Source organism: Populus nigra, chromosome 6 (assembly GCF_951802175.1).
Source record: "Populus nigra chromosome 6, ddPopNigr1.1, whole genome shotgun sequence".
Lineage (NCBI taxonomy): Eukaryota > Viridiplantae > Streptophyta > Magnoliopsida > Malpighiales > Salicaceae > Populus > Populus nigra.
In genome coordinates this window covers 11,622,082-11,692,662 of record NC_084857.1, presented here as the reverse complement: position 1 = coordinate 11,692,662, position 70,581 = coordinate 11,622,082, and the positions used below count along the sequence as shown (strand labels likewise).

The following is a 70,581-nucleotide window of genomic DNA, read 5'->3' as shown; positions in this document are numbered from 1 at the left end:
ATAACCGATCAAATGAAAGAGCTAGGTGTCTATTTTAACGTGAGGAGGAGCAGCACGATCGATCGAAGTCAAATTAAGCAAGGCCACTCACTTCCTGGCTCCTCTATTATTAGAAAAAGGTCAACCACAAGATGGTGCCCATCCTTCATCTCCTCCACATCTCTTTTCTTCTCCCATCATGACCATTTCCTTGCCTGTTCAATATCTGCAATGCAACAATGCAATCCAGTTTCGAGGAAAAGCAGCGGTCACCTTTCAAACACCACACGATCAAACAAACTTCATTCCTCATACCCTCTTCGCATAACGTATCATTGCCGATTAAGGGAGTCGTGAATAAATTACGTGCTTCAATTATGACAGCAATATTGTCATAAAGTGAAGTACGGAAATCATAATATCCACATTCCAATTTTGGAAACCGTTTGGCACAAATTTTTTTTTAAATTTAATATGTTTTATATCGTTTTGATGTGCTAATGTTAAAAATAATTTTTAAAAAATAAAAAAAATTATTGTCATACATTTCAGCACGAAAAGTTATTTAAAAAGCAACCGCAATGCAAAACATATCCTTAAAAGTGCTGTATTTCTCCGAGCACGGCCATCGGGACTATAAATTTATTTAAAAATATATTAAAAAAATTATTTTTTAAAAAATTATTTTTAATATTAACCCGTCAAAATAATTTTAAAATATAAAATTATTTATTTTAAAATTAAAAAAAATATTATTTGAAATACATTTTGGAACAAACAACTCCGCCGATGGATATTATTTTAGACCTGGGATGTGCCGGTCTTGATATATATATTATTATTTTGGTTTTGACTTGATGAAAAGACTACTGATTGATATTTTGACGCTTTTGGTGGAGAGGAATAAACGAGATTGAAAAGTGCGTAGACGGCTGGCGCCAGTTGACATTGATGCGTTATAATTTCAGCCTGTGATTGTGATATTATTTATTTGTTAAAGTATCTTTTAAAAAAATTATGTTAAAATTATATTTTTTATTTTTTAATATTATTATATTAAAACAATTTAAGAATACTAAAAAGATAATTTAAAACAGGGAAAAAAATAAACTCAATGCCTTTAAAAATATAAAAACAAATATACTCTAAAAATAACTAAGAATTAAAGAAAGTGATAACAGTAGCACGTGAATTTGCTCATTATATGTTGCTATCTTCACTTGGAAACCCTTCAGCTCGTTCTTTCACGCAAATTAAATTCATCTTCCATGCAATTTTTAAATATAAATGTTTTAATATAAATATTATATGTCAAATAACTATTTTTATTAAAGAATTTATATTATTAAATAAGATTTTAAAGTTATTTAATATTATTCTTTCACATTTTATATGTTAGGAAAAAAAACAAAGCGGAAAAAAAGACACCCCCAGAGGAGTGGGGACTGGAGACATAAAGAAGCAGCTGTAGCAGAGCATGTGTGATCCAGGTTTTGTTACGTCAGTGCAAGCAGACAGGCACCGTTTGGGATCGCGGCTGCGGCCGCGTTCCCAAAAAATTTGAAAATTTTTTGTTTTTTTTTTTGCTAAAATTTAATATGGTTTGTACGTTTTGGATCGTTTTGATGTGCTGATGTCAAAAATGATTTTTAAAAAATAAAAAAATATCGTTGGCATGCATTTTGGCACGAAAAGTTATTTAAAAAGCACCCGCAACCACACTGCCAAACACGCTAGACATGCCTAGCTAGGTGAAGAGTTGTTAATTTAGTAATCGATCAGCATTCTTTAAAAGAAAAATAAACTAAAAGAGAGGTTTCTAAAGCTAGCTCTACACTTGAGATTGCATATCGTTTAGGATCGATGAAAACAGTAGGATGCGCCATGTCATATAATGATCCTTTATAAACTACAAAGTGCAGACAGTACTCATGCACCACACGAATCCCAGATGCGGGAAGCCCACCTGAGAGTGCATGATAGAGGCTAAGCGAATAGCTTCTATTGATCCTGACGACAGCTACGGGGAAATTAAGGAATATCCCCCGAGAAAACACACAGTGAAACTGACTACCCAAGCACTCAATGCGCGGGGCTTGGCGGGCATGCAGCAGTGGACAAGATACGAGAATTTGATCAGTCCACCGTCCAAATTCGTCGAAGCAATATTGTGATTTCCATGAAGTATTAACATTTGCTTATCAGAGTATGTCTGTATATATTCATATCAATAATACTGTGGCTTTTCTTATACATATCGAGACTACAAGTACGATCAATCAACCATCATTTATCGACAATAAAAAATGTTATGGTGATGACTGGAATAGTTCTTCCCACAATGGAATGCGAAGAATCTAGCACATAACTTACTGGTTGTTCTCTCCCCATTCTTAAACCAAATCAATAACTTCACAATTATTTGTTTTAGTGCATTTCTTTCAAACCCTATAGGGACCATTGCTAGCTAGGAAGTGGAAATTTCTCTGTTTTCTTTTACTTTCAGTACTATTTTATGGGTCATAAAATTGAACTCAGCCTGATAGTGTTCATGTAATCCATATATACCAGTGGACTGGACTGCATCAGCGAAAGAATAATCTTTTTCTCCCAAGACAAGACAACGGGACTTCAAGTTTCAACAGATGATGAATATATACTGCCAACCGAAACGAGTACGGGCATTATCACAACACAGTCATCCAGATTCTCAAGTACTGTTCTTTTTTTTTGCAATAATCTCACGACGCATGTGATCTAATTTTTTAAAACTTTTTCACGAGGAGAACACTCCGAACTCTCCCTACACCTAGGAAAGCGAAGCAATATTGAACATATGACCTCAATTAGCTGCCGGAACTTTTCCTCACCGTAGATGCCCAAATTTACATGTGTCTACATATTGGAAATAACTAGTTACGTTGAGTAGAAATGCATGTAGTTTTTGTTTTATTAGTGGTCTGTAAGTCAAAGCCTCTTCTTTGTAAGAAAAAATATTGCAGGTTTTGACCTCTTTAGCCTAAAAATTGTTTCTGAAAATTCTTAATATTGCGAAAATATGGGCTTCTTGAAAATTCTTAACCTATATAAAACTATGTTAATTGTTTGTTAGTTAAGTAAACTCTTTAATTAAAATATACAGTAGGAGTGAAACACAAAACGCACCACATAAACAAACAAAGCTAAAGTGGTAGCAAACTATAATAGGGTAAAGATTTGGGTTAGGTGTGAAACATTCTGGTGCTGTTTCACGTTGTGTAATATTTCCTCGAAAGTGAAAAATTTGTTACTGACATTTTTTGCGAAATTATTTTCTTGATAGCTTAGATTTATAGGTTAAATATTGATTCTTCAGTATTCTGTGAGGTAACAAATTTAGCAGCAAAGTATTCTGTGATAATATCTGTATATCTAAGCTAGTGGGAGAGACTAATCTTACTCAAGTAATGACGTAAGTTTACATTTTACATCAGATATCAGTGACAAACAGTACTGGTAGAGGGTGTCGGAGGGTCTTAAATAATGAAGAAGCAGTTTTATCCGGTGAAATGCTTAACTAATCCAAATGGCAACTAACAAGTTCATCATTACCATAAACCACTTACAATCAATGCCTTTGGTTGGCGAGGGCATCCCATTTTCTCATCCTTCGAGAAGTTGAAATCCCATCTGCTAGCCCTTGCAGTTTCATCTTTACCACTAACTATTTATGGCATTTTTTATTAATTTCAATGCAAAAAAGAGGATTACAATACTGCATTTTCCTTTACCTCTGCTACTTTAAGAGTACTTTCAATCCTGTTATGAGCATCTTTCCAATCATGTGCTACTTTGAGCTGACCTTTATTCCCCATAAAGAACTAGCTTTTCTGTGGCACTATGAATTAGTTCTCTGTATTCATGAACCATGACATCCAAGTAGATGTAATTAGCTCGTCATACACGGTATCAGTTACCACCATTTTAGATTTTACAACAGAACCATTTTAATATATATATATGGCCTTCTGGAATTAAGCACGAGGAATTATCATTTGATCTATGCATCAAGCAAGATAAGGATGAATCATGAATGGGTTAAATCCGAATCAGATAGACAAATATCTGATATCACTCTCAACTAACTAAGAATCACTCTGTAAACTACAATGTAAAGTAAAGGCAACAATATTCACATTATTGTTGCTTTTAAATTTAGAGGAATTGGGGCACTACTCACCAATGAGATTTCTTAGAAAGTGGGAGATGCGAGCCTGAAAGAGGAATGTGGCAGCTTTACCATTATTGTAGGATACAATGATTGTATGGAAAGACAAGAGGAAAAGACAATGGAAATTTTCAATTTTTTTACCGGTCAAATAAGTTCTGCTAACCTTAAAATTCCTTTCCAACATCGTTTATGCCCTCGTGAAACACATCATCTCTTGTTTTCGGCTTCCGTGAAACATGGAGTCCCGGGGGCCTTGTAGCTTCAGGTTAGCAACTACTGTCCACGTGAAAAATTTCGGTGAAATAGATCATTTTTAGATTTCAAGGTTCAAGATCAGGATATTTAATTAATTTTGCAGTTTAGAATGTAATATTTATTTAAATATTACAATTTAGAATTGCATTATCAATTAAATTTCAATACTATTAAAAAAAACAAATCGATCAACCAATTCGTAATAATCAATTAAATTAGCTCACCAATTAACACTAAAAAATAAAAAACAATTACTATATGAATATTAACTTTTTGATATTTTAAGTTTTTTAGTTTACAAGTTGAACAAATATATATATTTTAACTTGTAAAACATATTTATAAAAACCATTCATAAAATTATGGTTTTTATTTGAAATATTAGATTAGTTCATATAACTAGTTCAACCGGCCAATCAATTGCCTTTTTAACAATAAATTTTCATTAACATTTAAATCTAACAAAAAAAATTGGATGTCATCATCATGTTACCTAGGAATATGATCGCCGTAAAGTGGACGCGATCCACCACTTCGAGTGCACAACATCCTATGTAATAATAAATATATTTGATGTGAAATTAAATAAGTTTAATATGTTTTATAAAAATATTATAACATATTATAATAAATATATGTATATATATCATACAATTGTAATTATACCAGTTAAAATTAAGCCCTTGTTACCTTCGAATTACATTCCAATGCGATATGTACACTAAAAAGAGCAAAAATCATTTGAGCAACTCAAAGCACAACAGATCCTTATTGTTGAGGGTTCCGTGGCTCCCAAAGCCTTCTAGAATATTCTACTGTCTCGGAGTATAGTCCCTTTTAGGTATGCATCGCACTCCACCTAAATTACACGTTTGCTAGCTAGAACCTAATTTCGAACTATACAAATCAGTAGAATCCCACGTAATAATATATATATATATATATATATATATATATATATATATATATATATATAAAGAGGGGACTAGAATATTCTCACATTTTCACAGAACATGGTTCTGTGCGATGCATTTGATTTGATTTTTTTTATTTTATTTTATCATGGATGCTGAGGATTATTGGATCTACAGCTATTTTATGATGATACTAATCTTCCTCATCAACTATCGTTTCTATATCTTCCTCATCAACTATCGTTTCTATTATATTATATTTTATTTTATTAGGATTTTACGTGTCTAGTGGAATCAGATCCTGATCCTGGACAAGGTGGGAAATTTTATATTTTCTTAGAAAGAAATTACAAGGCAATCTTTTTCACATAGAATCTTATTAGTATTTTGAGTTTTAATAAAGTATATTTTTTTTAATTTTCTTGAAATATTAAAATTTATTCTTGTTAATTTATAAATTTCTCAAAATAATAATAATCAGAACATATGATTATGGACCAATTTTAATTAAAAAAAATATGATTTATTAGTAAGTGGGGAGATTCATATATACCAAAGAAATGTTATGGGGGGGGTATAATAATAAATTAAAGAAGAGAAAGGAAATTACTATTTCACACGGAATTGGTCTTCTCTTGTAAATTATTCATTTGCCTCAACTCAACTTTCTTTTCTTACTGTTCCCTTCCATGGCAACAGTGTTGACTCAAGAACTTTTGTAATGCTGCTTTGATGGTTTTAATAATCCCAGTGATTGCCCATATGGAATATCAACATTATATAGTAACTCGCAGGTTAGGTTAATTTTTTTTAATATAAAAAAATATCTATAGAATGACAATTTTTTAAAAGAGAAAAAAAAATGACTAGTAAAAAAATAAACATTTTATTTGATAAACTAAATAATAAAGACGAGATAATCACGTACAAAAACAATTAAATAAAATAATAAAAATCAATTTTCAAGCAAACTAAATAATAAAATTAAAAATTAAAAAAATTAATTAAAAAAACCATAAAAAAAACTTGAGTTAACTCGCGACCTGAAATATAAAATAAGAATAAACTTATAGAGAAAAAAGTGGTAAAAATCACAAAACTTAACATCCATTAACCTAATGTCAAATTATAAAGGAAAAAAAACCTAAAAATAACTAAAGTAAAATCAAGCTAATATTTTAAACTTGTAACTAAGGTTATGAAACCGAATCACCTCATATACGTCAAACATGAAAAAATATAAAGTTAAGTAATTTTATTATACTAAAAAAATATAAAAAAATCAATTTGTCTCAGTTAATTTAACAATAACCAATAAATCATGTGAAAAAAATAATATTACCCCTATTAAAAATATCATTAGTTTTTATTGAGAATGACAAAAACATAAAATTATTATTTAATACACAGTATTTTATGAACAGCAAATTACTGAGTTTTTTTGTCTTTTTATAATTGTCCACTAGAGATATTCTAAACACTGATTTAAATTAAAACTAATTAAAAAATCTCATATGAATCTGGATTAGCTAGTTTTTCCACTTATAATAATGAGAGAAGTTGGAACCCTAATTATTGAGACCACACTAATTATTATATACGTATATAGCTATTCATGATTAAGTGTGTTTTTGATGATACAGTGTAATCTGTTTTTCAATTAAAAATATATTAAAATATTTTTTTATTTTTTTAATATTAATATATTAAAATTATAAAAAAAATAGTTAAAAAATATTAATTTAATAATAAAAAATCATTTAAAAAACAAGTTGAAACACCCAAACAAATCCTGTTAAAAGTGCAATTTATTAAAAAAATAATAAAAGAGGTAATTATTAAAGTGCAAAGCACAACCTTAGTCGTACCAGGTCAATGAACCACCACGTGCTTTGCTGGATGTCCTCAGCCAACTAGAGAGGAGCACATCTGCTAAACTTTATTTAGGCAAACCTAAAATATCCAAATATAATTCATTTATTTTTTTGCACAAACCTACCTTAATGCCTAGAATCTAGAGGCGTGTATATATATATATATATATATATATATATATATATATATATTAAAGATTCAAACTCGAGATTTTTTAAAAAGGGAAGAAAAAATACTAATTAAATTACAACTCACCGATTTAAAGATTATTTACAAAGGAGAATAAAGTATCATTGAATTTATGGCTCAAATAATAACTTATTTTTTTTATTAAATAAATATCAAATTTAAACCAATCATTTATCAATATCAAATATCAGGCAATCAATATATATACAACAGTAAACTGTAAAACAAATGCAAAATATAAAAGATTTATAGAATGTAGAAATGCGTATGGGTTAATGAACGCAAAAACTCTTGACTTGTACTTCTTTTTTATTTTCTAAATATGAAAAATCCTCAAGAACTTCATTAATTCTCCATTTATTTTTCTTCGTGGCCTTTTTTATATTGATATAGTTTCTAATGGATGTCATTGCTGAAATTTTCCAAGAAAATATTTCCTGACAATTTAACTAGAGGATTACAGCTATACGAAAGTAAGAAAAAATAATTTAAATATTTAACTCCAATCTGAATAATATCCTGAAAATCAGAGGCATTGCCAAGAAAAACAAGGAGAGGGATCACTAGCGAGTAATGGGTCAAGGTTTTGAGGGCGTGACACGTTTTCATCCATGCGTGGGCCCCATTAACCATTTTGCATATTCCCTCAGCTGAAGCCCTCACCTCCCCCGACCTCTTTATATATAGAGGCTTCGCTAACCAGCTCTTCAATACTATCAAAGCTATAACTCGAGCGCAATATCATCAATACAATATTAAGTTCTTCAATTTCTTCCTTTTGTCTCTCTATCCTCTAGCAACTTACGTTAGTTCTTCAATAGCAAGCAAAACTTGCTTTACGTCACCGAACTTAGCCAGCTAGCTAGCAGCATTTGCACCCTAGCCAGGACACACAAAAAAGCTGAACTATCACCGTCTCTCTATAAATCATCGATCATATTATACCCAAGATTATCCAAAACATCGACCATTCCTTGTGAGATAGATAGGCCAAACAATCCGAGTTTAACAAATCATGGGTAATGATTACTACTATGAATGCCCACATCCCGTGGCAATTCCTCCAGCAAAACCATTCATTGAGTCAATAAAATCGGGTATCAAGGAGACTCTTTTCCCTGATGACCCTTTTAGGCAATTCAAGAACCAGCCAGCATCTAGGAAATTCATTTTGGGATTGCAGTACTTTGTACCTGTCCTGGAATGGGGTCCTCGTTACACCTTCGAGTTCTTCAAAGCTGATCTAATAGCTGGAATTACTATTGCCAGTCTAGCAGTTCCTCAAGGGATAAGTTATGCAAGTCTTGCTAACTTGCCTCCAATCCTTGGACTATGTGAGTGATTGAATCTATTCATTTCCTTTTAAATATTGTTGGTATATATATAGCTATGCTGATAATGTTTGCTTTTTTAAAATTGGTGCTCACAGTTTGCTTAATGTGTAGATTCAAGCTTTGTGCCACCTTTGGTGTATGCCATGTTGGGGAGTTCAAAAGATTTGGCCGTGGGTACAGTAGCTGTGGCATCACTTCTCATATCTTCCATGTTAGGGAAGGAGGTTAACCCTAATGAGAACCCTAAGCTCTATGTTCAGTTAGCTTTAACCGCTACCTTTTTTGCTGGAGTTTTCCAAGCTGCTCTTGGCTTTTTAAGGTCAGTTTTTTTAACACACCAATCTAAAACTGTCCTCTCCAGCTCCCTCGGTACTTGGGTTTTGTCTTATTGCGCAAGTGCTCAGAGACATCTCTTAAACATAGCATGATTCATGCATGTTTTCTTTTTCGCAACCATGATTTTAATTTGTTCAATTGCAGGCTTGGGTTTATTGTGGACTTTTTGTCCCATGCAACAATAGTGGGTTTCATGGGAGGGGCTGCCACGGTTGTTTGCCTTCAGCAACTTAAAGGGATCCTTGGGTTAGTTCGTTTCACTCATGGGACTGATCTTGTATCGGTTATGCGTTCAGTCTTTAGCCAAGCACACCAGGTACATATATATTTCTTGCTAGCCTTGGCTTTTGTCTGCAAACTTTACAGCGTATCTTAAACCACTTCTCATTATTCCTTCTATTTTAAAAATAATGATTATATTATTGTGGTGGTGGTGGTTGCAGTGGAGATGGGAAAGTGGCGTCTTGGGTTGTTGTTTTCTCTTCTTCCTCATTCTCACAAGATACGTTGTAAGCAATCCAAAAATTCTTTCACGCTTCTAATTAACGTGTAAAACATTCACATCATCTCTCTACCTCCTTGTTATTGTCAACATTTAAGAAATTTTAACACCTCGATCCACCAACACCAATAATTATATAGGACACATTTGGAAGTTTTTCTTTAACAATAATAAGGTTGCTTTCACTATGGAACATAATTCATATTATAATCTTGAATTTCATGATGAAAAGTATAGTTCCTTGATATTTTTGTATTTATCTTGACCTTGATTTACAGTATTAATCTAACAAATTAAGAAACTGTCTATTTTCCCCCCCTTTTATTTACAAGTAATTAATTTTGTTTTTGCACTCTGCAATGTTACAATTTGATGACAAGTAGAGCAAGAGAAAGCCAGGCTTCTTTTGGATAAGTGCGATGGCACCCCTGACATCTGTTATCGTCGGGAGTGTTCTTGTTTATTTGACCCACGCTGAGCAAAACGGAGTTCAAGTGGTGAGTTTTCTCTCATCAACGCATATAAATAATTTCTTATACATGCACATTTTAAGATTTGGAGTCCCAACTCCTCTATTCACTACAAATTTTTGGAAAAAGAAATCGCTCATATAGTAAAAATCTTTTTTTTTCTTTTTTGAGAGAGGGATAAAATATTAATGAACCGTGTACAGCTTATAATCCCTAACTAAGACTTCCGATAATATCCCACCAAAAGGAATAACATTCTTTGTTGGATGGATTCATTGTTATGGGTACGATGGTCAAGATCTCACCTGCTAGGTAAAAGGAAAGAAGTTCAATGTTATCGTCAATTAAAGTCATGATTTCGTTATAAAAAAAACCATGATTTTAATCTTTAAAAAACTAATAAGATGGAATGTTGCATTTGTTTGTTTTGTCCAGATCGGGCACCTGAAGAAGGGATTGAATCCGCCATCTGTGTCTGAGTTGGCTTTTGGGTCTCCATATCTGATGACAGCTATTAAAACTGGAATCATAACTGGTGTCATAGCTCTTGCTGTAAGTAGTAGTAGTACTGGTTTCTCCATCCTCACTCACACATATACATCAAACTCCACTCCCTCACATGCTCCCCATTAACCACCAGCTCTCTGGCATGCGTACGACATCGTCAGTGCACAAATTGGCCTTAGTCTGTGGACACATAATCATGTTGTGGTGGCCAGGAATATTATGCATATGATCACTAGTCGATTTAAGGAATTCCTCAATGAATAAGTTGATGTACACAGCTTGAATATGTATGTAAAAAGAAAAAGGAAAAGGAAAGAAAAGTCTCTTGTTTAAGATCGTGGTGTAAGATGATTTTGAAAGTGATTTTTCATGAAAAATAATATATATTTTTAATATCAGCACTTTAAAAATATATAAAAAAAATATCAAAAGAATTTAATTTTAAAATTTAAAAAAAATTCAAAAAAAAAATGTTGTTTATCCACACTCCTAAATGATATTTTATTTAATCGCCTAAGCTTGATGATATTCATTTATTTTCGGGTTAATACATCGGGTCTAAAGCCCAAAAGAAGAAAATTAAAATAATTAACAAAAAGGGTGGCTTGATCGATATTCAGGAAGGAGTAGCTGTTGGGAGGAGCTTTGCCATGTTCAAGAATTATCATATTGATGGAAACAAAGAGATGATTGCTTTTGGGATGATGAATATTGCAGGCTCTTGCACCTCCTGTTATCTGACCACAGGTACTGATTCTATGCTGTACAACAAGTTAAGGCCCAACCCAACGGGACTGAATCATGGATCCATTGGGGACTGGTTTGGTCTAATTAAGTTGCTTCACTTGATTTTAAGCCCCTTCGTAAATACTCGATCCAATGAGTAAACTAGGCAAATACTTTCCTAAACACTGATTTTTATGGTTATATTCAACTTATTGGTAATGCATAAGCTCCTATTACAAACAAATTGTATTGATTTGGATTGGATTGGATTGCAGGACCATTTTCGCGAACTGCGGTGAATTTCAATGCAGGGTGCAAAACTGCAGTCTCTAACATAGTCATGGCAACAGCTGTGATGATCACGTTGCTATTTCTAACACCTTTGTTCCATTATACTCCCCTAGTGGTTCTCTCCTCCATTATCATTGCTGCAATGCTCGGCCTAATTGATTATGAAGCTGCAATTAGCCTCTGGAAAGTTGATAAGTGTGACTTCATTGTTTGCATGAGTGCATATATTGGTGTTGTCTTTGGCAGTGTGGAAATTGGATTGGTCATTGCTGTGAGTAGCATAAACACCAGCCAGTATTTATTCCCTTGAAACAAGTGTTAGGTTGAATATTCCTGATATGATCAGCATTTGCCTATGCAGGTCGCAATTTCTTTGCTAAGGATGCTCATGTCTGTAGCAAGGCCAAGGACTTTTCTTTTAGGCAACATTCCCAACTCCATGATTTACAGAAGCATAGACCAATACCCAATTGCAAACAATGTTCCAGGAGTTCTCATTCTCCAGATTGATGCACCAGTCTACTTTGCCAACGCAAACTACTTGAGAGAAAGGTATGCAAAATAATACATTTAGATATTAAACGATAAAATGTTAAACAATTTGCACCATCACTCGAATCTTCTTTGTTATTTAAATTTTGTTGTTCAGGATATCAAGATGGATATATGAGGAGGAAGAAAAGCTAAAATCCACAGGAGGATCAAGCTTACAGTATGTGATACTAGATCTGAGTGGTAAGTGTCTTAACTAATCATAATCAGTCTAGCCATCAGACTTATCTTTTGCCCCTATTAGCTTAATTTGACCCTAATGTTTCCGTCTATTCAACCCACAGCTGTCGGCAGCATAGATACAAGTGGGATCAGTATGCTTGAAGAAGTAAAGAAAAACATTGATAGAAGAGATCTCAAGGTACAATTAAATAGTTTTCAATCTTTCCATATTTTAGCTTCTGTGCAACCAGTCCTGGGTTATTAAAGTATGGATTACTTTGCTGTTGATCTAGCTCGTACTGGCGAACCCAAGAAGTGAGGTGATTAAGAAGCTAGAGAAGTCAAAGTTCATGGAAAGCATTGGTCAGGAATGGATCTATCTTACAGTAGGCGAGGCTGTGGCAGCATGCAATTTTATGCTACATAGAAGCAAATCATCAAATAATCCTGCCACAGAAAAAGTTGAGCTTGACGCACACGATAATGTCTGAGGTAAAAGTGGAAGAATTGCCTGGTATGCTTATTGGGTCCAGCCACAGCTTTGGTATGATGGTTCACCGCTGAAGAACCCCTCCTAATCTGATTGATCCAAGCATTGAAAAACCAGATGATTTTGTGGTGCAGTGGTTACAAGTTAAAGGTCTAAAAAACTTCTGTGTATCTCCTTACATCGAATATGATAGCATGTGGTTCTTTCTAGAAATTATAACATGTTAGTTCACATCTATGCTGGCTCTCTATTCCCTTCACATTTGATGTTTCAGACTAGAATCAACGTTTCAAACCCATACTAAAACCGACGTGGGCCTCCCCTGCTGATGCATCAACAGTGAAATCATGACATAAAATTTGGTTGGGAATTCTACCAAAGTAGCATAGTTTGGACAAAATGTGAAAGGTTCTGCCTATCCACAGCACTAACAGGAAAAGAAAACGCTTGTGCCAAAAATCTCTAAAAATTATGACTGGCGTTGTAATCTATACACACTTCGACAATTTAGTATATCGATAAGTCCTAGTTCGAAGCTGCCAAGAGAGTGGAATAGATTAGAGCTCCCAGCTGATGTTTCCCAAATTGGTACCATGTGAACAAGCTCTAAAGAACAAGGTGCCCCTTTGAAAAACTAGCTTCTTTTTTTTTTAAAATAATCTGCTATTCAACGGATTATTTTGACTGACCAAATACTAACGATACATAATGCTGCAGAAGGATTAGGTGTTGAATAGCACAAGGGGTTTCCCAGATTGTGTACCATGTGAACAAGCTCTAAAGAGCAAGGTGCCCCTTTGAAAAACTAGCTTCTTTTGATTTTAGATTATCTCCTATTCAACGGATTATTTTGACTGACCAAATACTAACAATAATTAATGCTGCAGAAGGATTAGGTGTTGAATAGCACAAGGGCGATCATTTTAATTTTTTTAAAAAAACTACATGCCCAAAAGGCCATTCTTTCTGTCTTCTTAATAAATTCGTTCTCTCCAAGGGACCGCAATTGGAAAACAGGTGTTCTTTCAGACCCTGCCTGGGCTAGTTCTCTGCTCATGGCCAAGAAAATGAATCTAGTTTCTCTTGTGCTCCAGTTGCTCTTCCTAGTCTCTCTCTTGTCTGGAGTAACTCATGGCAGGTATTTACTTTCCATGAACCATCATAATCCTACATGTTCAAATTTCCATAGATAAGACACTGAAAAAACGTGAGTAGTGCTTACAGGTTCACCCTGATGGAAGAGTCCCCAGGAGCTAATGGCAGAGATGACAGGCCAAGGCCACCATCCCCGAAAGGATATGATCCGGGAGAGATATCTACACCCCCATAAAGTAGAACGAAAGAAAAAATGCTGCAGCAGCAACCCTACGTGCCTTGCAATAGTGGTGCGCGTACTTTGTTTCTGTTGAGTGATTTTAGTTTTACGGGTTTTAAAGGTTCGATGTAGTAGCTTACATTTGGATTTTGCATAATAATGGTGGCTCATGTCCTGTACATCTTGAAGTGTTGTAATATATATTTTTTGCCTTACTAAAGCTATAGTATCGGATGGGCAATGGAGAACGTATTGGCTGCGAGAAATTCTAAAAAATTACGCCGAAGGGGACATGCACAATTTCAGCCGATCACTGATTTCATGCTCCCCATCCTAGGCCTACTTGTCTTCAACCATTTTGATTCTTGAAACCTCCAACAATTGTGACTTGATGTCCACCTTAATCTAATAAAAAAAAGTGTTTATGCAAACCAGCGAGTCACCACTGCCTTTCCAGACATACACAGATTGATGATAAACATAGCTTCGCACAGCAAGGTGATTTTTAAAATTTAAATTATCCTGGAATAACAATCACTTTAAAATTCAATATTCTAGAGAACTTCTTTAGGCCAACTAGCTTTACAGCAGTGTATCAAACTAACATGACAGGAGTAACCTTTGACTGCCAACTTCGTGTTTGGTAAGTGCAAAATATTTGTGTAAAAGCACTTTTTAATTGAAAATATACCATAAAATTGTTTATTTATTTATTTTACTTTAACACATCAAAATCATAAAAAAAAAACACTTAAAAAACATTAATTTGTTTTTTAAAATAAAAAACATTTTGAAAAACAAGTTAAGCGCATTACCAAACGGTTATGACACATATTTAGATGTCACGTGATTCATTTATTGGTGCTAACGAGTTATGACACATAAGCTAATATAATCTTGAAAGCAAAGAGGTTTGAATCCATCATTTGATCCGTTATCTGAGCAAAAGGATAGTAGAACAAAGAACTAAAATGCACTGCTACAATACAGTAGACTCGGAAATGGTGCATGCCATTCATAGATATGCATTGATTACAAGATAACAAGTTTTGTGCTACTCATTTGCAAATTTTCAAGGCATCACACTAGCACTTTATACCCAAGATGGAGAATAACTCGCTCAATTTACAAGCAATGCAAGGAAAGCAAACCATAGAAGAAAGAGCATCTAGAAATGCAATAACTCAAAAGAAGCTCACAAGATACTATTAAGAGTTCAAAACTAAACAAATGCACATTATGGCTAACAAAAATCAACTTCTCGCATGTGTTTATCAGCTATCACGTCTAACCAGAAACTTCAGTGCAGCATCAAGGCAAACAAGAAAGGCTTGTCGCTGTCTGTTCTCAGTTCACATGTAAACTTCCCATTGAAGAGGGCATTGTATTGTCCTCCAGTAGATAGTCAACAAAATACAAGTAAAGGAATTAAGGATTGGGCAGCTTTTCTTTGAATAGACGTGGAAGCACTTCATGAGCACCAATATCTAGAACCTCTGGATCCCTGGCAAATAAGGTATGCAGAGTTGGGCATGTATAAGGAAAAAAAAAGCATCGCTATTGACTAAAGAGAGAACCATTTCAAACAAAGTACAATGGCATGTATTAAGCATTAAAATGATACCAGATGACTTAGCATATTGCACATGTTTTCCTTTTCTCTGAAGATGAACTCGGGGTACGGAGAAAAAGAAGAAATTTCCTTCTCAACAAAAAAGAGAGCATGAAATAAATCATCACATTGAAATGGTGACCCCCAAATGGAGATGATTTATTGCTGTCAGCTGTTCCATGTCCAGTTTTTTTATATCTAGCATGATGCTAAAAACTACAAGTCAGAGCTAGCTACAGAACATTGTCAGAGTGTGTGAGTTCATCTACTTCCCAATCTCCTTCGTACCCACAAATATCCTAATTCAGCAAGTTTAAGCAGCTAAGAACGGGAAATGTTAAATATCATATATTTATGGATAAAGCACATAGCATGTGGGAGGCCTGTCTGTCCAGATGATTGACTGCAATCACTGGGTGTACAATAAAAAACTAGGTGATTGCGTTCATAAAAGAGTATATGATTTTATATGCAACAATAATCATGAAACATGTACATGCACCAGGGTTCAGATTTTATATCATTTATACACGATTAAGCCATCTATAGAAGGATCTATATCTATTCAAATAAAAACTTCAATAACAAATTAAAGAGTCGATATGAGAGAAGTGGAGAGGAGAGGAGAGAAACCTGCAAAGTGTTTGCCCCTTTTCATTAGTGCTAGCAATAAACCATATTTTTCGCATGAAATGGGACTCATATTGAACAAAGAAACCATCATGCTGCCCATACTTCCACTTTCTTGATCCTTGACCTTTCCAAACCTGCAAAAAAGGCATGCAAAGAATAAGACCTTGTTGTTGAGTACAGTATTATATCCCACCACAGAATAGACAAATCAGCTAGGACTGGTAAAACATAAACAAAAGTGACATAAATAGTCTTAGAATTGTACAATTTAAGTATTATATATTTGACTATAAGCAAGTCAGGCTCGTCTGTCTTAAAGCCATAAAACCATTGAATCATTTGCAGTGCATCTAATATAGACTTGATATAATTAGAAAACAGCTTGCTTATTAATTAGCAGCCTACATGATACATCACCACTTGGGTTCTTCAATCTTACCATTAAAGGTTAAACTCAAGCAAACTGCATACAACACCTTACTTGCCCAAGCTCATTGACTGATTCAGCTGTGACAGCATAAGCTGATGTTTATGAAATCAAGGATCATTTACAAATCTCAGCCCGTAACAAAGAGAAATATAGGACCAATAAAGGACAGTAAATGAGAAAGTAATCTAGCACCAAATACACTACTTAAAAAGAAAAATATGAAAGAAGAGAAACCCTAATATTCCATGTCCGCAGCAGGTTCCTCTTCAAAGCCATGTCATCCAAAGTCCTAAAGTAGATACTATGCCTAGGATCATTCTTATCAATTCCCAAACCACAAAACCTACATATGAACACATCTCATTATGTGCATGTCTGGTGTCCAAGAAAAAGAAGGGCTTGCTTCTCGGGAAGACCTGTATACCTAACACATGCGAAGAAGCAAATCATTACCTGTGGGTAGGATATGACATTTTTTGGCACCACTAAGCAAGCTGCCTTGGAGAAAGAATCATCCGCATACTGCCTTAGAAATGAGAAACAATTGCTGTGTGAATGGGGCGATTCAAAGGCCTGCAAAAAGAAACAAGGTAAAGGTAATTGCTAGAATCACGAAGAATTCTATTCATTTATATCCTCTTTTTACAAGTACATATACCATACATCAGAGAATGATGTCTCCAAAGAAGATAATACAGTTTCAAAAGTGAATACCTTATCAATATTAACAACTGGAGCATATTTATCAGTTTGTGTCTTTTCCTTGTCAAGAAGAAAGTAGACTCTAGGATCCACTTTAGAAGCTTCATGCCATGATTTTACAGCTGTCTCCATGGTCTCAACAAGAAATGAGAACATATCTTTAAAACATTCTTCGGATCCAAGCTTTTCAAACTACAAAATAAAAGGCTAAATTAATTTTTTTAACAGAGAGTATTATCACATGCACAGAAAAGCTTAAATAATTAATCTTCTACATGAACAAGAAGAGAAGATGACAAATGAGGTTATCCAGATTCAATCTTCCATTAAAAGGAAATATGGTGAATGGGAAATGAACGCTTCCAAAATGCATCTCACTCCCACATTCGTGTTTCAAATTATAAGGTGAAAAACTTGGACATTATGACTCTTTGCTAGATAAAATACACTCACCATTTCAGATTTCAATGTTTCCAAGTGTTTTGCCATGTCAACATTGGATCTCATGCTCTGCACCTCTTGAGCTCGTTTTTTGTCTCTGGCCAACTGGGATATCCTCTTGATCTTTCTTGATACTTCAGTGCTCTGTGGATTGTGTTGTAAAGCTATTTGGAAAGTAGCCAATGCCTACATATACATGAGCGGTCAAAATGTATCAGCAACAAATCAAAATCCAAGCAATCTTGTCTAAACAGCTACCAAATAGCATGAAAAGCGAACATGATCCTTTAGAGTTCAGACATACATCATCATACCGTTCCATGCCCTCCAATACACACCCTTTCCTGAAATATCCCTGAAATTGCAACCAAAAGCCACTGTTATAGAAAAATCTTAGGAAGTCAAGTGGACCAAATGATAAATGGTTGTGCATGTCTGTGCACCTTTTCCCATTGAGGGTTCAATTTGATAGTTGTCTCGGCATCAGCAAGTGCTTTATTAAGCTTGACCAATTGCAAAAATGCTGCAGCACGGTTGCTGGTGAATGATAGAATCATAAAAAGGGAAAGAAAGATTAAGGGATTTGAGTGTTTGAAATATCATTGAGCATAACTAAACCTCTGATAGACAATTGCAGTTGATGGATAAGCATTAAGAAAGCCAATCAATTCTCATAATAGGATTGAGAGACTATCAAGGTTCAAAATGCTCTTATAGACAATTACAGAAGTTGCGTAAACATAAAGAAAACAAATGAACTATGATAACAGTATCAAGAAAACCATATGGATTCTAATTTAGCAAGCACAAATGTGCTCTATGATTCTGGCATGGTATTCATAAATTGCATAACTGTTATTGGGAATAACAATGCCATTAAGCAAGACAAGAGAATAATCCATTGCAAACCACCTAATCTCAACACAAGAAAGTGGGCCTAAAGAATTTATTTGAAAAGTAAAAAAGTTTGTTCCCTCGCCATACCAGTTCTGCAAAATCAATTCGCTATAAATAATACAAAATGTTAGAGATGGACAGAAAACACAAAAGTGCAGCTTTAACACTGCACGATTAAACATTTCTAACTCAGGTATAAGGTCCCTATCTTCGAATTTGATGAAAATTAATATAGAATTACGAGCACAATAAGATACTATGCTGCATCGCACCTAATCATCATTAATACAGTGAATGAAGGCGAGCAAAAAAATTAAGAACAACCAACTCCAACTAGTTCTAAGAAATGGCAAAGCATCAAACTTGAATTCCTAACGAAACTTGAACCGCAACAATCACAAACCTGCCAAAACCAACAAAAATATAACGGAACACCTAATTGAAAAATGAATCAAATTTCACTAAAAATAAATGAAGAATGCATTTTGATAAACATAATGATTGACCAAGCCAACAAACCCTAATTTGGGGGTCCCTTTTTTTTTACCTGTAAAGAGTGGGATTTGAAGGGTCAAGCTTAATAGCCTGAGTGTAAAGAGCAGCAGCTTTGAGATAGTTCCCTGCTTTAAAGAATTCATTGCCTTTGTCTTTCAATGATATCTCCTCCTTGACATTGCTTTCTTTGGACCCTGTCGTAGCCGATCCTTTCTCTGCGTCAGCCATTGTTACCGGGTTCTTGCTAGGGTTTATGTGAGCGAGATCTTTGTTTTTTTTTTTTAAGTTTGTAATAGTCAGAGAGTGTAGAAGGAAGTGAAGCTGAGTGATTCCTGTCGACGGGTCACGCTGGCGATACCTGTGCAAAACTTAGGTTAGGTTTCATTTCGAATCGATTTAGGATTAAATTCCGATGAGGCCTGATTCAACTCCAATAATTTTTTTATTTTTATTTTAAAAATATTATTTTAGTTTCTTAAATATTAATAAATTAATATTCGATAAATAACTAATGTTAATTAAATAATGGCTCAATTAAATAATATGTGATTAATTAATAAATTTTTATTATTCCAAAATATTAATTTATAAAGATTTAATTAATATTGTTTTATTTAGAAAAATAAAAAACAAAATAGTGTGTTTTTTTATTAACATAATAAATTAACAACCCAGACTCACACAAATCACACGCCATAGTAGGTATTATTTAAAAAAGCTAAATGTTTCATTGTACCCGTTAAGAGTACACTGTAGATTCCCAAAGGTGTATCTTTTTTTTTTTCTGTCCTAATCGTTTTTTTACTTTGATACCTCAATTTGTGTTTTTTTTTAATTTGATTCTTTGACATTGTTTTTCTATTGACTAGTCATGATGATTTGTTTTTATGTTTCTTTACAGATTATTTCATTGTTATTTGTTTGTTTTTATTTTTTTTATCAAATTTGGTTTTTTATCAAATCTAAATATGTCTTGTCATTTATTTTTTCTATCAATTCTAGTTTTTATTCACTTCATTGTTATTTATTTATTTTTATTATTTTTTATTGATTTTTTTTATAATTATGTCCCTCATCACTTAGTTTCGTTTAATTTTTATATTATATTTAATCATCATTTTTTTTTATTGATGTTTGTTTTGTTTTGAAACCTTTTTTTATTGAATTATTTTTTTCAATTACATTCCTCAGCTTTTAGTTAATTAAGAGTTTTTCTTCATGATTTTTTAAGATTTGCCTTATATGAGACTAGTCACAAGTGTCGAAGATTAGTTCAAGTTGACTTTAGTCTTTTTTGAGTTATCTTTTAACATTAATTTTCTTTTTAATTTTATCATTTAACATTTAATTGGTTGGGAATTAATTCTCATGCTTTATTTTTCACTTTTCTTTCTATAGAGTTATTTTAATCTTATATCTTAGGTCACAAACTTTATGGGTTATCCCAAGTTGACTCGGGTATTTGTTTCATTGCTTTTAATTTTATTTTATTTTCTCTTGCTCTTCAACATTAGATTATTTGATAATTGAGTTTCATAATTTTATTTAATTTGCTTTCAATGGGGTTACATCGGTATCACAATCAGGTCACAGACTTTACATGCAAACTAAAGTGTGCTCGAGTCGGGTTTTCATAACCTTTTTGAAATTATATTTTTTTTCTCCAACCTCATCCTTCAACAATTGATTTTCTAAAATTAAGCTTCAAATTTGTTCTATATTGCTTTCTATGGAGTTATCACATTCTTATTTATTTATTGCTTCATTGTCAAATAAGATCAAGAAAACCTTTTAAGAGTATTCAGAGGATATTTTTCTGTTGTATTTGCAAATGATCATTTTTTGAGTTTATCGTTGTCAATTATTCTTGACGGTTTATTTGTTGTCATTGTATTTTTTATTCATATCATTAAATTAGTCAAGTCAATGACTTGGATCTTGAATTTTTTTTTCTTTTTTAGGAATGCTTGGGTTGTTTAAGCATTTTTTTTTAGTTCTAGAAAAAATTTGACTCGACCCATGGTGTAACGCATTCCACCTATCTAGTAAGGAACTCCACACATGGTGGCATAAACACAATAGACCCAAAACATCGTGCATGCGCTCACATTCACTGTGGACTTAATGTGTCAATTTATTTTTCATTAAAGTCATCAAACTTTTATGAGGTTGATTGCATTCTTTTATTGGCCAAATTGAATCCTAGTCGCTTCAAATTTGTTGAGAAATGACAAGATTGAAAGAAAAGGAACAAAAATTGAAAAAAAGAGAGGAAAAAGTTGGTTGTTTAAAAAATAATGTGAAAAATTCACCTTGCTCCTTATAATTCACCTTACTCCTCATAATTTTTAGGTTATAAATATTTAGTCCCTTGAATTTCCAAAAGTACAATTTTAGTTTGAAACATTATTTTTCTTATTGTAAGATCCATGGTTTGGGAGAGAAGAGAGAGTGATGAGATTCTCATTAAAAAGAGAGAAAGTCTCGGGTTACAATGATTTTTGTCATGTAAAAAATTAATTTTTGTGTCAACAAGTTCTTTTTTACAAGGGGAGTCACCTAAGTGTTTTTTTTCCTTCCCCTTCCCCTGAAAGGGTAGATTTGAGCTTGGAAAGTTTTTTGATTTCGGGTTTTTAGATTAATTTTTGGTTATTTGATGCCATATACGAGTTTATCAAGGTTTATATAGTGTTTTATGGATTTTCACGTCAAAATGAGTTGGAAATTTGGTTTTTAGGTAAACAAACACCAACCTTGATTTTCTAGTAACCAATGTGTTTGAAATCTTAGAGAAGTAGGCAATGCATAGATTGTTTTTTTTTTTAAAAAAAAAAAGCAGACCATAAGTTGCTCATCCCTTAAAAATTCAAAAAAATAAAAAATAGTTAGCTCAGGTATGCATGCCTAGGCTGCAATGCCAAAACATATAGGCTTTTTAAAGCCTTGTCGTGTAATTGGGCCATCCAGGCTAGCGCTCCTGAACTCTCTATTTATTTTTTTTTGCATTTGGTTTTTTGATCACTATTTTCTTTCAGTCTCATCATTCAATCTTAGTCTTCCATTGAACTTTTTAAGTGTTCACAAATTTTTATGGTGCTTTTAACATAGTACGATTTAATTTTTACTTAGTTTACAAATAAAAATTTAACATTTTTTTATTGGAGTTTTTTTTTTGTAGCCCTACTTATTTTTTTTCTTTATTTTTGTTCAATCTCTTTCCTGAGATTTTTTATCATCATTTCATTAAATAGAACACTAGTTCCAACAAACAAAGTTATTGAATAGAATCGAGTCTTTGACTCATGTTTTGAAATTGAATATTTACATCCATATTTATCTCTCAAACTTTGAATATGGTATTTGGTTAAATATCATTTAGGTTTTCTTGATTTTTATGTAAAATGATAATATTTTTTTTATATGTGCAATATTGCATAATATTTCTCCCTTTGATTTTATTATATCGTTTTCATGTATATGTTTATTTCTATTATAGTTTGATTAGGTAAAAAATTGATTATCATACATAAAGTTATTAAATACAACAAAAAACATGGTTTGTGTTGCCATATCAAATATCTTGAACTATATTTGTCTCTCAATTTTTTCAGTTAAGTCTTTAGTTATCGTTAATGATTTATTTTTTTTGCATTTATTAACACATATGATTCTTCATTAATTTAATTAAATGCAAGCTCCAACTTTTCAATTTACAATCAAGTTTTTTTAATGTCAAATAACATGTTAGAAAAGCATGCATATTCATTTTTTTTTCTAGAAAAAGAAATTATCCGACCAAAGACTAATTGCAAGCCATATACTAACTATAACAAACTCTAAACTGTGTGGCATATTCACTGTAAAAAAAAAACATTGTTCATGCTCTCACATTTCACCATGGGCTTACCATGCTATTTTTATTTTTATTTTGGTTATTAAACTTTTGTTTTAGGCAATTTCATCCTTTTTGGGGACAAAATAAAGCTTAATTCCTTCAAATTTATCGAGGAGTGACAAGATTGAAAGAAGGGGGGTTTAAGTGACATTGGGAAATAACATAGATGCCCATTTTGAAATTGGGTAAAAAAATTTAATTTGATCCTAATTTTTCAAATGATAAACTTATGGTACCTTAATATTTTAAAATTTTAATTTTGATCCAAAACTTTATTTTATTTATTTATTAGTCACTAGTTTGAGGGAGGGAAGAGAAAGTGGTCGGATTCTAGTGGTCAAGAAAAAAAGTCTCAGCTAACATTGATTCCAATCACGAAACAAATGATATTGGTGTTAGTGGATTCCATTCGATAAGAAGAGTTTAGCCTGAGCGTTCTTTTTCCCTAAACCTTGCATAAGATTATAGATCTGAGATTTGAAAGTCTTTTAGTACTAGGTTAATTATGGGTTTTTAAGCTGATTTTGTTGTTGTTGTTGTTGTTGTTGTTGTTTAAGGCCATTATAGGTTTGGCAAGGTTTATATGATGTTTTTAGGTGTTTTAGGTTAAAAACAGGTTGAGTATCAAGTTTTTTTATATATAAAAAAAGAGGTAAATGACAGGTTGTATGCCCATTGAAAAAAATACTCAACTCATTTGTGCGAGCTTGGGCTTTTTTAAGCCTGGATGCAATAGACCACTTGTGCGTCCAGGCTTTTTTTTCGTCCATTTATTTGCTTTCAATTTCATATTTAATTATTAGGTTTTTGTTGAGTGTTTTTTTTTCTATTTTTGCAAATTTTGACAATGTATTTTAATAAATTATGATTTGTTTTTTACTTAGTTCATGAATATACTTTTTTTCCCTTATCTTGTGAGGCATTCTTGTTGTGCAGCTCTACTTGATTTTTTTTATCTTTAGTTTTATTAGATCACTTTTCTATGTGTTTTTTTTTATTGTTTTATTAGAAAAAAATTGGTTTCAATAAACAATGTTATTAAATATAATGAAATCTATGACTTGTATTTCGAGATTAGATATCTATATCCATATTTATCTATCAACTTTCCAATTTATTCTTTGATTTTTACTTGGTTTTCATATAAAATGATAGTATTTTTATCTATTATATGTAACCTTGCATAATATTTTTTTGCCTTTGATTTTATTCAATTAATTTCATGTGTTTATTTGTTTATATTATCATTTAATTAAATAAAAAATTAATTCTTATAAACGAAGTCATGAAACACAACCGGATAAATGATTTTTGTTATAAGAATAAATATCTTGATTTATATATATTTCTTGATTTTTTTTATTTTAGTTTTTAATTATTATTAATAATTGATTTATTTATTTATCAACACATCTAAATTTATTTAATTAAATATATACATAAATTTTTTTATATACATTTAAAAAAATTATATATAAAAAAATACATTGAAAAAACATATTCGCTTTCTTTCTCTAAAAAATCTATCCGATTTGTAGCACATCACAGGTCAAGTCATAACTTTATCGGGGGGCAGTGGATCGGTGCAGCAGAATCTGACCGTTAATTACAATTTCTTTTTTCATTTTTCTAACATTAATAATAATATCCCTCAAATAATTGACAATGGCCGAGGCCCATTAACTAAATATGAGCGGTGCTAGTTTGGGTAAATGTTGAAAGCTCGAAGCAATCAAAGCCACTTAGAATCAATCTAATCAAATGAAGAGACGAGACCCAGCCCTCCTTCGTAATACAATAAAACACAAAACTCTTAATTTAGTCCTAAACTTATACCCATTTTCAATTACATCCCAAATCTTCAAAGTTTATCAATCAAGTCCCAAGAACCTCAATTTCATTCTTTTATAATTTTTTTTTAATAATCAAAGTCTATTATGTATACTTTACTCACTAAAACGGTTTAAGATTTTTAACCTAATTTGCATATTTATATACTAAAACATTATTTCTAAGAACATTTGATGAAAATATTTACAAGCATTGATTGATAGAAAGACTCCATTTAGAAATCTTTTAACAATATCGTTTGATAAATTTTATAAATTTAACTAGTTTATTTCTTCGTGCTCCGTCCTAAACCGAACTATATTTTTAAATACATAAAAAGAGTCATCAAGCTCCGAGAAAAAAAATATTTAAATTTTTTATCTTGGATAAAGTCATCATCTAACTATTTCAATTCACATTAATTAATAATAGTAATATAATATCTAGTTTTTTTAATGATAAAAATCTCATTATATTGTTTTAATTCATAATAAACAAATGCATATCTACTATTTTAGCTTCTTTTGTTAATGGGAAATGAGTATATAGGTTTGCAACTAAGTTATTATTATTTATTTAAAATAAAAAGGGAAATGAAACCTTTCCATCGACCAAGTCCTTGCCCGTTTTAAAAGATATTTGAAAAGAATTAAACGAAGACGTAAACAAAGGGTGAGATGGAATACCGTCCATGATACATATTTAATTTTCTAAACTGCCCATTTCCACGAATCAAAGCACAAACATCCAATTAGGAAAAACAACAACAACAACAACATATATCTGTTGACCTTTTCCTTTCTTTCCACATCCCAACCACTATATGCATAGGCAAGACAGCAAATAAAAACTTTAGGTTCTTCTATTACATTAATATTGATTCGGGCACCAACCTAAGCATGCCAAGAAACAAAGAAAGAGACTGTCTGCTTCGGTTGACTTGTATCTAAACAATCAAAACCACGCATGACTTTGCCAAAATGTGTTTGGTGACATTATTTGTTTCATAATTACTGCATTAATTGATTTAATTAGGTTCTTCTGTTCTATTATATTCCTAGTTTCCAAATTGATGTGCTCTCTGTTATTTCCATCTTTTTCATCAGAAAGAGAAAAGAAAAGAAAAGAAAAAAGCTGACACTTCATAAGACAGCTGACATTGTCTTGTTAGAAATGTGTTTGGTATGTGCATTGACTTGGCCATAACATTCTAGAACTAATTTAAATTAATTAAATACATGAAGGCTTATTTTCTGAATATCAATTTTAAACCAAGTCTGCTCTCTACATTTAGTCTCATTACACAGTGGATTAATTCGCTAATTACTAGATCTTAAGATATATACTACAAAAAGATGTACAGTTGACTGGCCGTGCATACAGCTTATACATACACGTATAAACAGCTTAGATTTTTAATTTAAACCTCACTTGAAAAGGAAGAAATTAAAAAAAAGTTGATTATTTAAATGAATTGGTGAAAAAACTATATATATACACGAACGATCGAGTAAGGCGGCCGTTAGGGTATTATTTTAAATTACATGAAGGCAAACAAAATGATTGGCTTCCTAGCTTGTCTTGCTTCCATTCCTGCTTTCTTGCGTTCCTCCTTATGGCCATCTGTTTGAAGGATATATATGTTCATTTTCTAATGGTTTCTTGCTTCACTGTTTTTTTTTTTTTTTTGCGTCTCCTTATCCAAACTAATGATATATACTTGGCATGGACCTATCCTTTTTCGATCCTGTCTACGTACGAGTACATTTTTGTACAAATTAATTTCTTGCGTGCAGTTTTTCTTGTTTTGTTTCTCTTTGAAGCGTGTTTCCTTTGCAACCTAACCTTGTTGTTGACTTTAGATCTCGCTCTCCATATGGTTTCAACTTGCACAAGTGGAATTATATAAAACCAGATATTACAGTCACGAGCAAAAAGAATTCAAGGACAAGGATTTCAGTTCAAACATCCTTAAATGGACCGCGGCAAGTTTCAAGTTGACAGCTCTTAAATCCCACCTGCTCTATAATTAAATGAATTTAATCAAACAGCCATCGATCTTTGGCCTGGCTAAGTCCCATTGGTAATACGAAAGCCTTCTTAATTTGTACAGTTAATAAAAGTCCAATTAAACTCAACAATTTATAACGAGAGGCAGTAGTTAATGACCAACAACACGAGCACATAAATGCTCGAGAGCAGGAATTTGGTATACATGTCTGACACAGAGGCAGCCTAGCGGTACTGTTTTGTTCCTCGAAACATGCATCCAAACTAAAGGGAGTTGAGATTCAGACTCGATCCAGTCGGATCCTTAATTATTTCCTCCCATTCGAAAGAGAAATAGCATTAAGCATGCATATAGTACTGAGCTGGCTACTGCAATTGCGAATAATCGTGTCATCAGATGCCTTCTATACAAGCCAAGAGGATGAAATTAATTTGTCGTGACAGTTTTTTCCATTTACTATTATGCACCAATCGATCAGCTGGAAAAGTGGCATCTTCAAATCTGTACAAATATTGATAGGCTTTAAAATTCACTCTTGGCCGATCTTATCCTTGATCTTACACGCATGCATACACAAGAAAAGCTTTCGTGGTCCCAAATGCAAGTCCCGCTTGTCACTGATCAATCTTCCCCAGACAATCACTTCTGCATATATATGATTACAGTATTCTTTCTTACAATAATTTCAATTGCATTTACTTCGTCGTCCACATATACAGAATGTTATGCCAATCAGAAATCTCCAACTTATGGTACTTATTAATCGGAGTCTTATTTTCTTATAAATCTCTTTTCAAATTTCCAACCACCAATATAATTAGAAATATTGATTTTCAACTATTTAGGTGGTGGTTCAGTAGTAAGAGCTTGGGACTAAGAGGTTTGCTTCCTTTGTGGTTTCAGGTTTGAGCCATGTGGTTACTCATATGATAGCCACTGGAAGCTTATATAGTCGTTAACTTCAGGGCTCGTGGAATTAGTCGAAGTACGCGCAAACTGATCCGTACACTCACGTTAAACTAAAAAAAAACAAATATTGATTTTCATTTGTGTGTGTATATAATGGTAAGATTTGTGGATAACCAACCGCAAACTAAAATATATTTAGGGTGTGTTTGGAAATATAGTAACGGTCGCAGTTTAAAGTGTTTTTTATTTAGAAATGTATTAAAATAATTTTATTTTATTCTTTAAAAATTATTTTTGACATCAACATATTAAAAATTTTTTTTTTTTAAAAAAGATATTTTTAAATTTTTTAAAAATAGAATTTTAATCGCTCCAGATCCTAACACTCAAAGAACACTGTGATGAAATCAAATAACCGAACCACATAAATCTATATACCACATTAAACTTTGTGTATACATGCAGATCATAAATATTGCGAGCAAAAATTAATTTCTTCTTAGACAAGAATACGTAATTTCTAATACATACCTGATGTATCTTCATGTTTCACGTACACATTTATTTAATTAGCATCCACTGTGCTGATGTATTATTGATCATATTGTTTTTAGCCCACTTGCACTACCTACAGCCAGTAGTCAATAGATTAAATTAAGCTGAAAACTTCATACTATTGCAAGTTTTCTTGAGCAGTCTCTTTCCAAACTACCATATGTAAATTAACTTATAATAATCGAGAATGGTAAACACCGTGTTTTTGGTGAGATCAGGCACCGAATTCCTTCCAAACGAAAACCATAATTAAGAAACTGATCAATATTATCATCAAATTGCAATATTTACCAATAGGTATAATGCCTGCCAGTGCACTAGAAAGAGTAACAAAAAAATTAAGTATACCTAGCTAGCTAAACACATATCAAGAAAATTCGTGTTACTTTCTGAAATCAATGAAGTCAAATTAATCAAATAGTAAACCCTTTTCGTATTCCTGATTATGATCATATATATATATATATATATATGACCTCAACTAAAATGAGACAGCCAGAAGTCTTAATTACTAATCCCCATTGTGCAAGTACACGTTATTTTATGGTATAAATCATTGATAAAACCATCCTACCTTGTTCAACAAATCCTAATATATTCTTCCCTCTTCCCTCTTCCCTCAACCTCTCTTTCCATAAACCTCGAGTACTTCATCACTCGTTGCCATTTCCTTCTCAAAAATGAAGAACCCATGTCTCACTCTAGCCTTCTTGGGCATCCTCAGTATCATAGTATTCTTCCCTAAACCCTCTTATCAACTCTCTGTAGATGTAGATCTTCCGCCCATCCCAAACCCTAGACTCCTGAAGGCTTACATAGCTCTCCAAGCCTGGAAGCATGCAATCACCTCCGACCCCAAAAACTTTACCTCAAATTGGTGTGGCCCAAATGTTTGCAACTACACAGGAGTCTATTGTGCACCAGCCCCAGATGACCGTGACACCTTAACAGTTGCTGGTATAGACCTAAACCATGCAAACATAGCTGGTTCTTTGCCAGAAGACCTTGGCCTCCTCACTGACCTAGCTCTCTTCCACATAAACTCCAACCGCTTCTTCGGCTCCATCCCTGGTAGCTTTTGCGAACTCAACCTCCTTTATGAGCTTGACGTTAGCAACAACCAATTTAGTGGTAAATTTCCTTCTGTTGTGCTTTCCCTGCCTTCACTCAAATTTCTTGATATAAGATACAATGAGTTTAAAGGCAAGATCCCTTCTAAACTTTTTGATAAAAATCTTGACGCACTTTTCATTAACAACAACAAATTCCAATCATCCATACCTAAAAACTTAGGCAAGTCTCCAGTTTCGGTCATTGTATTGGCAAACAACAATTTTAATAGTTGCTTCCCTTCAAGTTTGACAAAAATGGCAGGGACCCTTGACGAGATAATCCTGACGAACATGGGATTGACTGGTTGTTTGCCATCAGATATCGGGTTGATGAACCAATTGACAGTTTTCGATGTAAGCTCCAACAAGCTTGTGGGTTCACTGCCAGAGTCTATAGGAGACATGAAAAAGTTGGAGCAGCTGAATGTGGCACACAACATGCTTTATGGTGACATTCCACGAAGCATATGCTTATTGCCTAGGTTGGAGAATTTCACATACTCTTACAATTACTTCTGTGGTGAGCCACCAGCGTGCCTCAAGCTACAAGCCAAAGATGATACGGAGAACTGCATACCCTATAGGCCTTTGCAGCGATCACCTCAGGAATGCAAGTCCTTCTATGCTTTTCCTCCCAGCTGCAGTGCCTCCGGGTGCTCACCCCCACCTCCTCCTCCTCCACCACCCCCACCCCCACCGCCTCCTCCTCCTCCACCACCTCCTCCTCCTCCACCACCACCACCGCCTCCTCCACCTCCACCTCCACCGCCTCCTCCTCCACCTCCTCCGCCTCCTCCTCCACCCCCACCCCCTCCACCCCCGCCTCCGCCACCACATAAATTTTATTATCCTTGACCGTCGTAGAGACTTTGATTATAAACAGGTTGGTTTCTTTCTTTTCTTGAAGGGGGAAAAAAACAGTGATTTCTTGATTTCTTCTACTGGCCGATCTCTTTTGATAGCTACACCAAGGGAAAAAAGAGGGGATGTAGAATGCTTGATTTTGTTTCGCTTTCATTTTCATTTACAGGAAAATAAAAGGCTTAATTGCGTTGTCGTTATTGGTATGTATATATATTTCTTGAATTGAAAAAGTTTTGGTTCTGTGACGCAGGATTTCTTTTAATTTCTTTCTCTCCCTCTGTGTTTTTTTTTTCATGATTGAGGATTAATTAGTAGAAAAATATACATGGTGTTGTAGGCGGCTAGGCGCGGACATATAGCTTGACCCCCTAAATTTGTGCCAAACTTGTGTATGTAACACCTGCTAGCTAGCTAGCTAGTTGAGAATTGAAGATTTAGCCAAGTCCATAATATTAGTGATCACAAACTAAAATGTAGCTAATTATGTACCAGTTACGTGCATGAATCTTGCTAGCACTCGTCGTCGAGCCGATTGTGATTAAACAAGCAAGCATTAGTTATCTGCAGGCCACCGTAGAAAGAGAAACTAAATTCGACGCTACATTAGTATCAATGCATGTATCTTTAGGACTGTACGTGGTATTGAATCATATATAGACTAGTTAGAGAATAATAGGCTAGCTTTATAAGAAATATATTTCAAACTGAAGCTATATTGTTTTATCAGTCTGCTGGAGAAATAGGAATACCATTGATTCCCATGTTGATGGTTGCTAGAGAAATTTCCATGAAGGTCAACTTAATTTGCACTGTAAATAACACAAGATCGCATGCCTGCAAGCTAAGTCACATTTATTATGTACGTGTAACTGGCATAATTAGAGAGCATTTCTTGCTATTTAAATCATTAAGAACGGTAAATTATCTGCTTTGGTACATCTGCAAGACTAGTAGTGAGGTCATAATTTGAATGGAAGTTCAATATATATATATGAGCCTTTCAATGAAGCAAAAAGAAAATATATCTTACCCAATAAATCAATTCATTCATGATATGGTACGTAAAATTTATTCATCTGCTTAAGTTTTTAGAAGTAAAAAGGCAATTATATATATATATATATATATATATATATATATATATATATATATATATATATATATATATATATATATATTCAAGCTCAAGCAACAGTGCTACTTATTAACCATATCAAAAGCAAGATCGATCCCTCATCATGATACACTTAATTTTACCTCTAAATTAATTTTGATCCCGTGCTAGCTTCAAGATAAAACTTAACGTGATGAGAATGCATGTCTAGACGATAGCAGACAAGAGAGAGGAAGAGATTTTGCACTTGGCTTTCTTAATTACAACTCATACAACCAGCCTTCCTTGCCTCTAGCAACCAAGGCACGATCGAGTTATATCACGTGACTTAAGAGGAAAATCAAGTTCTAGCACGGCCCTTTTCCTATAAGATAACAATGGCCACCTAGACTTTAGTCATAGCCCGCACGAGAGATATAGTTCTTTTCCAAATAAATTGAATTTTACTTTATTATAACAAGAAATTTTAAAATATAAAAGATATTTAAGGAAAATTTAGAGTTTATATAAATTTAAATCCATAAATATTCAAAATAAAAATTTATAGCAAACAGACTTTCAATACAAATATAATAATACAATTTTAGCATGCATACCCTTTATATATTCAAATTTCTAATTCATATCAAATTAAAATCCTAGTGTGTGTGTAAAGAATAATACTTACTTATTAAAATGAAATTTTTATCATTGTTATATGGATTTATTGCTCCTTTTTTTTATGACTAAAATATTAACAATATATTTGTCAAGATTTCAATATCATCATTTTAATTTAGATATATTTCTAAATAAGGTTTTCAAACTAAAATAAAATGATACAGTTATACTAAAAGATAAAAAGAGAAGGAAAACACTAAAAATAAGATAAGAAAGACCATATAAAAAAACTAAAAAAAACTAATTTGAAACTCTTCATTCACCTATTTTTTATAGTGGATTTTGAAAGCTAAAAAATTAAAGAATTAATTCTGATAATAAAAATAATTAGTTCCTATTATTATTAACTTTTGATTAGCTACCATAAATAAAACAAAAATTAAACCTCGATCTTTTGGCCATAAATCTAAATTTTTGAGCTGAAAAAACTATTTAGATTTGTAGAAAATGCTTATGGAAAAGACTATTAAAATTCATAGGCTTAATTGAACAAAATAATATGCTAAAAAATATTTTTTTTTATGGATCAAGCCCAGATATAAATTTTAGTTGGTAAAAATAATCTTTTATATTCCAAAATATTATTTTAAAATAAATCAAAACTTAGACTCAAGCCCAACCCAAAGCCAACCAAAAACTCACTTTGCTTATGACTTCTTCCTCTAAAAATTTACGTGTTTTTTGGGTTCAGTTTTAACTTTTTAACTCTTTTATTTAATAAACTAAGTTTTCTTCTTTTTTTTTCTAAGGAAAATAAAATTCTTTTAGAGAGTTTTGACTTTCACTAAAACTTATCAATTCAAGGGATCTCTGAAATCAATTTCTCATTCACTCATAATTTATTTAAATTATATCAATATCCCATTTTAAATGACTCATGTTAAATATTAAATTTCAATAAATTTTTAACCTGAAAAATAAGCGAACCTTACTTTTAACTTGACATCAAATATATCTATGTTAAGTAAAATTTTCCAACAATAGCGAACATAGGGGGTGATACATGTTTAGGATTTAGAATATGTTCGGTATTGTTGTATTTTATTGTATTCTTTGATATTGTGTTGTGGGGGAGAAAAATGTATTTGATATATTGATTGTTGTGTTGCACTGGTAAATATTAAAGCTATTAAATAATATTTTATTAAATTATTTTATTGTGCTTTTAAATTAATGTAAAATGACCAATAAATGTTGCAACATATTAAAAATATTTTTAAAAATATATTTCGTGTATATTAAATGTCATATGACTTATATAGGTATTTTTTATGAGAGTAATCCTTGATCAAGAAACTAGAAAGGGGTTAAATAGAATGATAATATGTATAGACATGCCATTTCAATAAAATCGATGATAATAAAAAAAATAATTTTGAAATAAAATTATATAAAACAATAGCACTTTTATTATATGTAATTAAAAAAATAATGAAAAAACTTATTATTTTAATCAAAACAAAAGTAAAATCCACAATAAACAATTGTTTTTTTTTTATTAAAAGTAAGAGGTACATTGCTTTGTCTCAATTAAAGCAAATTAGTCTTCTTTTAAAATGATAATTGTTTTGGTTTCAAAAGCAAAATATAAATTTTAAATAAAAAAAACTAAACATAATTATGCTTTAAAAACGGAGTAATATTAAACAAGCACTGAATGATGTTGAAATAATCGAGATATTTTCTCAAAATTATTTAAATATAATTAGTTAATATAATGCATGTATCAAACAACTTGATCTATTATGGAGGGAAATTATGCAATTGACACACAATCTGCCCCTGCAAGGGAAACCCTTACTTGACCACGTCTTTGTTATACTTTTCGTCGAATCACAAAAACTACTCACAAAATCTCTGAAATCCATAAAATAAGGCCAATGTCTACGGCACTTCAAGAAAATTCATACTTTATTCGTCAAGAAAAAAAGAAAAAAAAAAACGCTTCTTGGTTTCGAAAAGACAATAATTCTTGACTTCAACATTCAAGTATATCTAACTACTCTCGCATTATTATTAAAAAAAAAAAAAAAAAAACCCCAACTACTAGAACGCGTACGAGGGGACAAAAAGGAAAACAAAGGAGAAAAACAAATCCACTTTATTATATACCTTTCAACAATCAAAATCGAGTTCAGAGCTTTCATGGCGGAGCGACTTCAAGCTAATTCTTATCTGGGTAATTGTCAAATGTCTACACTTAATAAAAAATTATAAAAATAAATAAGATATATTTATTAATTATATTTTATAAAACAAAAATTGTTTTTAATTAACAAAATATCTCAAATACAAAATGAAAATTGCTCCATCTTCCACTTATAAACATGCATAAAAAAATAAAACATATATTTTAAAAGACATCATTCACCTTAAACTGTTTTTGTTTTAATGCTTTAATTTTTAAATTAAGATAACTTTATATTTTTTATTGTATAATCTTAACATATTGTTTGATATTCTTTTATACACTTCCTTTTTTCTAAACTATACTTTCAAATAAAAGTTTTAAAATACATAATGATTTTATGATTAAAAAAAAGTGTTTTTTTCACGAAAACCATTTTAAGTAGCTTACTATAATATTAAAATATTTAATGAATAATTAATAAATTAACAATCATAAATAAATTAAATAATGGAAATTTTAAATAATAAGATGTACTAATCAGTGCAAAATAGTGGACTCTAACCTATATTCAACAAAGTGGTTGCTCAAGACAGTACAAGAGTAATTATCAATGATAGTTGCTCCATTAAGAGAAAGATATAACGAGAGAAATTGCTTTAAAACCCACCAAAAATGACACTATTTTCCCTACATGCAAGAGAGTAATTTTTATATAGCTTGCTATCCGGTCTCAAGTTTGAGCATGTATTTATTAATATGATAATTATTATAAATTTATATAATTATTAACTTTAAAAATTATAAGATTAGTTAAGGTATATATAAACTGATCCAAACATTCACATTAATAATAATAATAAAATATTATTATTATAATAAAATTAATCGAGATATATGCAAACTAATCCGGAAATTTATATTAAACTAAAAAAAATCATAACCCCCCCCCCCCCCCCCCCCCCGTGATGTTTCTCACCTTAAAGTTTGGTTGTGTTTTTTTTATCTGTCTGCCGGAACAAAAAAAAAAGATCTTCTTATGGTGGTTCTAGATTAGATTCTAAGAGTTTAATAATCGTGTTCCAAAAAATTATCCTTGTTTTCGATTAAATTATATATTTTTTTAATAATTGTATCCAACTCTTAAATAAACTCAATAAACCCAAATTAAAAAAAAAACTAAGTTATTTTCATCAACATATTCTGGTTTCATTTGTTGTTTTGCTGGAAATTCTTGCCGTGATTTTGTTTTCCCATCGGTATGTATTTTTTATCATATTTTTATTGACTTTTTAATATATTTAGGAGTGAATAAAAAAATTAAAAAATCGATTAAACCAAAAAAATTTAAAAAAATAACTGAAAAACCGAACCGTGAAAAAAAATTGATTAAATCGATTAGAATTTTTAAAAAACCGAGCCAAACCGAAAAAAACATGAGCCAATTGGTTAAACCGAGAAAATTTTAAAAAAATAATCGAAAAACCGAATCGTAAAAAAAACTGATTAGAATTTTTAAAAAATCGAGCCAAATAAAAAAAACTAGTTTTTGTTCTAAAATAACTAAACCGAACCGAAATCGGTCAGTTTGAATCAGTTTCGGTTTGGTTTTGGTATTTTAGAAAAAAAATTAATTTGGTTATTTTTTTGATAAAAACCGAACCAAACTGAAAATAATTACCCCTAAATATACTTGTTAACTTAATATCTCTATAAAAAATTGGTGATATTTGTGTGTGTTACCAACAAATGACATATTAATTATCTTGTGTGGCAACAATAAATCACTAAAGTAATGTTTCATTTTCATAATTAATTAAGTGGATTCACTTTTGTAATTGAATAAAATCATAATTCTTAATTTAGTTTTATTGATCATGGAAATTAAAACATCCCATTTTAATCGATTAGAAAAACCCTATGATTCCACACACACACACACGGGTAATGCTAGGGGTAATAAACTTCTTTACTAAGTTTTGCTTAATGAACGACTTGACATCCATTACAGAAAAAAAATTTAAATCATGTAATGTAGATTTTATATATAATATTTAATGATATAATTATAATCATGAAATTGAATAACAGATCAAAACACCTCTTTCATGGTTTCACACACACGCGCGCGCGCGCGCGCGCGTGTGTGTGAAGTTAATATAACGTGCCCATGTGATCATTAACTCTCATTACTTTTCTTTTCCACCGAGCTTCCTTAATTCTTTCCTTTGTGTGTAGAACCTGAACTCTAGAGCTGCCACCGCCCTCTCTCTCATGAAAATAAATATTTCCTCTCAGGTTAAGTTTTCGCGGTGCTTGAGATGAAGAAACGTCCTGTTTATTTTTTATTTTAAAAGTATTTTTTTAAAAAAATAAAATTTATTTATTTTCTATAAATTCATATGTTTTTAGATTATTTTAATGTGTTAATATTAAAAATAATTTTTAAAAAAATATATAAAAAATTATTTTATAAATAAAAACACTTTAAAAAAATATAGATAATGCTCCAGGCAAATGAAAGGCTATGATACAGTAGAAGAAATTAATGGGCCATGCAAGCCAGGCGTGCTAGCTTTTAAAGCCCACCTACTACCCCATGTGACATTAAATCCACAGTCTTAAGTGTGGTTAAAATCCTTTTCATAAGGGCATTAGGGCTGCTGGCTACTGAAGAATTATATATTCATTAATTTGAATTAGTTGAGATATATGGAATTTGACAGAATATTTATATTAATAAAAAAATCCTTTTCATCAAGATGCTCTGCGAAATTCGAAAGTTAAACTTCAATATCATAGTCAAATACTGTATGGCGATTGTTTTCATTGAGATGAAAAGGGAACTGTGTAGTGAGTTTTTCAATCTTCATAAACCTTTAGAAAGAGATTGCAGAAACCCTGGGCATGGGAGCAATCACGCCGGGGCTCAACTACTCAAACAAACCCGTTGGGTTTTACTACTGTTCGTTGGGAGTTGCAACATTTGTGGAGCCATTAGAGAGCTGAGAAATCTAGCTAACAGACAACTTGGCACCTGGTATGTGTCTTCTTGACAACGATAACATGATAGCATTGAATACACGGCAAGCTCTGTACTTTTAATATTATCACTTGCTCTTTCTTTACTACCATAACAAGAAAACCATGTCGTCCAAAGTATACAGCTCATCGTCATCTTGCCCCAACAGATGCTATAGACCAACTGGTTGAACATACATAACCCAAGTAGCTAAGCGCTGCTTCGAAATTTTTGATGACATGATCGACTGGTAGATTGACACTTTTCTGGGATGATTAATTCCCACTTCAATTTCCAACGACCAGGATCTATTGATAATGTTCACTGCTAATCGAAACTCGGAACAATTAATGACTTTAACATTATATAAACTTCCATGTGTAAATTGAAATGATTAATTTGTTTTTTACTGAGATCTTCATTCATAATTTAGAGTCTTGCATCGCATCGATTTGATAATTAAATAGCTGCCGATCGAGTAAAATATTTACGAGAAAATTGATCAGCTAGACTAAATTTTACAGGCTATTAATATTATAAAATTAATTAATACCCATTATTGCATTGCCCTCAACTTATATAAACCTTCCAAGCCTCTATTCAATACATGGAGCACTGGAGTGCTATAGTACCAGTGACTTTTATACTTACACCACAATAAAAACAAGCAATTATCACCGTATCCTTCTCCAAATGAAGAGCTCATATCTCATCAATCTAACCCTCTGGAGCATCATCAATATCATGCTCTTCCTCTCCAAGGTCACTTCACAAACTTTTTATCCACCTGATTTTCCCATCGTAAGCCCTCAACTCATGGAGGCTTACATAGCTCTCCAAGCTTGGAAACAAGCTATAACCTCTGACCCCAACCAATTTACGGCCAACTGGCACGGGCCACATGTATGCAACTACACTGGTGTCTACTGTGCCCCAGCCCCATATGACCCTTTTATCTTGACGGTTGCCGGCATAGACCTAAACCACGCCAACATAGCCGGTTTTTTGCCTGAAGAGCTTGGCCTCCTTAAGGACCTTGCTCTCTTTCACATAAACTCCAATCGTTTCTACGGTGTCATCCCTGATAGTTTTATCCATCTCAAATTTCTTTTCGAGCTTGACATCAGTAACAACCGCTTTAGTGGTCCGTTTCCGAGTGTTGTTTTCTTCTTGCATTCGCTCAAATATCTTGATGTAAGGTTCAACGAATTCGATGGAAAAATCCCACCACAGCTTTTTGAGCTAAAATTAGATGCTCTTTTCATAAATAATAACAGATTTCACTCAACCCTGCCTGCTAACCTGGGAAACTCTCCAGTTTCAGTGTTTGTAGTAGCAAACAACGACATCAGAGGCTGCATTCCTCCAAGTTTGGCAAACATGGCAGAGACCCTTGACGAGATTGTTCTCTCTAATATGGCGTTAACAGGTTGTTTACAACAAGATATTGGGCTGCTAAGAGGCTTAACAGTTCTTGATGTCAGCTTCAACAATTTAGCTGGGCCTTTGCCAGAGTCAGTAGGAGCAATGAGGAACCTGGAGCAGCTAAATGTGGCACATAACAAGTTTTCCGGGCAAGTTCCTAGCAGTGTATGTTCCTTGCCTAAGTTGGAGAATTTCACATACTCGTTTAATTACTTTTCTGGTGAGTCACTGGTGTGCCTCAGGTTGCCGGGGAATGATGATAGGAGGAATTGTATTCCGAATAGGCCTTTCCAGCGCACACCGGAGGAATGTAGTAACTTTTATGCACATCCCATTAGTTGTGGTTCCATTCAGTGCCTCATTAGCTAGCTAGCTAGCTAGAACTCCAGCACCAGCGTATGTAACCACCGCTTCCTCCACCAGCAAAGCCACCACTGCCCTTGTAGGTGCACTAATATTACTAGTACTATTGTATTTGACAAAATTACTACGACTGATATGATTAATGATAATGAAAACAGAGTGCGTGCTATTAATTTTATTGGATCTGCAATTATTTATGGAGGTGACAGGTTCAAATTTGAAACCTGCAATATTGAATTAGGCCCGTACAATATATTGCCAGTAAATTAAATGTTCACGCCTATCTTAGCCAAACATTTAGAAATACATTCAGAAATACAATTAATTATTTTTTTTAATAAATCACGGAGAATTTTACTAACAAGATATTACTTGTTATATCCATGGTTTGTGTGTCTATATATATATATATATATATATATATATATATATATATTAAGAGAATTACAAAAATGAATGAAAAAAAAATTAAGAAATACGATGACGTGTCATTTTTACAAACAAACTTACCAACAAATTTAAATGTGTTGATTAAATCCATTGGTAAATTTATCTTTAATATTTAATTTATGACCTAACAAACGACTCTCCTCTCTCCTTCTCTCATTTCTTCTTCTTCCTTTATTTTTCTTTGCAACAAACACCACAACCCTCCACCTGATTTTAGCACAAATCAACCTTTCACTACAAATTCAGCTACTCCAATACTTAATTTGTCAGCATTTATGTTCTGATTCAAATTTTATTAAAGATTCTCCACTTTAAGTAAGCAAAACTACTCATTTTTTATTTGAACTCAATTTCAAAATGTTCATTTTTAATATATATTTTTGTAGTATATGAATAATAGGGTCCGTTTTATATTTTATCAATTTTATTGTTGAGTTGAAATTTCTAGTAAATGTGTAGAAATTTAAATTTATATAGATAATTAATAATAAATTAGTTGTACTATTAAAATAGTTTGAGTAAAACCAATGTTCTGTTATTTATTTAGTTTACATAATTAATTAATACATGTTGTCATCAATATTCTATATAAATTTGTAGGGATGATCATTTTCGGTTTGGTTCGGTTTTTATTTAAAAAATAACCAAAATAAAATTTTGAAAAACTGAAAAATTTGAACCATAATCGGTTCAAACTGACTGGTTTCAATTCGGTTCGGTTCAGTTTTTTTAACATAAAAACTAGAAAAACCTATATTCAAACCGACCGGTTTTCTAACAATCTTCTCTATAGCTTCTCTAGCTTCCCTCTTGTTCTTCCCTACCAACCCCACAATTTAATAAAGTCCAATTACTCAACAAACAATAAATCTCAAAATGTAACAACTGCAAATAGATAAAATACAGCAAAAAACCATTCTATTATTCTAAATCGATCTTCAGTAACCACAAACTTGTCTCCACGCATTACAAAATGGTTATGAAAGAAACTAAATGACCAATATAAAAGTTAAACAAAAAACAATATCAAACAACTTTTTTGTATAAGAAAATACCACAAATCATTCTATAAGAAATCGTTCTTTCTCAATAAATTTATTGAGAGAAACACAGTCAACCTCTTCAAAATCCCAAAACACAAAACCCAAATTCAACAACAGGAGCTGCTTCAACCTTTCTTCTCAGCCTTAGCAGGAAATACAACAGGAGCTGCTTCAACCTTCAAAAAAAAAAAAAAAGGGGACACAAAACCATGATTAGAGGAAACAAACATTGAAGCCTTAAAGATGAAGATTTGAAGTATGCACTAAACCAGTCCCTGAGTTGTTAGATTTGAAGATAAAAATTGAAGCCTTGTTGAAGTTTTATTAGATGACTAGAATTCTAGATCTGGCCATGAAGTAGTGATGGAGAATTCATTTTTTATTAGGTTGAGAGTGTGAAAGATTGAGATTTAAGAGTTATGGCTTGTGAGGGCTTTGAGGGGGGGTTACTGGATGCAGAAGGAGGGGGAATGCTAAGGTTAAAAATTTAGAAAGGGCTTTTATAGTATTTGTTTAAGAATTGAACCGGTTCGGTTCGGTTTGGTTTTTTCAGTTTCAGACTTATCAAACTGAAACCAAACCAAACTGGTCACTTTTTTTAAAATTTTAATCGGTTTAATCAGTTTTTTTTCACAGTTTGGTTTTTCCAGTTATTTTTTTTTCTGATTTTCTCGGTTTAATCGGTTTTTCAGTTTTTTTGCTCACCCCTATAAGTTTGACGTAAGTAATGAATGGTCGTTCATAGATGTATCGAGATTTGCCTAAAAGGTTGTGTGGGATGGATTATTGTAATGAAGTTCGAGGTTTTATTAATTATACACTATCTAATTCGAGAAAATATTAGCATATGCGATATTAGATGTCCATCTAATCTGAACTTTGCAAATTGATATTGGAGATAAAATCACATATGGATAGTACATCATAATACATGTGCTCTTTTTTATTCACCCCAAGGTTCAGACGAAGAGCCCCCTTCTCCTCCAACATCTTTATTTTATATTAATTATATTTTAAATTATAAATGTTTAAATTTATAATAAATATTTGAATTTATATTAATTTGTTTTTTTTTAATTTTGTATGTTTTTGTTTAATAGATTTTTTTAAAAATATATTTTTAAGTTGTTTTAAATTTCAGAGAGTTGGAAAAAGAATTACTGCAGCTTACCGAGGAATAACAAACGACCTGTTTAATAGTTATATATCAAATTCACCAACGAATGAAAAAAATCATCAATAGAATAACATATGATTTCTTTCTCAATGATATATTATATTCAATGATGGAAGTACCTAAAAAATAAAATAGGTTAAAATTTTTTTTGACACGCTTTATTTATCAATAAATTCATATGTAAAATCATTACTAATGGACTCACCAATAAATTACAAATCACCACCAAGAGTTCTTCTGACCAATCATTTTTGTCCATCATCACATTGACAAGGTTTTTATTAATAAACAATGAGTATAAATATCGATAAAAAATTCCATCCATAAATTTAAAAATTCTTTATGTATTTTGATCTATGCTACTTCGTATTAATTCTTATTGTTTTAATTTAGTTAAGGAAATTATATTACAGTAAGAATAATACGATTACGACATGTTTAAGGAATTGAGTGAAAAACCTGCCTGCAGCTTTAGAATAAAAGGGGCCGAGTTAAAATGAAAATACAAATGAAATAGTATTTATATATTTCTTATATGCTAATCAATCAGTCATAGCAGATTATTATTTCACATAGTATTTTACTTTCAATTTAAACGGTCTCTTTATCTTACAATCTAATTAAATCCAAGCAGGCTTAGAGTGATATAAATACAATCTAATTAAAGCAATAGTAAATTACTGATAATGTGTCGTGATAATAAAATGATCTAATAATAATAATAGTAATAGTAATAGTAATAATAATAGCAGTGATAGAGATAATAAAAATAATAAAAAAAATAATAATATTAATAATAAGATGATAATGATAATATTTATAAAAAAAATAACGAAGATAATGATAATAAATTTGTGCTAACCTAATTAAATAATAATAATGATAATTGAAATAGTTGTATAATGAATATATTGTTGTTGTAAAGTATTTTTAGATAAATAAAAAATATTATGGAGGTAGAAAATGTGATAAAATTACTCAATATGGTGACAATTAAAAAACTCAATATGAATGAATTATAATAAAATCTTTTTTTTTAGGTTAGAAAAAAAAAAGCACTCACCTGAAGCCTGAAGGTACTGAACGAGCCTTTTCAGGGTACCCGTTAAGGTCCCTTAAACAATGCTGTTTGGATTTATATAAAATTTTGGGCTTGTAACTTTGTAACCATTTCAAACCATCTAGCCTAGTCGTGGATGGGCTTTCTGCAATTTTCAAAGCCCATAACAAACCCAAAAACAAATGACCCTAATTAAATGACCACACCATCCTCACCAAAATAGCTATATAAAATAAGGCAGCAGCAGGTAGGGTTTTCGAGTTTTCCCTTCCCCAGCCGTCCATCACTATTTCACTGCTACCCTGCAGCTCGCAGTTCCTCGCGACCACCACAAACTCCAATCATGGCCGTCGGGTACACTTCCCTTCTCTCTTTCCCATTCAACACATCGAGGCTTATGTTTATATGTTCAGGGTGCCTGGAAAATATTGTATTGATGAATTACTCGTCTGTTTGTCAACAGGAAGAACAAGAGAATTTCCAAGGGAAAGAAGGGAGGAAAGAAGAAGGCGTGAGTTTTGCAGACTTAACTTTGTGTCTTTCTAGATCTGCTGTTTGATTAATTATTGTTGTTTGTTTGTCTTTACAGAGCTGATCCATTTTCAAAGAAGGATTGGTATGATATCAAGGCTCCTTCAGTTTTCTCGGTCAAAAACGTCGGCAAGACTCTTGTTACTCGTACTCAGGGTACCAAGGTATATAACGTTTTTTAAATTTATGAACATTTTTCTCTTATTTTTTTTCATAGTTTTGCATAATTGTTTGCATTTTTTTATGTTTGGTCGTTGGGTTCTCCTAGAAAATGAGAGTGCATAATTTGGGGCAAGGTTTTTGTTTGAATTCATAGATTCTAGGTGTTCTACATAGTTTTAGCCTGTATAAGAGGTCACGATGATTGCCATGATAGAGAGGCGAGTTTCTAGCAATTTGTTACTCCGTTAACGCGTTGATTGAGATTTTGTTTGTTGGAGCTCATTTTGCTCAATAAATTTAAGTTCAGTGGTAACTTTGAGGTGGCCTGCTTAAAAAATTAAACCTTGAAAGCATGGAAGTACAGTGCATGAATGGCATATGGTTTGTCCACGACACACTTCTTTTCCTGTAACAATTTATCCCCACTTGTAGAGAAATATTAGTCGTGAAGATTTGACTCTTGAAATTTTAAAACCTTTTCTCTTGTCATGTTCTCTTCCGAACTGCAATGTGCTCTTTTTTTTTCTACCAGTTCTATTCACAATTTAATTTCATTCATTCTTATCTTTTTCCTGGACTTGCTGGCTCATGTCTAGAAGGTCATCTTTAGTTGTTGTGTCATTTTCTTTGTAAATTAACTAGCAGAAATTTGTTTGTTCTACTTGCATTTCTTGTGCTGTATTGGGATTTTGCATTTTTTACTTATGGTGGACGTGAAATACTACAACTGTATTTCTTTTTATAGATGCTTGATCATTGAGAGGTATCCATGTGTTGCTGATGTACTAATGTGTACTCTGTGGTCTGTAACAGATTGCTTCAGAAGGTCTCAAACATCGTGTTTTTGAGATCTCACTTGCAGACCTTCAGGGTGATGAGGATCATGCTTACAGAAAGATCCGTTTGAGAGCTGAAGATGTTCAAGGAAGGAATGTTTTGACAAACTTCTGGGTATGATTATGGAAGTTGTATTTTTCTTACATTATTATATTTTAATTCTATTTACAATGTATTAATTTAACATTGCAAGTTTTAATCCTCTCCTTAAATATTGCAGGGAATGAATTTTACCAATGACAAATTGAGGTCTTTGGTGAGGAAATGGCAAACTTTGATTGAAGCTCATGTTGATGTGAAAACCACTGATAACTACACTTTGAGGATGTTCTGCATCGGGTTCACTAAAAGGCGTCCCAACCAGATCAAGAGGACTACCTATGCTCAGTCCAGCCAAATAAGACAAGTAAGAACATCATATCATAATATCTAGTTGCTCACTGAACTTATGTATTAGGAACTTAAGTTTGTTTTTTCAGGGCACTATGTATTTCTTGTTTTTATTTAGTCTTTGCTTCAACAAGATATAGAATGTCCTTTATGAGAATATTTCTGGTATATATTGTTGGTTGTGTATTATGCTACTGATTTGAAATCTGAATTATTTAGTGGCAACCAAAATAAAGTTATTTCATCAAGAGTTGTATATAATTCTTGCATTTATAATGATGGATATGGAGACTGGAAAGTATTGATTGAGTGAAAATTGTGCTGAATTAATTTGCTGTTTGCTGTTTTGTTTCTGCTTATGATGTGAATATGCTTTTGTTTTCTCTCAGATACGCCGCAAAATGAGGGAAATTATGACAGCCCAAGCAACTTCTTGTGATCTCAAGGAATTGGTCCGCAAGTTCATTCCAGAGAGCATTGGCAAGGAAATTGAAAAGGCAACTTCAAGCATCTACCCTCTTCAAAACGTTTTCATCAGGAAAGTGAAAATCTTAAAGGCCCCAAAGTTTGACCTTGGAAAATTGATGGAGGTTTGTCTCTAGAGGCTTCGTATTACGTGTTTGATGTTTTGATCACCAAACTATTCCAAAGATAAATTTTTTTCATCAGCTTTCTGTCTGCATTTAAATCTTTAGTTTTTATGTATATAGCCAACAATGGCAGGCGTTCTATCATATGGTCATTTTTATACTTTTGAATTTTGTGAACTTTTTAAGCAATAGTATATTTGGATCTGGCTGGTTGTTATATTGCAACCATCTAATATTCTTTGCTATGTGCAGGTTCATGGGGACTACTCCGAGGATGTTGGTGTGAAATTGGAAAGGCCAGCTGATGAGCCAATCGCCGAGGCCCCTGCTGAAACTGCTGCTTGAACTTGAAGGGAATTTTTCTTAGTTGTCTTGCCCTTTTTTGATTTTTTACTAGTTCTCCATAACTGTTTATTTTAAACTCTGGATGATAGTTGTTCGATGCTCTAGTTTATCTGAGATCTAGAATGTTTTCATCGAGGACTTGATCTGTGCTTTAATCGAGTAGGCTTATATTTTGCCTGGCAAACATTGCGATGCATAGTTGATCAGATTGTTTGCTCATGTATTTGTGATTTGAACATGGTTTTTAGCATCCGACTTGCTTGTGAATTGCCTAACGTGGTATGATGAAAATTGTGCCTCATTTATTGGCAACTTCGCAGGTTGTAGGTCTCTCCTTATTGTCAATGGTAAACGTGATTATTAGTCTTTCAGAAGTGGAGAGGTTTGGAGTTTTATTCTTTTTCATCCTTGGCTCGAATCACGTTCAAACAAATTTTATTTCTCTGCTTTCAACTAACGAATGTTTAGAGCCAAAATCGAAAATTGAGGAATCTAATACGAAGGACCAGCCTTAATAGTCCCACAAAGAGAACCAAGTTTGTAAGGAGACTTACTTTAAATGCAAGGGTTTCTTATGCAAGATGATAGTTGAGTTTGGCCTAGCTCAAGGTCAAAGACATACTCTCTGGTACTTATCTTTTCCAAATCATTGCACCGAGGAGTGCATTACTTGGAAATAATCCTCAGATTAGCATAAGCTTATCTGGGGTTCTCTTCATATTTACTGGACGCTACTTGTTTTTTATTTTATACATGGATCAGTCGTTTTTCTCTTGCAGTCTTACAAAGAGAACATGCCAGTGCATTCTGCATTAGGAGTAGATTCCACAAACAATTCGGGGACTGAAATAGAACTTGCTTGGGCTACCGTTTGTTTGTTCCAGTCTTGCATAGGCTGGCTCGGTGGTCCTAACTGTACTGTGTTTGGAAGGAAAAAATATAAGAGGATTCAAGGACAAAATGAAGCTGAACTGAATGCTATGGTAAATGATATTTCAGTTTGCTCGGCAGAACCTCTTCAAAGCAAATGTTTTGTTAGAGGCTCAGTTTAATACTAAATATTCTAATATTCGCAGAAACGAGAATCCACAATTAGTTTCTTTTGAATCTGTATTTTTTTCCCTTTGTAACTTGTAAGAACTTTGTAACAAAATCTTTGCTTGGATGATTTTGATTGATGAAAGCTTGCATTAAAAAAAAAAACTATTAATGATCCAAGCCTTCAGATTCGACGTAACTGAGACTTCATGATTAAAGTTGGATCTTGATAAAAAATGAAATTAAAATTTGAAATATCTGTAAAATTAATTATAAATCAAATAAAACGATCGTTGAGACAATTAGAATAAAGAATCTAAACTTGTAAAAAAATGAAAAGTCTATTAGAGATTCCCTGTTCCTCATTCAAATCTAAATAAAGACAAGTTAAAATGGAAAGGAAACAATGAAAAAACAAAAAAAAACTAAGATGATCCAATTTGTTTTGTTTGGTTCTGGACTTGTGAATCCTAGGTTAATTTTCAAAATAAAATTACAAAGTATAATTTGTTCCATTTTTAGAGCTATTTACAAAATAAAATCTCGAACTTGATTCATAATAATAGAGTATTGGTAAGTAAATATTTATAATAATATATTTGTTTTGATATTCTTATTTTTATACATGTATAGTCTCACAATTTCTGTTGCTTTAACTTGTGTGTACATTATTTTGTAGCCTTGTCTTATAAGGGCTCATGAGCATGAGATGTTCAGACAGCAATTATGAAGATTTTTTACTCTTATATCTCGTTTAGCCCATTACTCTCTCCTGTTCTGTAGCCCAAACTTAACACATTGTTGAGTATTTATTGGACATTAGGCCCGTTGCTAGTTTAGAATTACAAGAATGGTACACTCGATTATTAATTATCATATGTCATATATAATGATTTTACAAGTTTTTTTCTTAGAATTACATTCAAAAAATTATTTTTTTAATATCAGCACATCAAAAATAATTTAAAACACATAAAAAACTTCAATTTAATATTTTTTCAAATGAAATGCATTTTTAAAATACATTTAAAAGCAAAAGATTTATATTTTTTTGGATTGTTTTTTTTTTTAAAACAATTGTATCACAAGTCTTGTTTTAGGGTATGTTTAGGTGTACGGTCAAATCACGATTTAGAAAATGTTTTGATATTTTTTTAAAATAATTTTTTAAATATTTTTGAATCATTTTGATGTGTCAATATCAAAAATAAATTTTAAAAAATAAAAGAAATATTATTTAAATATATTTCCACAAAAAAATACTTTAAAAAACAACTTATACTATATTTCCATATAATGCCTTAGCCTTGAATCACAAGAGAAAATGTGATATTTAGCACCGCATTCCCCCCTCTTGGTTAGAAACAAATGTACTCAAAATTTCGTGTTAGAAGATCTTATGGAACAAAAGCAGATAATTGACTGTTTTTACTTTTCTAATGTGGCGAAGTTAATTGAGATGGGAAACTTATACATAAAATCACGTTCTACTAAGATATCAATTACAAATTATATTGCACGTAATCAAGCTTTTGTGATTGATTTTTTTTGTAACAAGAAGAAACACGTACGAAGGGGATGGCACCAGAGGGGCTTCCTCTCCATATATCAAGATTAAGGGCAAGAAATCAAGAGTTAGCTCTGATTAAGTAAGCGCTTAAAAGAGAAAATGATGATTAGCATTTTTTTCCCTTATCCTTGCTTGCGAGACGAAGTGGTAAAGAGTTGCACACGGGTGAGACACGGGGAGCCATAGCTTTTCCTTCCAAATGTGACAATCTTATGTGGGGGCAATGAGTTTTGTGGCACTTTCACCTGCTAGCACAAAACCCAGCAAAAACTACGTCAAACTTTTCATCAGCTTTCAGAATCTTGGGAGGCCAGGAAACATGGGTGGCATAGCTGGCTGCTCCACTAAAAAACAGGAACATAATCTGGATTTATCTTTTCTCCGGGGCCCATTGCATCTACTATTTGCTCTCTCTCTCTCTCTCTCTCTCTCTCTGAGTTTGCTTTTCTTTTTTTCAAGATTTTGAAGACAAATTTGTAGTTATATATGGTGGGCTCCGCTGGGTACGGTGTTAGTGTGAATGAAGAGATGGGGGTAGACGAGCTGCAGGTCTTCCACAAGATCCATTCACATGTACAGGCTAGAGAGTCCTGGTAGCTCTTATCTACTTTTCTTACACAATAATTTAGGAGAGAGAGGCAGACAGATCACATCACTTGGGTTGGTGATTTCGGAGCTCTAGTGCCTTAAAAGCATGGTAGCTTTGGTAGGTGGTGGCATCAAATATTACTTTGAAAAGGAAAGGGATACAATAATTTACATGTTTTGTCCATGGAGGAATTGTCCCGGCATGATAAAAAAAAAAAATAGTGTTCCCACTTTAAAATTAAAATTATGATCTATTTTTATTTTTTCCAATAACAACGGACACTGCCTTGATAAAATGGCTACCTGTAGCTTTATTTGAAAACTATATGATATTACCGGCAAAGATAAGGAACACGATAATTTTCTATTTAGCATGAAACACCGCCCCTGTAATATTAGCCTGTCCCATCACCCATCACTCTGATATGCCTAGGTAACGCATGCCACTGCTTTTTTTATTTTATTTTATTTTATTTTATTTTTTGCCTTTTGATAATGATGCTCTAATCATATTCAGATTGAAAACGCTGTCGTAGAATAATAATAACCCATACATGGAACAAAAATTTATCAGAGAGAAACTGAATCTAATTCGAAATTTTATATAATACGATCTGTTAAATATTTTTAGCTGCATTCTTTTAGAAAAACTTTTTCGGTGACATATTGTTTGTTAAAATATTTTTTATTTAAAAATATATTTAAATAATATTTTTTATATACATTTTAAAATTTATTTTGATATTTTTGTATCAAAACAAATTGAAAATACAAAAAAAAATATTTGAAGCAAATAAAAAAATAATTTTTTTTAAAATACAAAAATAAACGGGTTCTAAATAAATTTAAAAATAATAGTATTTATTTTGGGATTACTTTAACCGAAAATAAAAATTAATACGAGTAAAACACTAAATAACAACAATTAAGACGCTATTTGGAAACACGGTTCAAATGATGTTGTATATAATTTTATTTTTTTAATTATTTTGATGTGTTATAATTAAAATATTTTTTAAAAATAAAAAATATTATTTAATATATTTTTAAATAAAAAATATTTTAAAAATAACCACAGTCATGCTATAAAACACCTGGAAAGAAAACACAGTTTAATGGATATAAATGATGCAATTTTAAATTATTTTTTTAAAAAAGGAGGTGGCAATCATATGGTATGCCTTTTGATTCCCTTCCTCGTCTGCAATCATTTTTTTTTTCGATAATAAACTGCCATGCATCAACAAAATTTTTTTAAAAAAGGAGAAACAAAAGCGTATACATTCTTGTAAAAATAAAATAAAATGAAGCTGACTCTTCATGAAATTCGGCAGTCCCAACATTAATTACTATCAAAACTTCACCAAAATTAATACTCGTACCGCCATGCTTTTTCACCCAGGTGAGGAATGGAAAGAAGTAAGAATCGTGGCTCGTTCCATGACACCCCCACAAATTAACACGCATACATCATAGCTTAATGAATATCATGTGTTCCAAGAAAAAGGAACATCATTTTGATGATGCTCTGAATCCGCCATGGAATTTTAGTTTTTGAATGCCTGGATAATGAATGATAATCTGTTTATGCATATTGATCTTCTATTTCTCACAACTAAGGGTGCATAGGTTTGATAATAGAGGTATGAATTCTTGCGAAATAGTTTTTTTTTTAATGAAATTTAGAGACTTTTTGATAATTAAATTAATAACTTTATAACGAAGAGTTATAGTAAATGAATATTAAATTCTAAAAACAATAATGTTTGTTTTTGGTTCGTACATGATAAATTTTAAGAATAGGTTGTAAGAGAGTAGAGATTTGAGAGAGTATTTATAACATGTATACCTTCAACTTTCTTCCTTTTATTTGAGGGGTCATAAGTTTTTTTTTTTTTTCATCCAAGTGGAAAAAAAAACCATTATATCAATATTAATATTGATGTATGTGTCTCCTTAAACGATATTAATGTTGATATGTGTATCATATGTCTATAGAAGACGACCATACATCATTCTGCACATAATATTAATATTGATGGATCAACCCCTACAATTAACATTGATATTGATTGATGTATGGACGACTCTTAAATGACCTTTTGCCTATCTAGAATATAGAGAAATGATTATCATAGATTCTCATGTTAAGTGTTTGGATTCGAAGAAACCCTAGGTTCAAGGATCTTTGAGCCTAGCATCTTACCAGGCTCGTAGTCACGTGAGTCTAACCTAGCTGAATTTGAAGGAGTTAGGTTTAACATCTTGCTAAATCTTTAGATGCTTGAGCATGTGCATAGTTGAGTTCCAAAAAGTTAGGTGATCTTACATCTCTATAGACTCTTTTCTTCCGAGTCTTGATTTCAGTTGGGTTTTTACGATGAATCTTTTTTATTTTTATTTTTTTTAGGCTTTCTAAATGAATGAATTTAAGTGTGAAATACATTGATACATCACATTTGAACAGATAAACGAAATTAAAGAGAAAAACAAGAGAATTAATTCATCTATTTTACAATGGTCTTAACTTTGCTAAAATCCCCACTTTGAAAATTGGATTTTTCCTTTTCTTTTGAATGGAAGTATGTGGTTTTTTTTATGTGATTGATAGGGTTGATATCAAGCGATGACAGAGATTGTACAGATTAAACAGCCCATCTCTCAATCTAACAACACACATCACATTAGAACAGAGAAACAGGACACCCTCCTCCACTTCCCGGACGTGGCCAATCCAAAATCAAAATCATGTTTTTCTATCTTAATGATGATATTTTCTTTTAACGACAGCTCAACTCCTCGTTAGAATGAAAGATAAACAATCCCACCTTCATAATTCGTTTATCTGGGCTGCTTACATGCCACCCTCCTCTAATTCCCTTTATTTATTTATTATTATTTATTTAATTATCATGGGCCATGTGAAACTACTAGCAGAAGCAATCATGTCACCGTTAGATTATTGTTGAAAGTTATTAATATAGAAGATGAGAACGGGCATGAAATCAAAATCATAATGGAGCAACCTTCAACAGCATTTTATAATGTCATGTCCGGTGATTGAGATTCAATTAATATGTTAGTCCAATTTTTAAATGTAGAAATGAATGCCAAGGCCACTGGAGTTGTGTGATTAATTTCAAAATTTATAGATTTATTCAATTTAAAAATTAAACTGTTTGAAAGATATTTTAATATAAAGAGATCGACTTTATGAGTTCTAATATAGCTGAGACAACTAGTAAAAATATAATTTGTTTTTTTTATATAAAAAATCAAGATAACTACTTTTTAAAAAAAATATTAAGACGGTAATATATTAAACCGATCTCGGTTATCTCGCATACAGGGTTATTGACTCTACCATGTTTATAAACTTTTGCAAAATTGAGCACCAACACAATGATGAAATGTTTGTTTAAAATTGTGATAACTCAATAGAAAGATAAATGAATTAAATTATAAAACTCAATTCTCAATCAATTCAATATTGAAGAATCAAACTGACATAATAATTAAAAAAAATAAATAAATGCTTAACCCACAAAACCCATGAACCAGGTTAACCCGCCATACTCACGAACTGGTTCATGATCTCCATGCAGTTTTAAAACATGTTTTTTTTTAAAAAACTATTTTTTTAATTATATTAAAAAAATAGACGATCACAAAATTGAGTTTAATTAAAAAAAAGTTTGCTCTCCAAACCCATGAACCAAAACAACCCGGGTTATCTCACCAAACTCGCAAACCAGGTCATGGATTCCACAAAGTTTAATAACTTGATTTTTTCTCTATAATCATTTTGTATTTAAATATATGTTGAGAAAATAAATGATCATAAAATTAAGAATTAATCCAATGGAGGAATGTTTGCTTGAAATTACAATAACCTTGTAGAAAGTAAAAGAAAATGAAATAAATTATAAAGTTTAATTTTCAATCAACTCAATATTGAAGGATGAAATAAAACAAATCAATTAAAAAAAAAAGATTGAATCAAAGTAGTTTTAAAAATTGAGGGTCTAAAATGAAAGAAGAAGAGGATAGTGTCTTGCGTGTGTAAACATAAACTAGGGTATAAGGAAAGCTTGCAACATTTGAACGGCAGATGGTCATTCCTCCAAACTCTAATCAATTTTTTTTTTCATTTCGTTGAAATCATCGCAACGTTCTCTTTCTTGTAAAGTGGTGTGTGGTGTAGAATGAGGTCCGGTGTGGCTCTGACCCCTCCTATTTTTTCCTTTCTCTTTCTCTTTTTTTTTTCTCTCTCTCTTTTAGCTTCGGTTTCCATGTTTCGCTTGTGCTATTCTCCCCCTGGACTTTAATGTTTTTTTATTTTTCAATTTTAGTCCCTTTACTCGCAATCTTTAGAAAAATGAAGAGTTTGGACAATATCTTAAAAAATCTATCATCAATCTGATATTAGGATAATTATTTGATACAACAATGAGCACATAAAAAACAAATAAGAAAAAAATTGTTAACAAAAAACCCTAATCAACACAACTTCGAAGGAAGAAAATAAATAAAATAAAAAAATCAATAACTAAAGAAAAAAAAATGGAGGACTAGACGAAGCATTTTTTTTAAAAAAAAAGACAATAAATATTTTTTATATATAAAAAAAGTTAATAACCAAAGCAAGAAAGAAAAGACTAAAACGCAAAAAGGAATAAAAAAACTAGAGTGGATTAATGTGATCTTAATAATTAGTTGAATCTCTAATCTTTTGTGCCAATAAGTCAATGGCCATCAAGTTTGCTCGAGGAGCACGTGTTCTTTCACACGAGAGAGTAGAGACTTCTCAAGGCGCGATCCACATGAAAAATTTACCATGGCCGCATTTCATGACACTATCGTGTGCAATTGCAAATGTTGGAAAAATAATAGTAAATCTATAATTTAAATACCAACGTTTTACCAGAAGACAGGGCATGATTTCTTAATTATTACAGAATTTCTAAACCAAGTGATAATTCTTCTTTTCAAGTTCCAAAAGTGTTCAAACTAGAAAGATGTTCCCCTCCTATTATTTACATTCCTGGCATGCGTAAATCAGACCAGCATGTTTTCACGAAGACCTCAAGTTGCTGGTCTCTTGAGATCCTGCCTGATATTTGCAGATCTGTTCTTGCTCAGCTCAACATCTTCTCTTACGTTTTCCACTTCTGTGTAAGTTTACCATGCATGGACTTGATATTTAAGCACCATTCCAAGACCAATTTTGTGTATCTGCACAATGTTCCATTGTAGTTTTTTTATTCTGCATCGTGCTGTAATGCTTTATATTGTACTGTTCAAGGTGTTTAATTATTGATATGTGATTTCATTTTTTTGTTAGGAAAAAAGATTTTCACGGCCATACCTCCAACCATGGAAAGAAAGTAACATCAACCATAACAAAACACATCACGTGTATGGATTGACTTGCAGGTCTGCTTATTTATGTTCAAAATCCATACCAAAGATTTATTAAACTCCTAAGATTTTAAAATTATCTACAGAAAACATGAATACGTCATACTGAGATAAAATATATGTTTTTAAGATCATCTAGAGAAAGATTTAGTTTTGAATTACGTATAAACTGACTGATTCGATAATATTTTATCATAAAAAAGATTATCACCTTGAAATATTTACTTCAAATTAGTCTATTAATTAAACAATCTAAAATAATGAACCATTTGACACCAACAATTAAATAGTTAATGATAGTATATATTATTAGAAAAAAAAAAAAAACTCGGAATGGATGTTCCTTACGAGTAACATCACACTCCTCACAGAAATTCAAATTGAAACCTGAGACCTTCAATCGTTAAGAGATTAATGAAACCGAGTTACTGGTTAATAAAGGTTTCTTTAATGTCGAAAAGCAAAAAAATATTCTAACATTAATGTACAGTGCTGTACGAGAACAAGGCTAGAAAGCAGACAGATTCAGGAACCCAAGAAAGAACATCATTGAGATCTTAAGCAATGGCAGATTAGTTATTATAATAGTTTTCTTTTCTTTTCCATGGTTATTTTGCCGTCTCAATTTCTCTGAAAAAGGTAACGACAAAAGGCCGCAAAGAAACTGCGGAATGTGACCGTTCATCTGTATCCTCCATTAAATCAAATCTTAACCACAAATTAACAAAGATAATCCCACTCTTAATTCTCGTATTCCTCGTTCCCTAAACTACACTTATTTACGTATGAGGATGACATAAATCTTCTCTACTGCAAGTGGAAATATCCACCAAAAAAAGACTTTTAAGTTTTTTACTTCACCTAACCTGCTGCTTCATTCTCTGCTAACTTTCTCTTTTAACAATTATTGACAGTGTGAGGATACCAAATCTAAAAGAACATAATGCACAAGTCTCATTTCAGAGAGAGAGGGGGGGAGTGTGTGCTTGTGAATTTGATAGAGAAAATGGTGTGACTAGGAAGACATGTAGCTGGGGGTTTAGTATCACAGCCGCTGCCGTCTGCCGATCAAAACCCCATTATTCTACCGGGTTTCATTCTTTTGGTATGTTCTTGATCTGTGATGTTCATAAAGGATCATTTTTTTTGCAGTCTTCGTAGGTGCCCATTTGCTTCAAGTTTGTGTCTTTTGTGTTCTTTTGGACGGTAGTTGGTAAGTTTTTACCTTGCTCATCAAATCCCAGAACTAGAATTCTTCGCCCCTCCTCCCGTCATCAGATTTTATTACTGAACACAAAGGATCTTTTTTGTGTTTTTGTAACTGTAGTCTTGCTTTCTTTTGGTAAGCTCTAACTTCCAAGTCTCGTAGATATCTCTTGAGTTCAAGTTGATATCAGTCTGCTTCAAGATTGTGCTTTTCTTTTCCTTTAAATGGTAGATTGAGTTTCATGAACTCTTTCTGGGTTTTGGATCGCTGGGTTGGCTGTTCAGTTGTGTGTTTCTTCTGTACGATTATTTGCATCAAGACTATTGCTGGGCCAGTATTGGTCAATTATGTGCAACGCTGCATACTACTATCACTTGCATCCTGGAATTTGGGAAATCAAACAATGCAAGCTTGATAATTTTAGTATCTGACTCCTTGCATTCTCCTGTTTTATTTTCTTTTCATTTTTTCGAATTGCTTGGCTCTATCTTGCGTGGTTGTCTTTGCAATGTATGAGTTTGGAAGATCTGATTTTCCTTTTATTTCGTTTATGGATTTGAAGGTTATTGAAGCGTGGAGTTCCATTCGCAACATAAACCGTGATAAGAAAGTTCCATTTGCAACACAAACAGTAGACTGTTTCATTGAGCAGGTAGTCTGCATATCAACTGTTTATATATTTTTAGAACACGTAAAGAAAATATTAAATTCTGTTGTTACTCAATGATCTTGGTCTGTGTAGGTTTATAAGAAAGGACATATGAAGTGAAGATCCTGAAGGGACCTTTAGATATTGAGTGGCTGGAAGCCTGGAATAACTTAAATTATTATTCTGGCCTGGATCCACTACTTGGTTTTCTATTGCTGGTACAAAGACCAGGCTTTTGTAAAGTCCAAGCCAGTTGCTTTATTGTTCTTGGCTGGAGTCATGGCAACACTATTACATTCTGAGTCCAGACGATTATATTCTTGGTGGTGGGACAGCCACATTAGTCCAAAGAATTCAAAATGGCTTCAAGAAAATCTCACAGGTCTCCATTCTCTTCTTGTATCATTGTCATATAACTTGAACACTGTTTGCTTAATACATATGCTCGGTGTGGAAGAAGTAATACTTGAATGTTCTTTTGACTGTTTTCTATTATAGATATTAAAGTCAACAAAACTTTGCTTATTCAAGGAAAAAGATCCAATTATCATAAATCTCATACATGGGCAGTTTCTTCCTTATTAGTTAAAGCCTCATCATCAACTGAAGGCAAGTCTGGTTTGAATCGTAACAAATGCATGAGTATTCTTTCTATTGCGATGCACATAAGAGCCTGTTCTCAATTACAGCTAGCTGGTGTGCTACTGCATATGTTTGCTTGTGTTCATCACTACCCTACAACCAATTAAACCTTGAAGTCGACTGTCCACCATCCTTCACATATCTATTAGTTATCCCACGTTAATTTCTCTGAATGCAAAAGATGCCCCGGATTTAGTTTCCATAAAATAATTACCATCCACATCGTTCAGGGCATGTTTAAAAAATGTGGTTATGGAAGTGGATAATCAAATAGCACATCATGCTTTGTTCTGTATCAAGAACATTTTAAATGCACAGGCTCATATTCTAATTGCCATAAGTTCTAAAAGGTCACAGGGCCTTTAAATACTGTTCATCAATAACAGCCAAGCTGCTGAATTGCATATATCAATGACTGATTTATGGGCCCCATTCTCAATGAGCATGGATTTGTTTCAACAGATATGGATGCCAAAGTCAAAGCAATGATCAAGCTCATTGAAGAAGATGCCGATTCTTTTGCAAGGAGGGCAGAAATGTACTATAAGAAGCGTCCTGAACTGATGAAATTGGTGGAGGAATTCTACAGAGCTTACCGTGCATTAGCCGAGAGATATGATCATGCAACTGTGGAGCTCCGCCAGGCTCATCGAACCATGGCAGAAGCATTTCCCAACCAAGTATCTTATGCACCGGGTGATGACTCACCCTCAGGCTCTTCTGGCCCTGATGGTGAGCTGCACACCCCAGAAATGCCACATCCTATCTGTGCATTTCTTGACCCAGATGGTTTGCATAGGGATTCATTTGGACTCTCTATGGAAAGGAATGGGGGGTATCCTGAAGAATCAGACACTGGAATAAACAAAAAAGGTTTAAAGCAGCTCGATGAGTTGTTTATGTCACGAGAAGCGGCTTCTCAAGTTTCAAAAGTCGCAAATGGAAAAATGAAAAAAGGCCTGAAGGTTCATGAAGCAGCAGAAACTGAAGTTCAAATCTTAAAGAAAGCTCTTTCAGAGATTCAAACTGAGAAGGAAGCTGCTCTTCTTCAATACCAGCAGAGCTTGCAGAAGCTATCCAGCTTGGAGAGAGAACTCAAGGATGTCGGAGGTCTTGATGAAAGAGCAAGCAGAGCAGAAATTGAAATTAAGATCCTGAAGGAAACTCTTGCTAAATTAGAAGCCGAAAGGGATGCTGGTCTTCTTCAGTACAATAAATGCTTGGAAAGGATATCTGCTTTAGAGAATGTGATCTCTCAAACGGAAGAGGATTCAAAAGGACTCAATGAACGAGCTATTAAAGCTGAAATAGAAGCTCAACATCTCAAGCAAGAACTTTCCGCATTAGAGGCTGAAAAGGAAGCTGGTCTTCTTCAGTACAACCAATGTCTTCAACTGTTATCCAGTTTGCAGAAGAAAATCTTTATTGCTGAGGAAAGTTCTAGAATGCTTAATGAGCTAACCGAAAGAGCAGAAACTGAAGCTAAAGCATTGGAGAAGGCCCTCGCTAAATTGAAGGAAGAGAAAGAAGCTGCAGAACTTCAGTATGAGCTGTGCTCAGAGAAAATAGCTATGATGGAGAGTGAAATTTTTCATGCTCAAGAGGATGTCAATCGATTAAACAGTGAAATTCTGACGGGGGCAGCAAAATTGAAAACTGTAGAAGAGCAATGTTTCCTGTTAGAGAGATCAAATCATTCTCTGCAGTCAGAGGCCGAGAATTTGGCACAGAGGATAGCAACAAAGGATCAAGAACTTTTAGAGAAGGAAAATGAGTTGGAGAAACTTCAGGCTTCGCTGCAAGATGAACAGTCACGTTTTATTCAAGTTGAAGCTACTCTGCAGTCCTTGCAGAAATTGCACTCTCAATCTCAAGAGGAGCAGAAAGCTTTGGCATTTGAGCTTCAAAATCGTCTCCAAATCTTGAAGGATTTGGAGATATCCAACCATGATCTGCAGAAGAACCTCAAGCAGGTTAAGGAAGAGAACCAGAGCCTCAATGAACTGAACAGCAATTCCGTTATTTCAATAACAAATTTGAAAAATGAAATTTTTAGCTTGAAGGAAATGAAAGAGAAACTTGAAGAGGATGTTTCCCTACAAGTGGCTCAGAGCAATTCCCTACAGCAAGAGATTTACCGTTTGAAGCAGGAAATTGAGTGTTCGAACACAAGATATTGGGCCTTAATGGAGCAAGTGGACTTGTTAGGTTTAAGTCCAGAGTGCCTTGGTTCATCTGTGAAGAACTTGCAAGATGAAAACTCGAAGCTAAAAGAGGTCTGCAGAAAGGACTCAGAAGAAAAGGAAGTTCTCCATGAAAAGTTGAGGGCAATGGATAAACTTATGGAGAAGAATGTGGCATCGGAAAATTCCCTCTTAGATTTAAATCGCATGCTGGAAGGGTCAAGAGAGAAGGTTAAAGAGTTGCAGGAGTCCTCCCAGTTTCTTCAGGGAGAAAAATCCAGTCTTGTTGCTGAAAAATCCATCCTGCTTTCTCAGTTACAGATTATGACCGAGAATTTGCGGAAGCTCTTGGAGAAAAATGACTTGCTGGAGAATTCTCTCTCTGGTGCAAATATTGAGCTCGAAGGTCTGAGGACAAGGTCAAGAAGCTTTGAAGAACTCTGCCAGACGCTAAAAAATGAGAAATCCAATCTTCAAGATGAAAGAAGCTCCCTGGTCTTGCAGCTGAAAAATGTTGAAGAGAGACTGGGAAACTTAGAAAGGAGGTTTACAAGATTAGAAGAAAAATACACTGGTCTGGAGAAGGAGAAAGATTCCACACTTTGTCAAGTAAAGGACCTGTGGGGTTTTCTTGGTGTAGAAAAACAAGAGCGTTCATGTTATATACAGTCAAGTGAATCTCGACTGGAAGATCTGGAAAACCAGGTCCATCAACTAAAAGAAAAAAGTAGGTTGAGTAAGAAAGACTTTGAAGAAGAACTAGATAAAGCTGTAAATGCTCAGGTTGAGATCTTCATCTTGCAAAAGTTTATTAAAGATTTAGAGGAGAAGAATTTATCTTTATTGATTGAGTGTCAGAAACATGTAGAAGCATCCAAATTCTCAAATAAACTTATATCAGAGTTAGAGACCGAGAATCTTGAGCAGCAGGTTGAAGTAGAATTCTTGTTAGATGAAATTGAGAAGCTTAAAATGGGCGTTCGTCAGGTTTTGAGAGCTCTTCAATTTAATCCGGTTAATGAGCATGAAGATGGGAGTCTTGCACATATTTTGGACAATATCGAGGACCTAAAAAGTTTGGTCCTTGTAAAGGAGGATGAGAATCAGCAATTGGTGGTTGAGAATTCGGTGATGTTAACTTTACTCAAACAACTGGGATTAGATTGTGTTGAGCTCGAGTCAGAGGAAAGCATGCTTGAGCAGGAGTTAAAGATAATGGCAGAGCAACATGCTATGCTGGAAACAAGTAACCACGAACTGCTAGAGATCAACAGGCAATTGAGATTGGAAATGAACAAGGGAGAGCAGCAGGAGGAAGAATTGAAAGCTCAACTTGAAACCCAGCTTGTGAATCTGACAAGTTTGCAGGGTTCTTACCAGCAATTGAAAGAAGAAAATTTGAAGGCTCTTGGAGAAAACAGATCTTTGCTTCAAAAAGTTTTGGACCTCAAAGAGGAAACGCATGTACTTGAAGAGGAAAACAGTAGCATTCTCGAGGAAGCTGTAGCTGTCAGTAACATCTCATCGGTGTTTGAGAGCTTTGCAACACAGAAAATCAAGGAACTTGAAGCCCTTTCTGAAGATATCAGCTCTCTAAATGTGATTAACAGAGATCTCAAGCAGAAGGTTGAACTGTTGGGGTATAAACTGCAAACAAAAGAAGCTGAAGGTCTACATCTTAACAAAAGAATTGAAAATTTGCAGCAGGAGCTACAGGAAGAAAAGGATTTAACAGATCAATTAAACTGTCAAATTTTAATTGAAACAGATTTTCTTCAAGAGAAAGAAAAAGAGCTTTTCCTTGCGAAACAGAATATCAAGGCTACAAACAACTTAAATGCAGAATTTTGCACCACTATCGAGGAGCTGAAGAGGCAATGTGAAGAATCGAAAATTGCAAGAGATATCATAGAGAAGCGGGTTCTTGAACTGTCGCAGGTATGCACTGATCAGAAAATAGAAATTGAATGCCTTCATGAAGCAAAAGATAATATGGAGTCAGAAATGGCTACGTTACACAAGGAAATTGAGGAAAGACGGACCAGGGAAGATAACTTGAGTTTGGAGCTGCAAGGGAAAAGCAATGAGTCTGAACTCTGGGAAGCTGAGGCTTCATCATTCTACTTTGATCTTCAAATATCTTCCATCCATGAAGTTCTACTCCAAAACAAGGTTCATGAGCTGACTGCAGTTTGTGGGATTCTTGGAGTAGAAAATGCCACAAAAGATATCGAGATTGAAAAAATGAAAGAAAGGTTTGGCATCCTGGAAAGTGAAATTCAAAGAATGAAGGCTCATTTGTCTGCATATGTTCCAGTCATAAATTCACTGAGAGAGAATTTAGAATACCTTGAGCACAATGCGCTTCTACGGACAAGTCGAGGACAAACGGTACTGTTCTTTCTTAAATATCAACTACTAGAGCAATTCAGCATATCAACTCCAAGCTAGATATGTAGATATTTTATTTCCCTTTTCAAGTGGCTTAACAAGAAGAAGATGAATTTCGACACCTCAATAAGCCCTTTTTAAGTCCAACCAGGGCAGATATATCTTCTTCTTATAAAAACCCTTATCATCTGACTTGAAAGATACAAGGTTTAATTTAGATTAGAAAATATTTTTCACATCTTCTCAGCACAAATTTCAAATATCGAATTTTAAATTATGGGCTTTTTCTCTTTGTTCATAGCAAATTAAATATAGTGATGTGTCTGTGTGTGAGCATGTGTTGTGTAGAATTCAAGCATGCTGAGCCAATCATTTAAGCTGTTTCCTAGTCTTGTTCTATTCAACTGTTTTATGTAGATGGTGTGCATTCTGATGCTTGGTCTTCTTCGAATGTTTACAGGGAGTAGAAACGACTAGTCAACTTCATGAAAAGAGCCCTGAAGAACTCATAAATGATGAAAGCACTGCAGAAACAGATGGAATTTCAGATTTGCTGAAGATGAAGTCTAGAATTAAAGTAGTCGGGGAGGCTGTGATTAAAGAAATGGATAGGCTTGCAGCTGAAAAGGCAGTGGTGAAGGAAATGGATAAGCTTAAAATGCCAGAAATGGGAAACACGGAGAAACCCTTAATAAAAGGCGCTGAACGTTTACAGTTGAGATGTTGGTCAGCTGCAGAAAAGGATGTCAGGAAGGAAAAAATGGAGCTTGCAAATGAGCCCGCTGATGCATCAAAGCCACAGAACAAAAAGCCTGAAGTTTCTGAAGTGAGGAATGGGATTTTGATGAAAGATATTCCTCTTGATCAGGTCTCAGAATGTTCATTATATAGAAGCAAGAGAGAGCAACCTAGGAAAGATGATCAGATGCTTGAATTATGGGAATCTGCGGAGAGAGACTGCCTTGATCCGATGGCTGACAAACAAAACCAGGAAGCTGCCTCACCGGAGAATGCCACTGCACGTCGTCAATTCAAAAATGCCAAACGAAAGAGTCAGGATCGCTCTTTGGAATTGCAGATTGAGAAGGAGGTAGGCGTTGACAAACTAGAGGTATCAACTAGCATCACTACAGAATCCAATCAAGAAGGAAACGGAGGAAAGATCTTGGAGAGACTTGCTTCCGATTCTCAGAAATTAATTTCTCTTCAAACAACAGTGCAAGATTTGAAAAAGAAAATGGAGTTGAGGAAGAGAAGCAAGAGAGCCAATGATCTTGAATTTGAAAGAGTGAAAAGACAGCTTCAAGAAGTTGAGGAGGCTGTTCATCAGTTGGTTGATGCTGATGACCAGCTAACAAAGGATGCTGAAGAGAGTCCCTCGTATTTGGAGGGAAATACTTCAGAAAAAGAGCATGACTCCATGCGCAGAAAAAGAGTGGCAGAACAAGCACGGAAAAGGTCTGAAAAGATTGGAAGGTTGCAGTTTGAGGTGCAGAGCATCCAGAGCATTCTGCTAAAACTGGAGGATGGAAAGAAAAGCAAAAGCAAGCGCAGATTCTCTGGAAGTAGAACAGGCATCCTCTTGAGGGACTTCATATACAGCAGTGGCAGGAGAAGCAGCAGAAGGCAGAGGAAGGGTTGCTTTTGTGGGTGTGCAAGAGCTTCAACTGAAGAAGACTGAGGTAACACGACTTTAAGGAAAGCCTGTTGTTAATTGTTATTGCTAGCTACAGCTCTCTAAGTATTCCAAACTACATGTATCTTAAGCGATTAAGTTAGACTAAAGCTATTCATGTTAGCTTAGTAGAAACCTGAGAATAGGCTGATCTAGCAAAGTAATAAGCTGTTTCTCCAGCATTCTTACCATTGTAATCTCAACTGAACTATGCTACTGCAATCTAAGCTTCTTATATATATATCCAGAATGTCTCGTTGGCAATGTCATCCTAGCGAGTTGAAATTGAAAAGTTTTCAAAAGACATTTAAATTTGTTTTGACAGGAAAGCTCCTGTTTAGACTTCCACTCTTCAGTTATTCGCAAATGGTTATCATCAATGTTTAGAATTCTACAACTTAATCATCAGTACTGGATTGAATACTTCCCCAACATGGTCCAAGTCTTCATTTATCTTCATGGTCTTTTGCGTACCGAATGGGTATCCTTGCTATCTTCTGCGTACCGACTGAGTTTGTTGGCAAGTTGACTCGATGCTGCTCACACAAAGATAAAAACAGGGAAGAATTACTTCCCTCGTGTAAACCATCTATGAGACGAGAAGAATTATCTACAACATTTGATTTCATGTACCAACCTTTTGGTTTAATGGGATCGACCATGTTTATTAACACTTTGAACTCGAGGTCCAGCCGTCCAGGATTGCAGACTGGTCATCGTGCATCCGCTGAGTCCAAAAGAGCCACGTCTAAACAATTAGCAAAGGCTTCAAAACCTGCGATGGATAGACTGTTGTTTGATGTGCTCTATATTCGAGCTTGTCTCTTTGAAATTGGACTAAGTTTTTCATTTGCTTCCTGTCTTCGACCTCTTTTCTTATCTGGGCTTTATGCTCCCTTTCAAGTGCTTCATTGTTAGACAAATCTAACAAAAGAAAAGGGATGCAATCTGAGTTTTTTTTTTTGTAAGGTCTTCTAAGGAAATATAAGGAAAAAAAGGGGTATATTTGAAAAATAATTTTCAATGTTGATTAGAATTCATGTAGCAAATGAGAGGGGATTTGTTTTTGTTAATTTTTTTATAAATTAAAATCCTTTTAGAATTCAAATAAATATCCTTAAAAAATCCAAATGAAGAAATCGCAAGAATCGAATTTAATTTACAGGTTACAAATAACTTGTTAAGCTTTCACGTCCTCGGAAGTTTTTTTACTAAAAGAAAAGAGCTCGAAGCAGGGATGCAATATTTGATTCATTGAAGGGTCATCTTTACCAAGAACTGCTTAACTTCTAGACCTGGAACGAAAACTAAGAATGGTCTTCTTCCAGAAAGAAAATGACTTACTCTCTGTGCAGCATATCTCCTTTCTTACACATGTACATTCTCTTTTATCTTTGCCTGGAGAAATTTTTAGGTAAAAATGAAACCCACGATGAAAGTTATCCATGAGCATAAACGGATCTATCAATTAGACTAGTTGATAACAGCCCAGAAAAAACACGAGGACCAGAACCACCGAGCTTAGATTGCTAATGCTGCAGAACTGGATTCTGTTTTCAGGTATGAATTTCGAATTTCGATCCGCTAACCCATTAAGTCTGGGAATAACGTTCAATTACTCGTAGTCTTTGATAACACAATGAAGTGTTGAAAATCAACCTTCATAACAGAAGATGAACAAAAATTGAAAAAGAAATACAACATTATACAACGGCAGTTGGATTTTATGACCACAAGATAGCATTTTGTTATACAAGCAGAGTGGAAAAACTAACATACGACAGAACTACCACCTAACATGCCTCTCAACGCTACAAAGGTTTAAAAAATTTTCATTCGAGCTAACATTCATTTCAATGCTGGGGAGTGAGAGAAGGAAATGAGGGTATGGATTGCAGTATCAACTTCCGACCACTTCGAGGACCCGGGGATGATCCAAAGTTATTTTGAGGAGGAGAGACTCTCTTGCTGTTGGGAGAAGAAGTCTTAATGCCAGAGCTTGGAGAGTGGTTTTCTCGAAGGATCTCAGGAATGTCATCATCCGGGACATTCTGGCATTGTTTCTCAAACTTAGATAGAGGTCGAAGAATATTTGGTTTTCCATTTCTTTGGCCAGTATATAATCCACAAGATGATCCAACGCCAAGAAAGGATCTTGGTGGTTTGCCCTTGGACGAAAACTGAACCAGTGGTCTGGCATCAAATTTCAAACATCATTAAAAATCTAATGAAAAAATTTAACTTTTAAGGCGGTTAATGGTTAAGAAAGTAAACCTGCAAAACCGTAATGGTGTTGTGGGAAGAGCAGAATTTGGATTCTGCTCATCATTATTCTGGATTTCAGTTTTCTGTAATATTTTATCAACCCCATTCTTCACACTTGCTTCTGTTTCATCTTCTGGCTCATCTTCTATTTCCATTGAAGCAGCTCCTGAATTCGGGAAGTCTGGCACAAAACATTTAGAATCAATATTAACATAAAGAACAAAAATTAATTTATTTATTTGTTAAATCATTTAAAGCCACAACATGATTAGAGAAAGGCTTTGTGTGTACTAAGTAGCAAATATGTATGAAAGCAAACGTTTGGGTACTCACCATCCTTTCTTCCAAATACTAAGTAGCAAATATGTATGAAAGCAAACGTTTGGGTACTCACCATCCTTTCTTCCAAATACATTCTTGCATCCTTCACATCTGCAGTTAATGGAACATCCAACACCACCCTTCGCAAGAGAACCATGATTTGAGGAATCGATTTTTATTAAAAAAATAAAAAAGCATACAGAATATGCCAAGAAAACTACCTGATAGCATTCACAGTATTTCTTTAAGCAAGTTGATTTCTTGCAGTTGCATCCTCTTTTATGCCGGGCAGAAGCGGGTGTTTTGATGGACTCATCCTAGTTTGAAGAAAAATTCAAGTTAAAAGAAAAGTTTGACTGTTGCCTGAGCAAAAGGTGAGATCAGGTTTAAATTATAACCCTAATTTCAGGTGCAGATTCAGAGCTCCTAATCACTTTGGGAGCAAATGCAAGTGGGTTGCGAGACTCGATCTGTTTGCGAGTTGCAAGAACAGTATCTTCATGAATAGGCTTGTTGAAGCAATCTTGACATGCACATGGCTCGATGCAGTAGACACCAGCAGCAAAACATTCACAGTAACTGCATGGAGTGCATATGACATGAATATATGATCATAATGACACCACGTAAAGGAAATGTATAGACATGTCAAGAGCCAAAGAAATTGTGAAGAGGGCAGAAAAAACTAAAGTATCCACCTCAACATACTAAATTAGAGGATATCGTCATATTTGAAACTATATGATCCAAGTCTGAAACTTATTCATGGTAAGGGCCCTTGGATCAGGAAGCTTCATTGATAAAGATTTTTGTAGTTACCTAAAGACAGCTGCATTTACTTCCATGGATAAGAGAATTCAGAAAAGATACAACAGCAGTCAAACTGCGACATCTTGCTCTACACGGGATAAAAAATGCTAATGTGTTTAGGCCTACGTCAAGAGACCTCTAAGTACTGAGATCTATTTTTGTATAGCACATATGATTATATTTATTTGGGTTACAAGCTGGAAACAAGATCCCTGATTGAATTAAACTTCACAGCTAAGAACTTACAGTTTCAAACACTTGGATTTTTTACAGTTGCAACGCTTGCAGGCCTCAGGTTCTCCTTCCAACCTACGCCTGGAAATACAATTTAAAAAGCATAGCATAAAAACGTGAGAAGTGCATAAACACAGAAAAAGTGTAAAACTTATGAGGTGATAACTGTACAAGAAATATATAGCCAAAGAACATGCCTCTTCTTTTTTGGGCTAGTCTGGCTGAAATCTTCCACAAGCGGGACAACATTTTCATTGGGGTCATTGTCTCTTTCAGAAGACACTAAGGTCAATGATTCATCAAGTTCTTGATCAGTTGTTCGGGAGTTAAAAGAGACAGCAGAACCAGGCAAAGTAATGGAAGAAGAGAAAGTTTCAAGCTTGATTTTTTTGCTATCCTTGGAATTTATTGCCAGAGCATTTAAGTGCAAACCAATTCCAGGTAAAATGCATCTTGAAGAATCACCACCGGGCTTAACAGGTACCAATTGCGTATTTTTAGGGGTAGTTTTCTCATCCAACTGCACTAACAATGAACTAGAGCTTGAACCATCATCTATGTTCTTCCTACGGCTTCCAACCTTCTCAAAGTCAAGACAGCGCCTTCGCATGCCACGATGCAAATTAGAAACAGCCTACAGAAAAATAAAACAACTCAACTGTTTTCAGAACAGTCATAAAGTTCCTCAAAAATTAAGAATTTGAGAACAAGAACAAAACAATTTTGCCCAAGTAAAAGACAAGCCTTCAAAATTACAAAGGGGTCAGGATCTCAAAGAAAAGGAAAACTTTGAACAACGTGTTTCTGAAGTTGCAGAGCTATCATGGCATCCAGGAATTGAACATGCAATGGAATTGATGATGCAACTTCAGGATATCATGCCACTTTAAGAATTACAGCTGAAATCTTGGTACAAGTTTATTCATCACAGATTGATTAATGGCGCAAATATTTGGTTTGCCAATTCTACATCTCTGCATAATTGTTATATTTTATATGATAAGCTGCTAGATGGAATTTATGATGAATGTAGTAGAGCATGTCAATACGAAATTGAAAATGGTTTGGGAGGACATTCTTTAGTACAAATTACAAGGTAGCAAATAGGAAAGGCTTTCTAGGTTCCGTGATAATGCTGTGGTTGAGAGAATAGCTAACTGACTCTGTGTACTTGGGTGCAGTATGACCCGATTGTTTTACACTTGCCAAGTTTCCCTGAGAGTTGCAAAGCACAAATAGGTGCCAGTGCTCCCTTTTAGGATGTTTATAAATAATTCTTCCTGCAGGGTTTACAGTTACTCTAGTAAGTAGATGGGAGTTCATGCTAGCATAACAAAAATAACAACTAAGCATTCAACAAATAAACAGGATACATTCCATCAACTAGATAGGTGCAAATTAAACAGCAGAAACAGGAGTTGCATCTTTTTACCTTAGAAGCATTACTAGTCATGTATTTGTTTGGATCCTCGTTAGCAGCAAGATTGTCCTGTGTCGGGTCCATTTGTGTCAGCTCAATGGTTTCTCCAGGTTGAGTGGAAGGGTCTCCCATCTCATTTTGTTCACCAGAACCAAAGGGATTGACTATTTGCGTTTTGTGCACCTCATTAAAAGAGGTGCAAAATCCTACAACAGGGTTTGGTGATTTCTGAAAAAGTTCCTTAAAACCATCTGCATCAATGGGAGAATTAAAAATTAACAGATCAGCGGCATCTGATATCAAACTTTCCCAGTCACATTCTGTAGCCTCTTTTTTACTCTCAAGGAAACTTTTATGAGAAGCCTCGTTAGCAAATGGAACAAGTGGCAATGATGTGCCAGCCGATTCAGACATCATATCTGTCTGAGTACCACACCGACTGTCAGGGCTTCCACAACCATATTTTATCGTTTGTGGCAGTTCAATTGCGAACTTCAAATGTTCACTAGGAGGTTCAACTGAAGACTCTCCAATGGACATCCCAGGATCAAAATTCTCCTGTAACTCAGCCGAGTTATCATACAGCTGAGCCGCATCTACAACTACCCCTTCATCTTTACAGACTTCGTTCCCATTTCCAGAGGAAAACACAGGTTTTGAGAGATCAGAGTAGTTATGCCTGAAAACAGAAAGGTAGAAGTTGGACAAACATATATATGCTGTTCTTGGTGTCTAGACTGATGAGAATGGTCGAGAAAACAATTCGATTACCTTTTAAGGAACCTAGTTTCCTTATGAGAGCTGACATGGGGCGAAGTGAAAACGGATGGAAGGGATGCAAAACTAAGCGAGTGGAACGTTTGAGCAATGTTTATGGACTTCACTGGCTTGATAGGAGAAAGACTATTGATATAGTTAAAAACAGGAGAATCCTGCAACCAGTACCAAAAAATCATCTCAAATCATTGAGCAAAGAAGCAACCAGATGGAACAAACACAAAATCCCAACTTACTGATCTAAAATTCAGCGAGAATATCATTTCAAACAGAAATGAAAAAAAAACCTTATTGATAAATAAAAATACAGTGTTCTTTTTACATTGACCATAAAAAGAAATAAAAAGAGAATGAATTTTGTAAGACTCAATATAAACACCACATAGATCCTAAAAAATGAGGAGAAATTTTTTGTCTTTCACAAAAATGAGTGTAAACTAAGATCTCAAGCTTGAAATGCCACTTCGTTCTCTTTGTAGTTGAAGAGGCATGAAGACAATACAAAGAAAGAACCAGATTGCAAAGGTTGAACTTAAATTAGAGATCTAAACCACATGAAACTCAAAATTCAGACGAAGAAAACTACATGACAGAGGATTGAATCGAACAAGACAGGAGTACCAGAACAACCCAGGTATGTCTTTTTTTGACGAATCCAGGTAAGTCAACTCACTAAGACACCAAATCAAAGGGGCATGCATTGAATCAAATCACCCAAAAACCCCATTCACCAATGCAAAGGGTCAAAGAGGTCAGAAAAAGAAGGAGAGATGCACCTCGAATTTAGAAAGAGGAGCGGTGATCTGGGTCTTCTCTGGGGTATCCATTGCCATAGAAGAAGCTGCTCCACATAGCTAGAGAAAGAAAAGGAAAGAAAGCAATTCACACAAACAGCTACTGTTTTGTTTTTTGTTTGTTTTCTTTTTAGTTTTTGTGCAGGCAGAGAGAAAGAAAAGAGAAAAGGATTCAAGAGAAGAGGCGGGAGGGAGTGGATTTTTCTCGTAGAGATAACTTTATTGACCCACTCACCTCACCTCACCTCACCTCTACACTCTCAACTCTCGCAAATCGCAACCCACCAGACCACCATAGTTAATAGCCATGAGCAGCCCCACAATTCCAACAACTGTCTACCTATGTGGTAATTTAGTACTCGTTGTGTGTCACTGTCTTGTCTCTGTCTCTGGTTCTGTTAAAAAAACCTACGGAGGAGTGACTCCCTCGCCTTTAACTTTTCAAAAAGTAACGTATCCTCTCCCTTTACTATTGTAAGATTTCTCTTTTTCCGTTTTTTTATTGGAAATTATTAAAGCTGTTTTACTTGCGGTCTGCTGCCATTGACTAACACTGTTTTTGCGATTCTTTTGAAATTAAAATATAATGATGAAATGGATTTCGTATTCTAGTTTAAAAGCACTGAGAAATAAATAAAAAAAAAACAGAAGAAAAAAATAATTCTAGGTGATTTTTAAAACAACAAAAAAGAAGAAGAAAATGATATTTGCATTTATAACCGGTAGGTTATTTACAATTAAGGCTTTTTATTACCCCCATTATGGTGCCATAATTGGTAAGATCTATCAATAATTGAGATGATAAA

The 70,581-nt window shown here is 33.5% G+C and overlaps 7 protein-coding genes and 1 long non-coding RNA gene across 11 annotated transcripts; 5 read left to right on the top strand and 3 right to left on the bottom strand.

Annotated features, from left to right (window-relative positions):
* Positions 1-8,148: 8,148 nt before the first annotated feature.
* LOC133696756 (sulfate transporter 3.1-like) lies at positions 8,149-14,327 on the top strand. 2 transcript variants are annotated; one of them, XM_062119032.1, is made up of 14 exons: positions 8,149-8,756; positions 8,868-9,075; positions 9,237-9,408; positions 9,536-9,601; positions 9,978-10,091; positions 10,500-10,616; positions 11,192-11,318; positions 11,573-11,859; positions 11,950-12,140; positions 12,238-12,323; positions 12,425-12,501; positions 12,596-13,410; positions 13,510-13,930; positions 14,017-14,327. In XM_062119032.1, exons 1-12 carry the CDS (start codon positions 8,438-8,440, stop codon positions 12,791-12,793), a joined length of 1,962 nt encoding a protein of 653 aa, XP_061975016.1. In that variant the 5' UTR covers positions 8,149-8,437; the 3' UTR covers positions 12,794-13,410; positions 13,510-13,930; positions 14,017-14,327. The 2 variants fall into 2 exon arrangements, with proteins under 2 accessions (XP_061975016.1, XP_061975015.1); XM_062119031.1 differs by having other exon boundaries at positions 14,008-14,327.
* Positions 14,328-15,097: 770 nt separating this feature from the next.
* Positions 15,098-19,730, bottom strand: LOC133697980 (hsp70-Hsp90 organizing protein 3-like). 3 transcript variants are annotated; one of them, XM_062120823.1, is made up of 8 exons: positions 19,370-19,728; positions 18,369-18,462; positions 18,230-18,280; positions 17,938-18,111; positions 17,497-17,676; positions 17,236-17,355; positions 16,353-16,486; positions 15,098-15,611 (listed from the first exon to the last, which is right to left on the bottom strand). In XM_062120823.1, exons 1-8 carry the CDS (start codon positions 19,543-19,545, stop codon positions 15,536-15,538), a joined length of 1,005 nt encoding a protein of 334 aa, XP_061976807.1. In that variant the 5' UTR covers positions 19,546-19,728; the 3' UTR covers positions 15,098-15,535. The 3 variants fall into 3 exon arrangements, with proteins under 3 accessions (XP_061976807.1, XP_061976808.1, XP_061976809.1); XM_062120824.1 differs by lacking the exon at positions 15,098-15,611 and adding an exon at positions 16,792-16,859 and having other exon boundaries at positions 16,351-16,486; positions 19,370-19,730; XM_062120825.1 differs by lacking the exons at positions 15,098-15,611; positions 16,353-16,486 and adding an exon at positions 16,888-17,125 and having other exon boundaries at positions 19,370-19,730.
* Positions 19,731-29,026: 9,296 nt separating this feature from the next.
* On the top strand, positions 29,027-30,700 carry LOC133697847 (leucine-rich repeat extensin-like protein 6). Its single transcript, XM_062120656.1, has one exon. The coding sequence runs from the start codon at positions 29,198-29,200 to the stop codon at positions 30,482-30,484; it is 1,287 nt and encodes a 428-aa protein (XP_061976640.1). The 5' UTR covers positions 29,027-29,197; the 3' UTR covers positions 30,485-30,700.
* A 7,315-nt stretch (positions 30,701-38,015) lies between these two features.
* On the top strand, positions 38,016-39,383 carry LOC133696952 (leucine-rich repeat extensin-like protein 6). The gene has a single exon (XM_062119251.1). It carries the CDS (start codon positions 38,111-38,113, stop codon positions 39,209-39,211), a length of 1,101 nt encoding a protein of 366 aa, XP_061975235.1. The 5' UTR covers positions 38,016-38,110; the 3' UTR covers positions 39,212-39,383.
* Positions 39,384-43,156: 3,773 nt separating this feature from the next.
* LOC133697749 (small ribosomal subunit protein eS1y) lies at positions 43,157-45,974 on the top strand. Its single transcript, XM_062120503.1, has 7 exons — positions 43,157-43,289; positions 43,399-43,446; positions 43,525-43,630; positions 44,442-44,579; positions 44,686-44,871; positions 45,245-45,445; positions 45,698-45,974. The coding sequence occupies exons 1-7, from the start codon at positions 43,279-43,281 to the stop codon at positions 45,788-45,790; spliced, it is 783 nt and encodes a 260-aa protein (XP_061976487.1). The 5' UTR covers positions 43,157-43,278; the 3' UTR covers positions 45,791-45,974.
* A 9,202-nt stretch (positions 45,975-55,176) lies between these two features.
* Positions 55,177-63,423, top strand: LOC133696204 (protein NETWORKED 1A-like). Its single transcript, XM_062118317.1, has 5 exons — positions 55,177-55,512; positions 56,177-56,266; positions 56,357-56,645; positions 57,368-61,479; positions 61,940-63,423. Exons 3-5 carry the CDS (start codon positions 56,543-56,545, stop codon positions 63,158-63,160), a joined length of 5,436 nt encoding a protein of 1,811 aa, XP_061974301.1. The 5' UTR covers positions 55,177-55,512; positions 56,177-56,266; positions 56,357-56,542; the 3' UTR covers positions 63,161-63,423.
* A 43-nt stretch (positions 63,424-63,466) lies between these two features.
* Positions 63,467-64,033, bottom strand: LOC133696205 (uncharacterized). Its single transcript, XR_009842638.1, has 2 exons — positions 63,792-64,033; positions 63,467-63,690 (listed from the first exon to the last, which is right to left on the bottom strand). It is a non-coding gene; the product is annotated as an uncharacterized LOC133696205 (long non-coding RNA).
* Positions 64,034-64,857: 824 nt separating this feature from the next.
* On the bottom strand, positions 64,858-70,106 carry LOC133697348 (protein tesmin/TSO1-like CXC 2). Its single transcript, XM_062119819.1, has 10 exons — positions 69,758-70,106; positions 68,976-69,136; positions 68,217-68,883; positions 66,982-67,418; positions 66,797-66,865; positions 66,139-66,319; positions 65,962-66,057; positions 65,814-65,880; positions 65,429-65,600; positions 64,858-65,347 (listed from the first exon to the last, which is right to left on the bottom strand). Exons 1-10 carry the CDS (start codon positions 69,812-69,814, stop codon positions 65,008-65,010), a joined length of 2,247 nt encoding a protein of 748 aa, XP_061975803.1. The 5' UTR covers positions 69,815-70,106; the 3' UTR covers positions 64,858-65,007.
* Positions 70,107-70,581: the final 475 nt, after the last annotated feature.

What these genes read in the sequence shown, in the direction of transcription:
- LOC133697348 (XM_062119819.1), bottom strand. Translation starts at nt 69,814, where the DNA reads ATGGCAATGGATACCCCAGAGAAGACCCAGATCACCGCTCCTCTTTCT. An exon ending in CTCCTCTTTCTAAATTCGAG is followed by an intron (nt 69,137 to 69,757) that starts GTGCATCTCTCC and finishes TACTGGTTGCAG; the next exon opens with GATTCTCCTGTTTTTAACTA. An exon ending in AATCTGCACCTGAAATTAGG is followed by an intron (nt 66,058 to 66,138) that starts GTTATAATTTAA and finishes TCTTCAAACTAG; the next exon opens with GATGAGTCCATCAAAACACC.
- LOC133696756 (XM_062119032.1), top strand. Translation starts at nt 8,438, where the DNA reads ATGGGTAATGATTACTACTATGAATGCCCACATCCCGTGGCAATTCCT. An exon ending in AGCAAAACGGAGTTCAAGTG is followed by an intron (nt 10,092 to 10,499) that starts GTGAGTTTTCTC and finishes TGTTTTGTCCAG; the next exon opens with ATCGGGCACCTGAAGAAGGG. An exon ending in CTGGTGTCATAGCTCTTGCT is followed by an intron (nt 10,617 to 11,191) that starts GTAAGTAGTAGT and finishes ATCGATATTCAG; the next exon opens with GAAGGAGTAGCTGTTGGGAG.
- LOC133697847 (XM_062120656.1), top strand. Translation starts at nt 29,198, where the DNA reads ATGAAGAACCCATGTCTCACTCTAGCCTTCTTGGGCATCCTCAGTATC.
- LOC133696204 (XM_062118317.1), top strand. Translation starts at nt 56,543, where the DNA reads ATGGCAACACTATTACATTCTGAGTCCAGACGATTATATTCTTGGTGG. An exon ending in GCTTCAAGAAAATCTCACAG is followed by an intron (nt 56,646 to 57,367) that starts GTCTCCATTCTC and finishes TTGTTTCAACAG; the next exon opens with ATATGGATGCCAAAGTCAAA. An exon ending in GGACAAGTCGAGGACAAACG is followed by an intron (nt 61,480 to 61,939) that starts GTACTGTTCTTT and finishes GAATGTTTACAG; the next exon opens with GGAGTAGAAACGACTAGTCA.
- LOC133697980 (XM_062120823.1), bottom strand. Translation starts at nt 19,545, where the DNA reads ATGGCTGACGCAGAGAAAGGATCGGCTACGACAGGGTCCAAAGAAAGC. An exon ending in TCAAATCCCACTCTTTACAG is followed by an intron (nt 18,463 to 19,369) that starts GTAAAAAAAAAG and finishes ATCATTCACCAG; the next exon opens with CAACCGTGCTGCAGCATTTT. An exon ending in CAGTTGTTAATATTGATAAG is followed by an intron (nt 17,356 to 17,496) that starts GTATTCACTTTT and finishes TTCTTTTTGCAG; the next exon opens with GCCTTTGAATCGCCCCATTC.
- LOC133696952 (XM_062119251.1), top strand. Translation starts at nt 38,111, where the DNA reads ATGAAGAGCTCATATCTCATCAATCTAACCCTCTGGAGCATCATCAAT.
- LOC133697749 (XM_062120503.1), top strand. An exon ending in CTCGTACTCAGGGTACCAAG is followed by an intron (nt 43,631 to 44,441) that starts GTATATAACGTT and finishes GGTCTGTAACAG; the next exon opens with ATTGCTTCAGAAGGTCTCAA. An exon ending in ATGTTTTGACAAACTTCTGG is followed by an intron (nt 44,580 to 44,685) that starts GTATGATTATGG and finishes TAAATATTGCAG; the next exon opens with GGAATGAATTTTACCAATGA.